This window comes from Tiliqua scincoides, chromosome 3 (assembly GCF_035046505.1).
Source record: "Tiliqua scincoides isolate rTilSci1 chromosome 3, rTilSci1.hap2, whole genome shotgun sequence".
NCBI classification, from domain to species: domain Eukaryota; kingdom Metazoa; phylum Chordata; class Lepidosauria; order Squamata; family Scincidae; genus Tiliqua; species Tiliqua scincoides.
The window spans coordinates 109,074,190-109,146,278 of record NC_089823.1 but is presented as its reverse complement, the minus strand read 5'-3'; the positions used below and the strand labels follow the sequence as shown (position 1 = coordinate 109,146,278).

The window sequence follows — 72,089 nt, the reverse complement described above, 5'->3', positions numbered from 1 at the left end:
ACAGTTCAATTAATAAACTGCTCCTCTCAGCTCATTGAGAGCTGCCTGGAAATGACTTTTGATAATCAAGGCATATTTTCTAGATTAGTTTTGGGCAGGGACTATGCAAATGTGAACAGTTGCGAAGTTACGTTACTCAAGAATGTTCGGAGGGATTAGAGCTTAACAGAGCGTTCGCTCATGGGACCAGCTTTATAGCATCTGAATATTGGCTTAGAGAGAAGTCCAATCACTATGAATTGCACAGTCCAAAAGTGGCCAAAGCGAAAGAAACCAAGGTGAAAAGGAGACAAGTGATGAGGGCAGTCAAATGAAATTATACTTGGCATAGTACACCTAACATTCAGGCTAATAACATTTTTGTAATAGTGAGGATACCATGCAAATAGATTTTGCATTCCCCTGTCGGCTAAACCAAACACCATTAGAGCCAGTGATTTTAATGGATTTTGGTTCAAATCCTAATTAAACATAAAACTTATACCAGTAATTAGTCTGCCTGGTTTTTTTCCCCCTAGTAGTGAAGCAATTTCAGCATTCATAATGTTAACTTCAGATGCTTAGGAACTAGATGGAAGTACGCAGAGATATTTGAAATGAACTCAGTTATAACCCTTTAGAAACTTTTTAGCTATTATTATAATTCCACTTTTGATTGGCTTATCACTGGTTCAGAAATCCACAATGCAATTCATTTTTCTGTCTCCTAAATTGCTTAGGCATAATCTACTGGGAAGTTCTCATGAGCAATGGGAACTCATATGCACAGTTTCTTTTTATCTCCAGTGATTTTGTGAAGGAGAATGTCCTGGTGGTGTAACCCTGGCTTTCTGGTCAGTGTTGGGTGAATGGAAAAAGTTTCATTTCAGAAGTGCAGTTGAACTTCCCTGAAAGACATTGAGTGATGCATTTAAGGACACTTGATCAAATTGTACTTTACATGGAATTTTCTGTTTTACAAAAGTCAACATTTAAAACCTTGAAATATATTTCATGCTGCAGCGATCATAAAATTTGAATTGCGGATAATTCAAACAGATGGGTTTCTGGTTTTCATCTTTCTATTTATTACTCATGTGGGCTGTGTTCATACACTTATCACAAAGCATGACGACATTATTTATGACCTGCCACTTTCAGCCCTCTGCAATCAATGTTGCAGATGCTGACCCAAATTGCCATGCTACTTATACAACCATATTTTAAAAGTGGCATATAAACAGTTGCATGTTTCTGCACATCTAATAGCAAAGCTTTATGGTTCTGCTTTTACTGCATTAGAAGAAACTGGGTTTTGTGATACGGAAAGCAAAATAGAATCCCAACTTCAATAAGGAGAACAAATACAGAAAGCTCATGCAAAGAAACCTTAACTTCTGTGCCCTTACTCATGAAAAGACTTTTCAAAGTTGTGCTGGATTCTTTGAATTCTATCATCAGGACATGATTAAAGAAGCATCAATATTTGACAGGGGTGGTGGCAGTAGTAATGCCCAATCCACCACTGAGATGAGTAGGGAGAGCTCTAATGAGATGCTACCAAACCCAGGAGAAATTACGCTTCTTTCAAAGTTCCACAGAAATTTGCTGTTCAAAAATCTATGCATTTGCTTTATATTTGCTTCATATCTACAGATCCAGGATGGCACTGAAGGATGTCTGCAAAAGAAACCCTAGGCTTTTTGCAAATCCTATTGAAATTATGTTTGACTTCTCTTAAAATTGTAGGAATTTACTGATGAGAAGCCTTCTGATGAGAAGACATGATTGAGACATACAAAATTATGCAGGGGATGGACAGAGTGGATAGGGAGATGCTCTTTACACTCTCACATAATACCAGAACCAGGGGACATCCACTAAAATTGAGTGTTGGGCAGGTTAGGACAGACAAAAGAAAATATTTTTTTACTCAGCGCGTGGTCGGTCTGTGGAACTCCTTGCCACAGGATGTGGTGCTGGCGTCTAGCCTAGACGCCTTTAAAAGGGGATTGGACGAGTTTCTGGAGGAAAAATCCATTATGGGGTACAAGCCATGATGTGTATGCGCAACCTCCTGATTTTAGGAATGGGTTAAGTCAGAATGCCAGATGTAGGGGAGAGCACCAGGATGAGGTCTCTTGTTATCTGGTGTGCTCCCTGGGGCATTTGGTGGGCCGCTGTGAGATACAGGAAGCTGGACTAGATGGGCCTATGGCCTGATCCAGTGGGGCTGTTCTTATGTTCTTATGTTCTTATGTTCTTCTAACTGGCTTCAGAATGCACTAGAGATGAATCTAACAACAGTCCTTTGACATCTGGAACTGTTCTCATAAACTTCGAAGTGCAGGAGTGCATCATGACACTCCCATCGTCACACCACATAACAATGACAAGGAACCCTATGAACAGCCTAATCCTACCTAACTTCCTGTGCTGTGATGCAGTGCTGCCAACACAGCATCCGCTGAATCACACAGTGGAGTTTTGGCATGTTGGTATGTTTGGCCCCTTTGTGGCTAAAGGAAGATTTGTAAGCCCCTGCCAGCACAGCAGGTAAATGCAGACCTGCACCAGCTATATTGTTAGCATAAGCCTGCGTTGACCCACAAAGGCGGAAAGGGCCTGGGAAGGGAGTTAGGATTTGGCAGACACTGCTGCCATTGAACCTGCCCCTTTGCGGACTCGATCTGCCCCATTCCACCTCTCCCCTTTTCCTTCTCAGCCCCTGCACAATCTTACCTGAGGCCCCTGCACAATCTGTGGTCCATTGCCACACAGACTTGACCACTTGTTGCTTGTAATGGCAGCTAGGTCATGCTCTCCAGCATTGTCACATTTGCCACACCCAGAAAGCCAGAGCACACATTCCTATTAAATTCCTTCATTAGTTTTATTTTTCTGTCATTTATTCCTACTTTCATCTTATTGCATTTCATTTAAGATATAGCTTTTTCGTCCTAAACTCTTGGTACTTTAACAAATGTAAAAACATTGAAAACTGGATCACAAAATAACCCAGATAAGCATAATTGATATATTAAAGTACTAGCCAATGCATATTTACTGAGAAATAAGTCCCACTCTGTTCAATATGACTTATTTCTGGGTAAATTTGCATAGGATTCTAGTCTTAAGGCCCAATCCTATCCATGACTGGTCTGCTCACTGTAGTACTGCTTCTGCAGCCTCTGCTGCACCCCTTGCTTGCCTGGGGATCAGGCTGGTGGGGAGAGACAAGAAAAGACAAGTATTCCTTACCTCTTCTCTACTTCTTAATCCCCAGTGGGACTACTCAGATCAACGCCAGCTATTTTGGTGGCATAAATCTGTTATACTGAAGGGGGCATGTTAGGCCCAGGACAGGGGCTCTGGATCTTCACTGCCACTGAGATCCACTCCCAACCCAACTTTGGCCTGATCCCATCCCTGACCTGCCCCCAATACACCACTGCTGCCACCTTACCTGCTCCACTTGCAGATCTAGTGCCCATTGCTACTGGAGTGGGGTTAACCAGCTTCCATGCCATTGGCAGCAAACTGCCTGCCATTAGAGCAGCTTGTGTGGAGGCAGCCCATGCGATATGATGGTGGAGTGCAAGATCCACTATCGTATTGTGCGGATAGGATTGGGCCATTAATATAACACAGACTGTACGCACTGTCTCTCAGGCAGCCCTTGAAAATGAAGATTGCCTAGATGTTAACATATGCTCCTAGGCAAATGTCTCTGTTCGCCTCCTGCTGAGTTTGGTGCTTCTTCTCAATGAAGGCCCTTTAGAAAAACAGTTCAAAGGCAGCCACTGAGCCCCCCTGTAGATGACAGCACTGTTCCTGCTACAGGAGTTCTGGGTTTCTGTTCACCCCACGTCCCCTTGACTGCACCCCTACCCCTGAGAAATTATGCTAGTTTTATGAAAACTCATGGCATTTCTCTCTAAATAAAATCCTCATATGTTTTATCTTAACAAGATTGTCCAAATTTGCTTCTCATTTTGGTGTAAGCACAATTGAGTTGGAACTCTGCATTTCACTACTTTGGACAAAAGTAATCAAGATTTTAATCAATAATTTGCATGCAGTAGACTCCTAAAACCAATTATGACATATCAAATTTCCTGTTGATTGTGGACCAAACTACTTGTTTACAGAAACATGGGGATGTCACCAAACTAGTAGATCAATGCAGGATTCTCCCCTCCTATTCTGGAATGTGTGGTATAGCTTAATACAGGGGTGTCCAAAGTTTTTGGCAGGAGGGCCACATCATCTCTCTGATACTGTGTCAGGGGTTGGGGGAAAAAAAAAGAATTAATTTACATTTACAATTTGCATACATTTACATAAGTACATAAATGAATATATTAAAGATGAACTTATATGAATGAATGAAGGTCTTGCAATCGCTCAAGGCCTATAAAAGGCTTTGCACAAAGCAAGGCTGGCCTTTCCTTTGCTGCTGCTACTGCATACAGACATGAAACAGCAAGCAGTGGAGGAAGCCCTCATCCCACAGCTCACGTGAGAGGTCAAAAGTCACCCTCACACTGAGAGCAGTTGCGTCGAGCCAGTGTGGGCTCCAACAAATCACCGGAGGGCCAGAGGCTCATTGCAGACTGGGGGCTCCCTGAGGGCCACATTGAGAGGTCTTGAGGGCCGCATGTGGCCCCAGGGCCGGGGTTTGGGCACCCCAGCGTAATACGTTGGGTATAGTTAGTTGGCAACCTTCAGTCTCAAAAGACTATGGTATCACGCTCTGAAAGGTGGTTCTGGAACAGCGTCTAGTGTGGCTGAAAAGGCCGATTCGGGAGTGACAATCCCTTCCACACTGGGAGCAAGTGCAGTCTGTCCCTGGCCTGTCTCCCTGGCTATGGGCCTTCCTTCTTTGCCTCTTAGCCTCAGACTGTTGGCCAAGTGTCTCTTCAAACTGGGAAAGGCCATGTTGCACAGCCTGCCTCCAAGCGGGCTGCTCAGAGGCCAGGGTTTCCCACTTGTTGAGGTCCACTCCTAAGGCCTTCAGATCCCTCTTGCAGATGTCCTTGTATCGCAGCTGAGGTCTACCCGTAGGGCGCTTTCCTTGCACGAGTTCTCCATAGAGGAGATCCTTTGGGATCCGGCCATCATCCATTCTCACAACATGACCAAGCCAACGCAGGCATCTCTGTTTCAGTAGTGCATACATGCTAGGGATTCCAGCACATTCCAGGACTGTGTTGTTTGGAACTTTGTCCTGCCAGGTGATGCCGAGAATACGTCGGAGGCAGCGCATGTGGAAAGCATTCAGTTTCCTCTCCTGTTGTGAGCGGAGAGTCCATGACTCGCTGCAGTACAGAAGTGTACTCAGGACGCAAGCTCTGTAGACCTGGATCTTGGTATGTTCCGTCAGCTTCTTGTTGGACCAGACTCTCTTTGTGAGTCTGGAAAACATGGTAGCTGCTTTACCGATGCGTTTGTTTAGCTCGGTATCGAGAGAAAGAGTGTCGGAGATCGTTGAGCCAAGGTACACAAAGTCATGGACAACCTCCAGTTCATGCGCAGAGATTGTAATGCAGGGAGGTGAGTCCACATCCTGAACCATGACCTGTGTTTTCTTCAGGCTGATTGTCAGTCCAAAATCTTGGCAGGCCTTGCTAAAACGATCCATGAGCTGCTGGAGATCTTTGGCAGAGTGGGTAGTGATAGCTGCATCGTCGGCAAAGAGGAAGTCACGCAGACATTTCAGCTGGACTTTGGACTTTGCTCTCAGTCTGGAGAGGTTGAAGAGCTTTCAGCTATGGTATAATGTGTGGTATAGCTTAATAGGTTTGCTCATGAATGAGGTGCCACATGTCAGGCTTCCAACAATAACTATTTATTATGCAGCTGGCCAAAATAATGAACTTACAGTGCAATTTTATGCAGGTTACTCAGAAGTATGTTCTACTGTGTTTAATGGAGCTTAGTCTCAAGGACGTATGCATCAGATTACTGCTTTAAATCATTACATAACTGAGGGCCAATTTTCCAACACTGATGCAGCAATGCCAATGGGGCATCTTGCCTTTGGGGCAATCAGAGAGCCCTCCTCAAGATAAGGGAACATCTGTTCCCTTATCTCAGGGCTGCATTGCAGCTGCATCACTTCTGGAAGCTGGATAGGATTTGGCCCTAAGATATCGACATTTCAGTCCTTTTTGGCCTTAGTCTCTCCTCTTAGGACCAGAGGCTCAACCTCTCAGAAAGGTCTCTGAAACAGGACTGAAGCTTTAGGCTTTGCCCTCAACTTGCCCTGCATGTTATGGTGTTATTACTGTGCGTTTCCTCACATTGCTAGGAATGAAGAACAGGGTCAGCCGTAGATACTTGTGTTACATATTGTAGAAAGTGAGGAGAGAGTACAATACTGCTTTTGATGTAGCAGCCTCTGTTTCTTTTGATGTGTTGTTCTGCCCTGAGTTTACATTTTGTTTTCAATTTCCAAACTTCAGACCTTTTCAAACTTACTTTAAGTGTTTGTGAAACCTAATGAAATAAAACAGCTTAGGAAAGAAGAGCATGCTAATAATAGCAGAGGGAGGGAGGAGATGAAGAGATACTATGCTGGGGCGATATCGAGCCTGAAAAGTCATCAAGCATTCTCTTTGGGGATTGCTACATTGGCCACAAACAGCTTGAAATCCATCAACTCTGTGAACCTGCCAATTCACCCAAAACTGCACCATGAAACAATGACTATAAATGCCAAAAGAAATCACAGTGATTCAGTGGCTATTGTGCCTTTGAAAGATGAAAGCTCACAGCATTTGTTGTTGACCATTTATTTTAATTACAGAAGCTCCCATTGTTTTAAATCCCACGCATCTGCATAAACGTCAGGCCTATTTCTGTAGTTGTAAAAAAGGGTGAACAAAGCTCAACACAGAATGCCCATGGATATTTGGCAAGTTCATTCACAGCCCAATCCTGAGCTGCCCGGAGCCCAGAGAAGCAGCAGTGCCAAAATGGTCACCGTCGTATCCTCTGGCCGTTTTCAGCCAGTGGCAGCTCCTTGGGGAAAGGGGATATTTGTCCTCTTCCCTCAGGTAAGGGAGGAGGCTCCACAATGGGGCTACATGACTCTGCGCCAGCTATTTAGCTGGCACAGAGTGAAGCAGCCTGGTGTCGTGCTGGGAAGCCTGACGCAGGGCTCTGGATCTAATGGAACAGAGTTCCACCACCCTCCCGCCCTGTTCGCTCCCAGTGCCACAACCAGATTCACTTAGTGAGAAGGCTGTAATCTTCTCTTAGATGCAGCTGCTGGTCTACAAAGCAGTGGAGTTTATCATGTATATATTTTCTGGCTACATGGCATTGGTTTAAATGTTTGGCTTCTTGGAGCATCTAAAGACGGAAACATTTGGATAACTGAACTCACCCTGGAGGAACAGGTTGTGTACCAAGTTCCCAGGTTGGATCCAGCAAGATGTATGAAACTGTGGGCACTTCCCATGTCTTTTACCCCATCCACATTACTAAGATAATCCAAAAGTTACCAGGATGGAATAGGACCCGAATAGGGGTAGCAGCAACCATGTAACACAGTGGTTTCCAAACTGTGGTTCCGGGAACCACCAGTGGGTTGTGATCTAATTTTTGTTGGGTTGTGAAACTGACAGGGCAGATTAGACTATGTGCATTAAGGACTAAACAAGCTGCTACTTGGGTGGTGGTGGTGTGGGAAGCACTGGTGCCAATGGGTGTAGCTATAATGGTGATTGGGCATTTATAAATCAGGCAACGGCGTCTAGGGCCTTTAAAAAGTTTGAGAGCCACTGACGTAACAAAAAATCAAGTCTACCCCAAATAAATAATGTATCATTTGAGATCTCTCAGTATTTTAAATAATTTGTTCAATAGAAGATCTCACTTGATATGTGCTTCTCTTTCACAGGGACTAACACAACTATTTATTGTTTCATACAAGAATAACTAATGACAGTTTAATTTACTTAAAACAGGAACACGCTTCACAAAAGCTGTTACCATATTCTGTAGGTTTAGATGAATGGAATGTAACAAAGTACTTGTTTGAAAAGCTGTGAGGAGTCCTTAATTTATTGAAGTCATCAGTAATTAGGAGGCATATAATGAGTACATTTCTTATGCTGTACCAGAATAATATAGCCTTACCTTTTCATCTTTCTGCATCAGAAATCCATAAGCACAGACAAGAAAGCGGAGAGGAACACACTGAATCTCTGGGAAGCAGAGGGAGGGAAATGGCTGAGTGAGTGAATCAGTGGCTGTGCTCTTTCATGATATTCTGACAGTTCATCAGTCGCAGGCTTTGATCACTTCTTGTATTCAAAGCACAAATGCCTTTTACAAGAACAGGTCTGATGCTTTTAGCATCTAGGCCACATTTTAACGTTAGATTACATTGTCTTTCCTTGGGTCCTTCACCCCATTACTAGTCCAATGGTACTTAGTATTTGAAAACATTTGCACTTGTCATAAAACCGACTTTAAAGAAAAATTCAGACCTGGTCCTTTTGGCCTCATAAGGGGCCTGTTCAGAAGGGAGCCTTGAATAGGTATGTGCTTGGCCGTGTGCTGTCTCAGTCTCAGTCCAAGAACTATCTTGAACTAGAACAAGCACTACCTGGTCAACAGAGCTGATCAAAGGGAAGTTGACGAACATGAAAGAGAGTAGTGAACCTGTCAGTAAATTGGGTGCAAAAGTGGACGCTCTAAGGCAGCGAATACATTGTGAACTTTGTAGCCAACGCGTTGCTGCATTTTTTAACAGTTTGATCTACAGACATAAAGGTGAAGTCTCTGTTTTCATTCTATGAAAATCTTCACCTGTCCATTTCTGCAGATCATGTTCCTCTTCAAAGTGCAGGAGCAGGTGAAGTCGCTGTTTGGTTTTTTTTTTTTTCCTGTTCAGTTTTGGCAACCCTGAGGTGCAGAAAGGAAAGGAGGTACTTGGGAACAAGGAAGAGAACAGTAAGAGGTTCTGGGGTGTGATTCAGAATGGAGTCAGACCAGAGGATGAAAGAAACCCAGCAAGTTCTATAGGGAGGAAGGGTATGTTATTGGAGTCTGTGGGTCATCTGATATTCTGACTCAGCAGGTCCATTTTCAGGTGCTGTTTTTCTTTTCTCTGTTTGTTTTGGCTAAAATACCCATAGTTCTTTATTCTGACCACTTGTCATGACAGTGTATGGAACAGAGGACTGGTATCCATTTGGTACGGGATTTATGTAAGGTTAATCACTGGGACGAAATACCGGTGGAACCTCTTTATTCGCAATATTTTTAACTGAGAATCTGACTCAACGTGGGTCCCTGGGACCTGAGTGGAGCCAGCCTTGGCCCCACCTGAGCCCTCAGGAAGCGACTGGAGCTGTGCTCCAGTCACCTCCAGAGGCACTTCTGAGGCCCATGGAGGCTGTGCTCAGACTCCACAAATTTCACAATGGCCTCTGGAAGTCCTAGTGAGGCACTTCCAGTTTTTACCTGAAAATGGGAAGTGCCCTTCTAGGACCTCCGGAGGCCATTTTGAGGCTTGTGGAGGCTGCACACGGCCTTTGTGGGTCTCAGAACAGCTCCGGAAGCGACTGGAGGAAGGCTGTGGTCATGTTTGGAGCTGGGTGGACTCCAAATTTAGCATGATTGGTTTTCACATGAAATTTGGTATTCGCATGGCTTCCAGGAATGGAACCCTCGCGAATAACGACGCTCCACCTGTAACCTATTATTGAGTGACAGCAATTCCTATCCTGTGGCTATACTGGCGCAGCTGCTGCTGCACCAGCCTAGAGTGTTGCAAACATGCTGCAAAGCACATTTACAACTACACAAGAATCAGCAGTTCTGGTGGAAAGGCCTGTGCCCGCCTGCCGGCGCTGTATCCCGATTTATGGCCTCCAGTGGAGGTGAGAACTCTGCAGAGCAGTGGAAGGGTGAGGGAGGTCTGTAGCTTTTAAAAAGAAGCACATTCTATTTTCACACACGTACACATGTGCATGAAATTTAAAATGGCTCTTGCAATGACTGTGATGAAAGCATATGGTAAAAGTATGTGAACCTCCAGGTCAGCTTGAAGATCTGACTCTCTGAACTTTCTTTGGGATGCATTCTCATGTTATCCAAAAGAAACATGTACATCATCATCACCAAATGCCATTTCTTTCAACCTACAGATTGATTGGGAATGTAAGAGAGGAAGCCTGGTTCTGGTGCTCTGGTAGAGGCATTCTTTCCAGGTGACCATGAAAAGTTAGTAATGAAGACTTTCATGAATAGAACTTACTCATTTTCATTCATGGAGGGTAGATCCAGAGGGATTTTTGCCGCTGTGTAATGTCAGGTTCGTGGACTAAGGCAGTGATTCGGAAGCAAGTCATTTGGCTGCCCTTAAGGGTACCAAAATGATACATCAAAATTGAAAGTGTTCTCCATTTGCCATGAAGGTCAATGGAGCCAAACTCTTTCAACAAAAAACGATCACGTTCCACAGTGAGAATCAGAGCCACGGCATTTGACCGGGACATTTTGTACAGTAGACGCAACAGCTGCACAAATTATTCCCATTGTGATGGAACAATCCTTGCAATTCTGTTGATGAGGCACTTAAAGAAAGTCCGGCTCAAAGGTACCTCTTCTAATTAGGTTCCCACAGGCACAGTGATACAAGGCAACGCAGAATACTTTTAACAGTTTCTCAGAAGAGCATGTGTGTGACCCATACCTCATGGCATACAAAGCACTTTAAGGAACACTTTTGATCTATATGTCACTCTTCCCTACATAATTGTGTCTCTAGAGAAACTCTTTGGGAGGGAGCATGAAGATGCGGTAAAATATAATGATGATACGAGATAAAGAGAAAGTAGTTGCTTCAGCCTTTTTCTACGCAGCAGCAACTTAGTTCAGGTAAAGCTTCTCAGCTTTCTCCTAACTTGTGCGTGGAGTTTTCTCCAGAGGATTGTAACAACTTTCCATGAATTTCCTTCAACACACATGAAGATGCATTTCAGCCAGGAGTTCAGCACATGCTCAAAGCTGCAGTCTATGCACATATACCTGGGAAAACTCAACAGTCCATTGAATATTGTAACACTTTTGAATAAACATGCATAATATCCTATTACTGTGCAGTCATAGGCATTCTACTCAGAAGTAAGTCCCACTGAGTTCTATGGAGCTCATTCTCAAATAAGTGTGTACCGCAGTGGTCCCCAAACATTTTAGCACCAGGGCCCACTTTCCTAAACAACACTCTATTGGGACTCGCCTAGGTTTACCAGACTTCTAAAAAAGGAGATCTAGAAATAATTTTTATTTATTTGTTAATTTATAAGTAATAATAACCAGAAAAAGACCCTTAAGCATTTTATCTCCCTATATTAAACTTCAAGAGCTAAGGGCACAATCCAAAACTGCGCTGGAGCAGGCAAGCCAGGAGACTTGCGCTGCATCCAACGCAGTTTGGTTGGGTGCAGCGGCTCAACCACGGGCAAGGGGAAGCTCTTTCCCTTACTCCTGGAAAGACAACTCCCTTGTCTCCTGGGACCTGCGCAACCTCTGGAGGTGGCGCAAGTCCGAGGAGAGTGGAGTGGCTGGAAGCCGCTCCGTTCTGTCCGGGGATGGGTGTTGGGATCCGGCATAACTGCCAGGTCCCAGCCCTGCCCCCAGCTCCCTGCATGCCTGCCCCCGGGGCCGCCCATCGCCTGCCCTCCCCCCACTCAGAAATGCTCCCTTCTGTCCCCTCCCCACACCCCCCACGCCTACCTTTACCTCTTGCGTTGGCACAAGCGCACCGATACAAGCAGCAGCGCGGAAGCCGCCGCAGAGGCTTCTGCCTGTCTCCGTGCATCGGCGCATCTAAATGCGCCGACACGGCTCCCAGCCACGGAGGCGCAAACGTGCTTTATGGCACGTTTGCGACCCTCCTATGCCAGCCCAAGGGACTTGGACCGGCGTAAGGCCCGTTTAGGAATGTGCCCTAAGTTCCTTGCAGGGTAATTACCAGCTATCTTGCAAACTGCAAGCTACAGTATCTGATTTTTTGAATAGCCTCAGGGATTGAGGCAATTAGTTATCTGATCTTTCCATCACCCTTTGGCAACCCACAAAAAATCAGGTCGCAACCCACCAGTAGGTCCCAATCAGTTGCATATGCCAAGACCCTATACCCCCTTCCCTGCCCCACCCCCTGACTCTTCTCAGACTTAAGTCACTGAAGAGCAGACTAGCAGGGACAGTATTAGTCCCCTATCTCTTCAGTTGTAACCAGTGGCACGTATAAGTGCTTGACATTGACAAAATTGTGACACTTGCACTCAAGATTGTGACTTTCAACAGGATGTTGACACAGAGAGATAGGATGAACAAAGGTGTGTTGGAAGGCTCACAAAGCAGTGAAACCAGTTCGTTTTCAATAGCAGCAAGAAGAAGTTACCAGATAACCGATTCTGAGCATTCTGTGCTGTGTTTGATTACAGGAACTCAAATATTGAACCATGATCAGCTATGGAGATTCAGTGCTTGATTATTTCAGCCATGACAAAGAGGGGGGAATCTACTTCTTGGTCAACCAGCCTCAAAAAATTCTGTGAGTTAGTGCTACATGCTACATGAAATTGCATGAACACTTTTTATATGCACTTTTTATATGCATAAATTAAGATTTTAATTTCCTATGTTCCTGATTCAGATATATGATAGTACTCTCCAGCCACTTCCATAAAACCTGGTTGGCATATAACACTTACTACATTGCTTTAAAAAAAAGCATCCCCATAGCATATGATCCCCAGGCCAACTGTTACGTTTAGAGCTGTTTGCTCTGCGGATTATGGTCATCATATTGACATCTTCTCACTTCTGCCTAATGTTCCTGTTAGCTGCTGGGAACTCTCAGCTTGCTGACAATGACAATGATCCAATTCTAACTGTATGGCCAGGTTAGGAATGTGTTTTCAGCAGCATACTCATGATGAGTGTTAATTGTGGGCTGGTCCACAGATACCAATAATAGCAGCAAAGAAAACCTTATAAAATGAAGGAATGCTCATCCTGGACAGGATGGGCAGCATCTGACAAACAGCTCCCTCCCACCTCATTCATTCATTGGTCTGCAGACCCCAGAGAAATGTACACTTGATTTAGTGCCCTGTCCTATCCTTTCCTCCTCACTGATGAAGCTATGTCAAAAACAGGCATGCTGTATCCAGCAGAAGGGCAGATCAGGAGGTCTCAGAGGGGTAAGGGGATTTATTTCCATTTACCCATCCATAGGTCTCCTGCTCCACAGTGGATCTCCTTGAACCTGTTCCAGGTGTAAGTCCAAGGGGAAGAAAGGGGTGGGAACGTTTAAAAAAAGAGATGATATGATCTGATGCATGCCACTACCATTTCTTTCTCTCCCCAAAGTTCTACACCAGCGCCTCTGGGATCCACCCTTCCCTCCTTCATTCCACTTCCCACTTGCCGCCTCCCCACCCAGACCCATTTCTGTTCTCCCCCCCCCCCCAGGCCCATTCCTCCCACTGCCTGCCCACCTGCTAGCTTACCTGCACTCTGACAAGTAGCCCGCTATAGCAGCTGCATACTGGGTTGCTGTACAGCCATTTACAACAGTAGAACCTCTGTTCCACTGTCAGAAATATTACTTAGGATTGGGTCATTGATGACTAGTGTTTTTCAGCCTGCGTGGGAGAATTGGAGGCCAGGTGTGAGACCAAACCAGGAAGATCCATTCTGAAATGTTGTTGGTTCTTGAAAGAGAGAACCTCTATGATTGTAAAAATCCCCTGGAGGGATTTAGAAACGCCTGCCTATGTAAACCGCCTTGAATAAAGTCAGAGGAGTAATCCGATGACCAGAAAAGCAGTATATAAATACCGAGTTATTATTATTATTATTTTAATTGTAAGCAAATGAAATTATTAAACTACTGTAAGGTTGTTGTTTTTTAATTTTAAAATTGCACATCCTAGCTCTGTTTATAGTTTGACTCTCTAAACACTTATAAGAAGATTGGACAAAGCAGAGTCCTTAACAACAGTGGATATTTTTCTTGAATGAGTAAGAACCCCTTTGAAAAATGGTGGTTTAGACTAGCCTGCCCATGTAAACCACCTTGAATGCTGTCTAAAAAACAGAGAAAGCTGGTATATAAATACCTATGTATGTATGTATGTATGTATGTATGTATGTATGTATAAGAACATAAGAACTATATGGGCCTATGGCCTGATCCAGTGGGGCTGTTCTTATGTTCTTAACAGCCCCACTGGATCAGGCCATAGGCCCATCTAGTCCAGCTTCCTGTATCTCACAGTGGCCCATCAGATGCCTCAGGGAGCACACCAGATAACAAGAGACCTGCATCCTGGTGCCCTCCCTTGCAACTGGCATTCTGACGTAGCCCATTTCTAAAATCAGGAGGTTGCAAACACCCATTACGACTTGTACCCTGTAATGGATTTTTCCTCCAGAAACTTGTCCAATCCCCCTTTAAAGGGATCCAGGCCAGATGCCATCACCACATGCTGTGGCAAGGAGTTCCACAGACCAATTACATGCTGAGTAAAGAAATATTTTCTCTTGTCTGTCCTAACTCTCCCAACACTCAATTTTAGTGGATGTTCCCTGGTTCTGCTGTTGTGTAAGAGGGTAAAGAGCATCTCTCTATCCACTCCATGCTTCCCATGCATAATTTTGTATGTCTCAATCATGTCCCCCCTCAGGCATCTCTTTTCTAGGCTGAAGAGGCCCAAATGCCGTAGCCTTTCCTCATAAGGAAGGTGCCCCAGCCCAGTAATCGTCTTAGTTGCCCTATTTTGCACCTTTTCCATTTCCACTATGTCTTTTTTGAGATGCGGTGACCAGAACTGGACACAATACTCCAGGTGTGGCCTTACCATCGATTTGTGCAACGGCATTATAATATTAGCCGTTTTGTTCTCAATACCCTTCCTAATGATCCCAAGCATAGAATTGGCCTTCCTCACTGCCGCCGCACATTGGGTGGACACTTTCATCGACCTGTCCACCACCACCCCAAGATCTCTCTCCTGATGTGTCACAGACAGCTCAGAACCCATCAGCCTATATCTAAAGTTTTGATTTTTTGCCCCAATGTGTATGACTTTACACTTACTTACATTGAAATGTATCTGCTCCACTCCACCAGATCCTGTCCGTTCAGGTGGGGCTCGGCGCTCTACACAAATACTTTTACCATTGCAGGGCTACTTCCCTTAACCGGGAGAAGGGGACAAAAGTTCCCTTCTCCTGAAGTGCCGCCCGCAGTAGCCCGTGGTGCGCAGGATCTGGCAGCAGCTGTTTTCTATGTCACCAAAGCTGCATGCCACTGGAGCTCAGGATTGGGCTGTGATTTAGCACTTCTGTGCAGTTAGTATTACAGCACATGCCAAGTTTAACAACAGAAGTGAATAGACAGGTTAATGCCCCCTACACTCTCAAACAATATCTGAATCAATGTCCAGAATGAAGATGAATACCACACAATTTAACATGAGCTTTTCTTTCTTTCAGGCCCTTTGCATTGTATATTGCAAGACCCAGTGCAATATAAACCATTACTATATCCCAAGGCATTTTTGCACAGTAAGGCAGCTAGCGTGCCCGTATGGGCACGCTAGCGCTGATTGCCAGGCTAAACCCCCCTATCAGCCGGCAGCAGGGCTTTGCTGCCAGCTGATTGGCTGGCTGCCCTTGGGGGGGCGGGACAACTGAGCCAGATCTAGCGCGCAGGCGCTAGACCCGGCTCAGTTCCATTCCTGGAAGCGACCCCCTCCCACCCGCCCTGTAGCTAGTCTGGGATTAGCTGGTCGTTCTACGGAGGACCAGGTAGGAATTTTTGAGCATCATCTGATTGGCAATATGGTGGTGCTTTGTTTTCGCCTACTCAGACTGGCTATGGAGCGTGTTTGGGTCTGCATAATACCTCTTACTGTCCTGGTCACTGGCGGTAGAAGTGCGGGGTGGGTAGACAGAAGACCTTCTCCGGCGTCCAATCTAAGCCAGCAAGGGCAGGGGTGAGCCAGAACCGCTCTTTGGATGCTTGTCCGGCTCGAGGAGGCAGGCTGGCTAGCCCCTGGTCTGAACTTTGGGGCCTTGCAGGGGTGACCTGAAGGCAGAGTAGTTTGGCTGGCTTACCCTCTTTGGGCGACAGTGAAAGGCGGGCTTAATAACAATTGAGCTACGCCTGGAGTTGGGTGGACGCCCCATGAGACTGGGGGACGTAGACGGCTAGGCCGTTTCCCCCATTTAGAACCCCGCACTTAGTTTGGGTATTGTTTCCTATTTTGCCTTGTTGCGCTTGTTGTAAGTTAATAAAGTGGCCCATTTAATCCCATACCTGTTGTCGGCTGTATTTATTGGGGAATGCATGGTAAAAATCACTAGGGAGAGAACTACCTAAAAGGACAATTGAAAGTCAGCAATGGGCTAAATTAAAAGGGGGGAAAAATGCCTTCAACATAAAGACACTAAAGAGGAGCTTGAATGCCTCAGGCACAGTGCACAAAATAGCAAGGAATTAAAATAAGAAGACCTTGCAGTCTTGAAATTTGAGAAGATACATTAATTCAGCAGAGAATGCTAGCACCTTGGAAGGGTTTTAAATATCCTCAAAAGTAGCTTTAAAAAAAATCAACTCTCAAGCACATTACTAATAACACAATTTTATTTATGTATATATTTCAGATTTATAGTAGCTCCCATAGGTATTACATAATAGGATTTACTTATCTCATCTAAAACAATCAATATAATTTAAATTTTTCTGCTAAGGACAAGACAGTGACAAATTAGCTGAGTAAAAGCAAAGGATTTCATTTCAACTCTTCAAACATTTTAGGAGGAAGGGACATCTTAAGTAGAGTTGTCTTCAAAATTTCATCCAGAGCTCAACTTCCAAAAAAGTATGGGTGCCCCCTCAGGCAAAACATCTGAGAATTTCTTTTTAATGAGGAGAGGACACAAAAGTTTCAGTGAGAACAACAGAATTTGGCCACATCCTCCCCACATAAAGAAAGACAAAGGGGTGGAATTAAAATGGGCCACAATTTATTAAATGACAAAATCTTGCAGCTGGTTCTAACTTTTCTGACAGTCTGCCCTCTTTTTTTGTGTGGGTTGTCTTGGAAGAGACAACCAGTAGACTGCCTTACTTCTTCTTGGCCTTATAAAGTGGGAATGAAGAGGTAGAATCACTCACTCCATAAATGCATCAGGGAATGAGCAATACCCTCATCACCAGATTTTGCCTAAACTGTATTGGGGAGGGGGGAGAGAGAGAGAGCTGGGAAATCAACTGAGGGATCCTAAGGGAAGGCCACAGTGTTCTCACAAGCATTTTGCACATCATCATCATCATCATACCATTTTTCACTTCTCCTCCTGTTAGATATAAGAGGAGCATCGCCTGGAAAAAAATGCCTCTTTGCACTGTTAGCTTTGTGTGTGGCTAGCTTTCATACTTGTGTATGTTCAGGTCTCGATTGCATTCAGCACACAGGGGAGCATTGAACTGGTACTGAACTGGTTCTGTGGCCCAAGTTTGAACAGATGGTAGGAGCATGCATCCATTGCAGAATGAATGAACTTAATGGGACACGTTCAGTTCCATGTTCCTGAACTCTGAATTAAATGGTCTTCTGAAATAAATGGTATGAGAACACACCATGGTAGGAGGAACATACCATGAGGTGGCAGCAACTGTGCAGTTTTGTTGCTAGCAGTTTTTGTTGCCAATGGCCATTTTTATTCCCACTGTACCCCAGAATGCTGCTTGCGTCAGGAGCATTGTGGGAAATAAAAATGACAGTTTTCAGCCAGCAGCAACACAGAGGAGCTGCTGCCACAGGCAGTAGTAAAAAATGTCAGTAAATGCAGGCAGCAGAAAAACAAATGGGAGTTGTGAATGTGAAAAAGCCTAACAAGTGTACAGTGAAACAAATGTATTACTGAATGATGAATACAATGAATGTGGGATGTTAATAATGCAAACAACGGGAGTATCATCATGATGATGATGATTTACTTCACAGGCTGATATTAAAGGATCAAATCCTTCCCAAGGACTTAGGATTTTAGATTTGTGTAAAATATGTGCAGTTCCAAGTGAATGTGCTTTCTGCAGCTCATATGTCATTATGTAATTTAAGTTGTGCAGGTGTTTCTCCAAGTCTGGGGGCATGGCACCTAAAGCATCAACTACTATTGGCACAATCTCTGCCTTTCTTTGCCAAAAACATTCTACTTCAGTCTGAAAGTCTTTATATTTGATTACTTCTTCTTGTTCGTTAGCTTCAATTTGTGCATCACCAAGTGTTGCCACATCCGTGATTCAGATTATTAGTAGCATTTTTACTTGCATTTCCCCAGGAGCCAGTTACACACTTCGCCATCATTAAGGCTACAACCCTAGCTGATGTCCATCAGGTGTCTGGTAGCTATGAAGACAGGTGCATTCAGGAGTCCTTCTATGAATGGCTAGGCTCCATATTTCTAATGACTGATAGGTCATGATTAGTGACTACTGGGTGTCAAAAATGAGGCTCATAAGAAAAGTTCCTTGATTAGATCTGAAGAACATCTGGGATTTTCCCGATTTGTACTTTACGCACAGGTTTCCAAAATGGGGCGTCACCAGGGCGTCACCAGGGCATCCCAGTCAAGGAAGCTCTGTAGCTGCCCCCTTAAAGAGCGGTGGCTGCAGCAATGGCAGCAACAAAAAGAGGAAGTTTTTTTTTCTTTTAACAGGACTTTGAAACTGCCAGGAGGGCTGCAGAGGGGGTCGCAGGCTCCCCAGATCCTCCGCAGTAAACCCCAGCTAAGTGATTCAAAACCCTCCCCTCCCCAACAACACCACGATTGTCCCAAATGCATTGCTCTCCCCTCCCACCCACGCAAAGACTCACAGGCTCCCATACTCTCCCTGAGAATTTGGGGCCTTCTGCTCTAAGAATCTGTTTGCCTCATCTGTTTGGGAAATCATGTGAATGAACCTGCAAGGCATTCAAACTCTGATACGAAATTCGGAGCCTGTGAGAGTTGGCAAGAGCCAGCTGCGGTGATTCAGTGATTTAATAACAATAATTTCCTTTAACATCATACTTCAAATCTCACTTCACCACCTGCTGTGAGTCAGAAAGGGGAGGGGTTGTGCATTTAACATAAGGTTAGTGGAGGAGACAAAGGTCATTGGTAGAGATGTGCAGTGCAATCCTAGGCATGTTAACTCAAAAGTAAGTCCCATTCTCTTCAGTAAAGAGGCTTACTTCCAGATACGTATGTAGGACTGTAGCCCATTTTTTCTGCTCCAGAGGGTGTTTGTGGGTTTGCTGGCACATGGGCAACTGCTGTGGTTTCCTTGCCTGTAGGGCAAGGCCCGTTGCGCTCATCAGAGGAGGCTGCTTGTGGCAGCATTAAGCAGCCTCTGCCAGGGCATTGTTAGTTACACCAGCAGGGGAGGGGGTTAGGATTCAGGCATTAGTTTTTTGCTTTTCTCAGACATGGGAGCTGAAATGACACTCAGGCACATGCCAGCAAAACTTGGGAACTCTCGAATAGCTCTGAACACTTGTCTATTAAGCCTCTCGGCCCAAGGAGTGTTCACTGCACAATATCTGGGAACATTTTTTTTTCTTGCAAATTAACTATAATTACTGGAATATGTGAACTCAATTTTCGTCAGACATAGGATAAATTAAATATATTTAAATTGAAACTTCTCAAGCCAACAGAAAGTTATTAAGGAGCAACTGGATCATGTCGTATCACTTTATTCTTTTGAGAATTATGTGCTTGTATTTTTAAATAATCCTTTCATTTCTATACTGGAGGAATTTTTTAAAAAGTTTTACAATCTTTGTTTCACTAGTAGGCAACGGTGAAGATTTTTTTAACTTTGGAAAACTTACAGTGCATTGCAGAAGTCTTACAAAGCTAAAGACAAGCATATGTATTTCAAAGTTCACATTGCTCCAGGGTAATATGTTATGCAGTTCTATTTACTGCCATAAGATAGTACTTTATTATGGGTGATTGCTTTTTTCATTTCGTTCAGTTGTTATGAAACAGAAAGACAGCCGTATAAACTTCCCATCAATCCTCACAATCTGTTTCTTAGGGGAATGTCTGAAAACAAGCTCGCTTCCCCAGATGTGAGCGTCAAATCAGAGGATGCTTTGTGTGAGCGACTACTTGAGGAATATTATCAGCACGTCATCTAAAACTCATGAACAGCACACATAATTTTTAAATAATAGACCACAAAGTCATGGAGCTAGAACAGCCTCAAGGTGTTCTTTTGCAAGAAAGGTAAACATTATTGGCTTCCTTTTCCTAGGAGAAGAATGCAGCACTCCATCCTAATAAAATTCTTAGGGGGATCTAGGTAACATGCCATTGGATCCTACACTTCAGAATGCTGACATGTTGCACTGACTTTTGTGATTATTTGATCTCTGTGATACAACAGCCTAAGGTGATCACTCCTAACTCATAGTGTTTCTCTATAATTCATACCGCTAACTCTGACATCTGGCACTTGAAAGCTGTAAATATTTTAGCACCTACTTATGCAGGCTGTCACTAGGCAGTCTGCAGAATCAGGAGCATGTTCCCCCCCTGCCCAATTCAAAACCAAAACAATTCTAATTTAATTTCTGAACTACAGAAACCTTATTTGTGAATTCATACATTCAATGAAAACATGAAATGGAGAGTCAGGTAACATGAGTTAACTTCCCCCTAATATCAGTGAGCTCACTGGCCATGCCCACAAAATCCACGAATTCAAATTTTGACCATGTGAATGGGGTCCCTGTGTTCATAACAGTGATGTTTACTTAGAGACTTGCACATAGTCTGGACTGCTGTGCATGGAGTTCATGAATGGAAGCATCTATGAGCCTACAGAATTATATGTGTTGGAATCTTTTCATGAGTTCAGCTGAGCATGTGTTAGGTGTTGGACACAGCTAGTGCTACAATTTTATTCACACTTACCTAGGAGGAAGCCCCACTGATTATAATGGGAGTTCTGAGAAGATGTGCATATACTGTGCTGTTGAAGCGGGGCTGTTGGCCAATGCTCTATCCAGTGATGCAACTGAACAGATGAGAGGTCTTCTTGGGGTAAGGGAACAAATGTCCCCAATAACATTTTTTCCCTTACCCTAGGTAGAGCCACTGTCTGCTTAATGGGGATACACAGAGCTGCAGATGCTAAATTGCTGGTGCAAAACCAAACTGTCCCATTTAAGGCTTTCAAGCATGGAAATCTAACAGGGGTTAAGATATGGCAGAGGCCTCCTTGCCCTTCCCTCTTCCCGGGTTTCAACTGCCTGCCTTTTGGCCCTCCCCACTCCAAAACACCCCCTCCCCACCTCCAGAATGCCCTCCCCTTGCCCCTCCACTTACCTGCCTTGGTGGCCACTGGGTGGGATGCGGCACCTGTGAGACGGCACAGGCCTTCCTGCTGGTTAGCTTACTCTTGCAATGTCAAAAAGCACTTTACGGCACTTTTACAACACCCAGCGCCATTGCTGTAGCCACAGCGCTGGCGCTACCTGGCAATAGCTTTGGGCTCTTAGGCTGCAATCCTAACCACACTTTCCTGAGAGTAAGCCCCATTGAACAAAATAGAACTTACTTCTGAGTAGACCTGGTTAGGATTGTGCCCTTAGTCTTCCATGGTCACTGACTGCATAAGAGGAAGCACCAAACAGTGCTTCAATAACCTGTTCAAGTTAATTTTCTTTCAAATCAAGACTCAATCAGAAGTATGCTAAAGTACCTAGAACACAAGTCAAATGCCAAGGTAATGACATTCACTGCCGTTGTACACACATGCTAAGAAATTATACCACTTCAGACAGCAGATAGGCACTTGCATATTTGAACCTCTCATGCAAGAATCTTCCTGTTTTCCAAAAAAATAGCATGGCAAAGAGACGGCTCAGGATAGATTACTCTTTTTTTACTAAAAAAAATGCTCGTAAAAATGAGGATGCATTAATCGTGCACTTCTCTTTCTTCCACAAGTTGTAATTCTGCTGCATGAGTAGACCAACACTCAGTGAATAAGTACTTTCACTCCAATTCACTTACAGACAATGTAGGCAGGTTAGATAGCTGAAGAATTCTCAAAGATTCTATTCCAGGGTCAGGTGTTACCATGACCTGAGTCTCAATATTTGAGACTTGCTCTGACAAGACATTGAGGTTGGGAACTATTCTCATCAGGTAAAGTCCGGAATCTCCACTTTTGGCTTTCAAAAACTCAGAGAAGACAGCATGGAAAGAGAGCATTATTAAATTAATCAGCTTATACTTTATTTAATCATGCTAGTAAATTTTAACGCGTGTTTTATTGTGGGGAAAATTATTTGACTGCGTTCTTGGCAGCCAATATAATTAAAGCTAAAAGTATATCATTGTGACGCAGCTCAGACTAGAGACAAGTGGTGCCGAAAATAAAACCAAGGGCATTTTGTTTCCATGTATCATTGTGAATGCATTGGCAAATTTATAGCCATAGGCACACTCACAAAAAAAGGTGATACTCAGGACTTTAACTTACTTTTTTTTTTAAAAAGCCCCATTAGTTCTGGTTTTTTAACTCAGAAGCTGGTAGATGAGAAAATAAAATTAGATTCCATCTTCTTCAAATTACCTATTGATTTAATGTGTCACATTATCAAAAGGAACTAAAAATAAAAGTGCATTACAAAATTTACTGCACAGAGTACATAAAGGGGAAAAATGATGCCATTTTGAAAAGGGGTCCACAACAACTCCAGCACTGAAAGAGCTGCTTCCAAATATTCCTTCTGTTCTCAGTTGATAAGGCACATCTACTAACTCATAAAAGCTCCTGGAGTTTGGCTTTCGTCTTCCCCTCTCTTTCCTCCCCCAACCCCATTTTAATAGAATATTTCATCCTATGTAACAGCTGTAGAGACTTTTTAAAACCCACAACCTTTAAAAACTAGATTACATGCTCAAATCGTACTTCGCTATTATCTTCCTCGCCAGCATTTTTGAGTCTTATGAAAGCAGCAACACTTCAAGAAATGCATTGTCATTGTGAACAGGCAATATAGTAGGAAAGCTGGATCAGGGCAATTGTTTTTAGTCATCTCTTTTTTAAGTCACTAAAAAGAGATTGCTAGAAACAATTGCCCCGATTAAGTTAAAGAGATGCACAACTATGAAGTAGTATATGTCACTTGTCATTCGTTGGTTGGGTTGGCAAGAGCCAGTGTAAACCAGATAAACAATCCAGAGTACCTCCGAATGGGCATGTAGCCTATCCATATTTAAAGCAAAATAGTGCCGATTCTAATGCACAGTCAAGTATGCATCCTTACCCCACACATTAGTGCATAAGTAGTCACATGTTCAGGGCTGGTCCAGTCATAAGGGCAGTTGAACCCTTTCCCTCAGATGAGAGGTTGGCAGAGTTGGTGAGCTGGTTGGGGGGCATACTCCATACTTGCCACCACCTCGCCTGCCCACCACCTGCCTGGCTGCTCCATTTGGCTGCGCCTCTCTCATCTAGAACGGCAGCAGTGCATGGAGGCAAGAAGGCTCCATTCCTTCTCCTGCAGCTCCATTGGCATTTCTTGCACAGTGGGAGAAGGACAGAATGCTAGAACTGGAGAGATTCCACTCCCACCATTCTCAAGATATAGCCACGTGGGAAAAAAGCAATGGCAGAGCTGGAGGAAGAGGAGAGTTTTGCACTGTGCACAGGGGCAGGGGGAATTGCGACCCTAGTGTGCATATTTGTGTACTCACATAGTGGTGCAGGGTGGGGTGTGCACATGTGCTGGGGTATAGGGAAGTGGACGGAAGAATTTGGGAGCGGGTTCAGGTGGCAGATCACCTTGGAGCATAGTGCAGGACCGAGGAGACCCATTTGTGAGTGGGAGGTTTAAAGTGGGGTGAGTAAGGGTAAATAATTTCCCTTCCTTTTCCAAGGTTCCTGATCCTCCCTCCACACACACACATATGTGCATGTGCTGGATGCAGCACACAGCTTCTTTGCGCAGCTACATCTGTGGGGGGAAAGTATAGGATTAGACTGCAAGTTGTTAAAATTTGTATATGGGAAAAATTATTGGATGGACGGGGCAGACAATCAGCTAGGTAAAATAGTTTCTTCATTTTTTGAAATTCACAGAATATAATCAGGAAACAATTACAGATATTTTGAACTATGAACCAATGTGTTTTGTGAAAAACATAGTTCAGGGCATATTGAGAAGGGCAGTCCAAGTACTAAGACCTCTTTGCGCACACAAATCGTCCTTGCTCGATTTCCTTTTTTTATATCTTTTTTATTTTCCAAAATAAAAACAAACAAATATAAACAAGCGCATAACAAACACAAACTCAATACACAACACACACACACACACACACACAGAGAGAGAGAGAGAGAGAGAGAGAGAGAGAGAGAGAGAGAGAGAGAGAACACACCATTGGAGTGTGCAGGGAATCATATATCAATATATCTAATCAATCAATGCATATCTTCTAATCTTGTTCTTCTTCTAGCTTAGCCTCTTAATATAATTTATCTATCATATCATATCTTGTATAATATATCATGTATATAATATATTCATCTAAATGCCCTATCTTATACATTTACAACTTCATTTTCAACCAAGCATAAAATGATCTCCATTGCTCTAGCTGTGTCGGTTTATGCTGTTAGAGATGGTATCCAAAGTCTCTAAGCCTATCCATTTCCACCACATTCATTATTTTCTCTATTAATTCATCTTTTGTTGGAATTTTAATATCTTTCCAGTATCTAGCATATAAAATCCTTACAGCAGTTGATATCATGATAACTAAATACACATCGTTTTCTTTATCTATAATATCTAAAATAATATTAAGCAAATAACTTTTGCAATTGAAGGAAGACTTTCTTTCGTTTTTGAGGTGAATTTAAGCCATTTATGTTGACAAAGTAAATATTCCATCCTGCCTTAACCATCATGTTTCTTTTTAATATTCACCTCTCTTTTTGTCTTCTTCTTGTTGCTATTGGTGAGTGCTTCCTTGCCCCTCTAGTTTCTTCTTTCTCTGGTTCTTCAATTGTCTCTGAATCATCTGATTTCTTTTCTTCCAGATCCATTTCTACACTTTCTAGTTATTTTATTCTCAGTTCCTCTTCCTCATTTTCTTCATTTCTCATCTCACCTTTCATCACTGTACTCAAAAAATTTTCTGCTTTTATTGTTGAATTTATATTATATCTCTGTGACTGGAATTGAAAAAAACATACCTTCTGGGAGAAGCCATCTATATGGTATTTGCTTTCCTCTTAAAAATTTTACTAGATCTTCATATTCTTTTCTCTTCTTTCTCACTCTCCATGGGACATGTCTCAGAATTTTCACTTTGCTACCCTCCACCATCCATTCCTTTTCCTGTGAGATCGTCAATATTTTATCTCTGTAAACAGTTCTGATGAATTTCACATGAATTTCTCTTGGTAGTTCATGTTTTCTTAGATAGAAAATTCTCACTCTTCTCGCTGAATCCAGATCCATGAATATCTCCTCTGTTGGCATGTTGATCCACTCTGATATTAAATCACCAATCAGACATTGTGTATCTTCCCCTTTCTGTTCTGGTACATTTTGTATTCTCACCACTCGAGCTGCACTCTCCATCTGAATTTCCATTAAAGTTGCCTCTCCATCATATTGGTTTTGTTCTATTTCCAGTATTCTAGATTGATCTTTTGTTGTCTTTTTTCTAATTTTCTAATTTTTTGTGTATTCTCATCTGCTTGATCTTTAATGGCTTTCAGTTGCACACTAAGATCATTTAGTTGTGTAGTTAAAACATCCAGACTAGCTTGAACTTGCAGAAATTGATTTGTGTGCTGCTGTCCCATCATCACTAGTTTTTCTATATTGTCTTGTAATGTCTGCTTCCAATCTTTCCCTTTCGGTTCCTCTTGTGTTAGTTTTCCCAAGCTTGACTCCAAATGGTTGGTTGGCAACCTTCAGTCTCGAAAGACTATGGTATAAGCCTACAGCACCTGATATTCCCAGGCGGTCTCCCATCCAAGTACTAACCAGGCCTGACCCTGCTTAGCTTCCAAGATCAGATGAGATTGGGCATGTGCAGGGTAACAGTTCCGGAGAGCCCCTAACTTTTGCTCCTTTTCCTGTCATCCTTTTTCTTCCTTCTTATATCTTCTTGCCTGTAAAACTCAAATATCTGTTATCACATATATCACTATCAATTACCCATACATCACATCACATCATCAAAAAATCAACTGTTCACCCATAAAAACCAACACAGAGAAATTTTAAGTCAAATAAACCTTTGCCTTGCAATGTTTTTTAACACCACTAGACATCCTCAGTGTATCATCCTCCTTACTTCACTTGTCAAGTCCTGTTCTTATCCTTGCAATGTCTTTTTAACTCTACTAGATGTCCCCAATGTTCTATGCTTCTTATTCTGTTATCTTGGTTTATTACTTACATTTGTTGCTATATCAACCGCATTCTGTTCCAGGAGATAGTCATAAGAACATAAGAACATAAGAACAGCCCCACTGGATCAGGCCATAGGCCCATCTAGTCCAGCTTCCTGTATCTCACAGCGGCCCACCAAATGCCCCAGGGAGCACACCAGATAACAAGAGACCTCATCCTGGTGCTCTCCCCTACATCTGGCATTCTGACTTAACCCATTCCTAAAATCAGGAGGTTGCACATACACATCATGGCTTGTACCCCATAATGGATTTTTCCTCCAGAAACTCGTCCAATCCCCTTTTAAAAGCGTCTAGGCTAGACGCCAGCACCACATCCTGTGGCAAGGAGTTCCACAGACCGACCACGCGCTGAGTAAAGAAATATTTTCTTTTGTCTGTCCTAACCCGCCCAACACTCAATTTTAGTGGATGTCCCCTGGTTCTGGTATTATGTGAGAGTGTAAAGAGCATCTCCCTATCCACTCTGTCCATCCCGTGCATAATTTTGTATGTCTCAATCATGTCCCCCCTCAAGCGTCTCTTTTCTAGGCTGAAGAGGCCCAAACGCCGTAGCCTTTCCTCATAAGGAAGGTGCCCCAGCCCCGTAATCATCTTAGTCGCTCTCTTTTGCACCTTTTCCATTTCCACTATGTCTTTTTTGAGATGTGGCGACCAGAACTGGACACAATACTCCAGGTGTGGCCTTACCATCGATTTGTACAACGGCATTATAATACTAACCGTTTTGTTCTCAATACCCTTCCTAATGATCCCAAGCATAGAATTGGCCTTCTTCACTGCCGCCGCACATTGGGTCGACACTTTCATCGACCTGTCCACCACCACCCCAAGATCTCTCTCCTGATCTGTCACAGACAGCTCAGAACCCATCAGCCTATATCTAAAGTTTTGATTTTTTGCCCCAATGTGCATGACTTTACACTTACCGACATTGAAGCGCATCTGCCATTTTGCTGCCCATTCTGCCAGTCTGGAGAGATCTTTCTGGAGCTCCTCACAATCACTTCTGGTCTTTACCACTCGGAAAAGTTTGGTGTCATCTGCAAACTTAGCCACTTCACTGCTCAACCCTGTCTCCAGGTCATTTATGAAGAGGTTGAAAAGCACCGGTCCCAGGACAGATCCTTGGGGCACACCGCTTTTCACCTCTCTCCATTGTGAAAATTGCCCATTGACACCCACTCTCTGCTTCCTGGCCTCCAACCAGTTCTCAATCCAGGAGAGGACCTGTCCTCTAATTCCCTGACTGTGGAGTTTTTTCAGTAGCCTTTGGTGAGGGACCGTGTCAAACGCCTTCTGAAAGTCCAGATATATAATGTCCACGGGTTCTCCCGCATCCACATGCCTGTTGACCTTTTCAAAGAATTCTATAAGGTTTGTGAGGCAAGACTTACCCTTACAGAAGCCATGCTGACTCTCCCTCAGCAAGGCCTGTTCGTCTATGTGTTTTGAGATCCTATCTTTGATGAGGCATTCCACCATCTTACCCGGTATAGACTCTCCCTCAGCAAGGCCTGTTCGTCTATGTGTTTTGAGATCCTATCTTTGATGAGGCATTCCACCATCTTACCCGGTATAGATGTTAGGCTGACCGGCCTATAGTTACCCGGGTCCCCCCTCTTTCCCTTTTTAAAAATAGGCGTGACATTTGCTATCCTCCAATCTTCTGGTACCGTGGCCGTTTTGAGGGACAAGTTGCATACCTTAGTCAAGAGATCTGCAACTTCATTCTTCAATTCCTTAATAACCCTTGGGTGGATGCCATCAGGGCCCGGTGACTTATTGATCTTTAATTTATCAATGAGGTCTGAAACATCTTCTCTTTTAACCTCTATCTGACTTAATTCCTCGGTTAGTCGGAGGAATGCAAAACAATGAAACCGCTTTTGCAAAACAAAGAAATGCAGATCTCCAGCCCTCTACACAGGCACTCCAAGATCTCCACAGGAAAAAGAAACTGAACATCTCAAAGCAAAGTTTATATTCCAAAACTATTAATTTGTAATCCAACAAGTTTTAGATTTGTAAAGTTAGAGTTATGCTCTCATATTTCCATAACAACCTCAGCAGGCCTCCTCCAAAGCTTCTTCTCACACAAGAAACAAATGAGTGGAAAAAGCCTCCACCCTCTTCCTCTTCCCAGAGGGGGAAAACCTGCCCCTCCTTCTTCTTCCTTCGGACAAAAGCTTAATCAGGCAGTCAATTAATCAATCAATGCCAGACACACACAGCAGAACAACACTCACTTGTTCTTCCAATGTCCTTCCCTGCTTGGGGCCTTCCAATGTCCTCCAATGTCTTCCAATGTCTTTCCCTGCTTGGATTAGTTTCAACAAGAATCCTCACCAACACCAACATTGATGGCTGGGTTCCCTTAGAGAAAAAAACAGTCCCTGGCTGGACCCTTCCTCTCTGAAACCGTACACCATCTGTAGGATCGAATCTCTCCTGATCACAGATCCTCAGATCTCATCAGATCCATGGTTTTTTGGCAGGAAATAGCATGCTTTTCCAAGAGCTTTCAAGAGCTCAGAAAAGCACGGCCATTCAGTTGCCTCTGACCTCGCCCCCCTCGATTTCCTGAACACCTGAATTAGCCCAACTGCTTTCCAAGATAACCTCTCTATATGCAAATGTGTCCCTCTACTTTCTGTGAAAGCATAGTTCCTTGATATTCCTTCCATCAAAGCAGAGAAGGCTAAATCTGTACCTCGTAATTCTAGTCATGCACTCCTCTGAGATCCTCGCCATTCAATAACAGCTGGATTTGAGTATTCAGCCATTTGAAATGTTGCTGCTGTTTACATGCAGAATGGTTCATGAAAATTAGATATGAATTTCACTGAACATTGAAGTGTGGATCTGAATAGCAAGATGCTTGTTAGTACTCACACAAGTCACAAGTGACTGGTAGAAAACAAACATAAGCCACCTGTGAATGAAGATGCACTATGAAACCACAGCACAATTGGTCACATTTTTCTGCATAATGATATATAGGGAGCTCTCTCTCTCTTTCCCTCTCTCTCATCCTTTTTTTATAATATCCTGTTTACTGCCATTTTTTCTTCTTTGGCTATAGTTTTGGTGTCATTTGTTTTTATTATGAAGAATTATTATTAAGATTGCTAACTTTTCCTTTCTAATAGTTTACCTTCCACTTGCTGCTTTGGGATTAGTCACAGGGCCAACAGCATCCAGTCAAGGGTACAAAAGAATGGGATAATAGCACAACGCTTCATAGCCAATCACTACTAGCTATATCCTCACACCAATTCATAGTGCAGGCAATGCTTTATGTCATCACTCCAAACTATTCGAAGGTATTGAAAAAGTTGATGAAAATGCTGATGAAAAATGCTTTCAGGTCAGTCCTATATGTAAACAAAATGAAGCATGCCTCTTAAAAATAGATTTCTCTAACCCATAACTGTGAACCCATAACTTGGAGGAGATCTGCCTGAGCCCTCCTCTGAGTGTAGCTGCCCTGGCTCCAAATATGGGATCACCTTGCGGCTGTCCTAGTCTCATCACAGCCAACCTCTGCAAAAGAGGGTCAAGGAAGCTGATTGGTCTGCCAGCTCTGGATAGTCTCGAAAGCTGGCCTTACAACTCAAGCTTGAGCGCTTACCAACCATCTCCATTCCAGTCAGCCTCTGGAAACTGGTTTTGATTGTACCCTCACAGGGCAAACACCATTTCCCTATTTCTCTTCCCTGGGTCACACTGTCCTGCTGGGCATGGTCTTCCTAGCATCATTCCATCCTTTGCTCAGTCTGCAGTAGGAAAAATAAAAATCTCCACTCTAAAAGGCCAATCAGGATTGGAGGAAAAATTTCCTACCCGCTTCCCCAACAGGCAACCAGTGAGAAATCAGACTGTATTTAATGGGTGAGCAGGTTGGGTCTCAACAAGCAGTGCAGAATGTCACCCTTTGAGCTTTGCAAGCTTTTTTCCCCCACCTCTTTCCCTTCAATTGCTTCCTCATGTTCTACCCACGTGTGTGGAGGTGGACCCAGGCAAGGGAAGCTCTCTTCCCCAAATTCATGGGGGGATCTGTGTTCCAGAGATGCTGATTATTATAAAACTCAATTGTATTACTTTTTGTCACTCCTGAGATGTTAGAATTAGAAATATCCTACAGACACTGTACACAAGAGTCTCAAAGTTCCAATCTGGGAAATAAAAGCAGTGTATAAGGAGAAATGGGCACAGTTTAGACAAATGAAGTATATTACCATCCCGGTGATTTAAATAAGAAATTTAAACATGTGTTTAGATCTTTCCCATTGAAATCAATAGAACTTAAATGTGCTTAATTTTGACTAGATTGTGCATGACTTGATTATTGCTAAGCACATTCAGACTAAAATCCTATCACCTTCTCATTGTGAAAAAGGAACAGTCATCTTTTAAAAAGGAAAAAAAAACCCCATCCTTTTTTTTTTCTTTTCTTTTTTTCAGGATGTCTTTGCCAATTTAAATGAGTAATCTATTTGTTCTTCCTTTGTTGGAAGTAAATTCAATATGCATTTAAGTGATTAAATGTTATAATGGGGGGTAAAAATAATTCACGCTGTTCTTATTTACATACAAGGTTCAATCTAGTTCCAGGACCAGGAGATAAAAGGGTTTCCATTAAAGATTTATTGAAAACTTAAATAAATGTGACTACCTTGAGGCCAGTCAGAAAATCTATGAAAGTGATGCAAATGAAAAAGGAAACACACATACTTGAAAGGAATGGTTGAGGAGGAATCAGTGCTCACACCATATTTTCTGAATACTGGAAATGGCCATAATTTCCAAAGAGAACATACTAATTCATAAATAATTCTAATTGTTACTTACGGCATTCCTCAGACATTAGGATTACCATAATTGACAGCCCAATCAATTTCCCCACTGCCAATGCAGTGGCACCAAAATGGCAACTGCTGAATCCTATGGTGGGGGGCAGTTGTGGATGTCTCTGGGTGAGTTCCCTTACCTGGGGTAAGCCTCTGTGTTACAGGGATGGGGGGAACCTACTCAGGCTGCTCTAGCTAAGTAGTGAGATCAGGTCTTTTACTGTAGCATCATGAACTCTAAATTCCATATGTGAATAATAACAATATTCAGGAAAATAATTTCAGCTCCAAGACACTTAAACTTCTTCCTGGCATCAGAAGTTTCATTATTTCTTGATGAATGAAACACAGTGCATCACATTTCCAATCAGATTGCAGAGAGGCAGTTGAGAAAGAGCCCAGGAAACTTCTGGTAATATAGGGCAGCCATTTTCAACCACTGTGCCGTGGCACATTGGTGTGCCGTGAGTGGTCCGCAGATGTGCCACAGGAGTTTGGGGGAAGGTCATTTATTAGTAGGGCCCATGGGGGATGTGAGCCTCCACTGGCAGCATGGTGTGCCTTGGCAATTATCAAAAACCTGATGGTGTGCCTTGACAATGTTAGTGCCTTCTCAGTGTGCCATGAGATGAAAAAGATTGAAAATTGCTGATGTAGGGTGTGAGGAATTTATCATGTTCTTCAGAAACGCATTGGACTTCCCTTGAATGTTTCAACAATCTAAGAAATTTGCTGCAAATTTTACTTTTGAGAAATGTTAGTGCCAGTCCCAGAGTACCCCCTTCCTTCCTTCCTTCCTTCCTTCCTTCCTTCCCAACATGTGTTTGGGCTGTCCTGTGTCAGGAGACCAATGTGCATAATAGAATGCATTTTTCTCAGTCAAACCTAACTCTTTGTTTCTCTGAAATATAGTGTCAGCAGTTTGTCTATGCAAGTAGCCATGACACAAAATTAGAAACCTCCAGAGGAACTTGAATTGTAACACAAACCTGCTGCATGGTGAACTGACCCATAAGAACAGAAATGGCCCATTAGTTTCCGATAGATTGGTTCTGGCTGTTCTGTCTATCTTCTTTGACCCCCGCAGGCTCTATGAAATTTTGCAAGGTACAATAAAAGCTTTTGTCTAATGTTTCACTTGAGAGGAGTTAACACACACACACACACACACACACACACACACACACACACACACACACACACACACACACATTTTAATGTTGTTAGCTATAGAGATATTCTCTTTGTTACAACTCTTTTTGGGGGGATTTTTATGTAATATGCTAACATACATATTGGGTTGTAATAAAATGTCAGTACGTGTGCTCCATAGCTGTGAAGCCCTTATGGATAGATGGTAGCAAGACCACTTATAAAAGGGTCAGGGCTGTACCCCAACCAGCGACCTGGAGAAGCAAGAATGCAAAAGTTGGCCATCCCCACACTTGGAGGTGGAACGTGCACTTGACATAGTTTGAGCAACGAGCAAAGACGAGGAAAGTGGGGAAGCAAAGCTTCTATTTTATCTTATACTGGAGCCAGGTCGAAAGGTACATTCTAGCCTAAAGCTCAGTTTCACAAAACCTCAGCACTGTCAGCTCTGATGGCAGCTTTTTAAGTCAACCATTCCCCAAAGTGCCATGAAACAATAGAGTAATAGCAATTCTTGACAAGGGATCACCAAGAGAGGAGAGGGTTCAACTCTGATGTTACGGTATTACAGACTTGAGCAAGCGCATGTAATTTTACGGAGAGACAGGAGATGGGGATCAAATTATGTATGCACAAAGAGTTGCCAGCTGCAGGAGCAGCTGCTCCAAGAGAGTGATCTCACCTTAAGTAAATTTCCAGGCAGAGTTGAGGCAGGAAAGACTAAAAATTGGGCTAAAACTCTTATGAATGCAATCACCCACCACTATGCATATGGTAAGGGAGAGACATTGCCCAGGTGAAGGCTGAAGTAAGTAAATTAGGAGCTTTCTGTCACCCATTGCGACTGGCATTTACACTTTGTAGTGAGTGCTTTGTACTCTGAATGATGGGGGTGTAAAAGAAGAAGAACCTTTTGCTTTGATATTCTCTTTGTGTTTGTATTGGGCTTAAGGTTCCCTCCATCTTAATTCCCTGGCCTGTGTGCCTTTAAGCAGAATCAGGGTGCATGAGGTAAAATGGATCAAAAGATGTGCATGCAGCTTGATTGTTGATGGTTTTTCCACATTCCAGTGTATGCCATTGAAGAGACAGACCCTGCAAAATACATAATCAACCTTAGGGAACAATCCTATCCTGTGCTGGAACAGGCAAGCCAGGAGGCTTGCGCTGTATCCAGCGCAGGATAGTGGCCATAAACAGCTCAGCCAGAGCTGGGTAAGGGCACTGGCCACTATGTGGGTAAGGGGCTCTGGCCCCTTACCTCTGGGTAAGGGCTGCTGGCCCCTATGTATCTCCTTGGACCTGCGCCACCTCTTGAGGAGGTGCAAGTCCAAGGAGAACGAAGGGACTTGAACGTGCTTTACGGCACATTTGCGATCCTCCTGGGTCGGCGCAAGTCCCTTAGTCTTTTTAGTAAGATGGTCCAGCTGTATCCAAGTCTATGATGGACTGCTCACCAGATGTGCTAGAGGGAGTTTCTAAATTTTTACTTTTAGCTATTTCTAACCCTTCTTAATGTAATCTGTCAAAAAATTGATATTTTATGTTGAACTGTAAATGTACTATTAGTAATATAGTAACTTAACCCCGTTTTTGATAAACGGGATTAGGACTGTTTATGTTTGCTTTTACATTTTCTTTATCTATGCCTAATAAAGGTTTATTCATTCATTCATTCATGATGGGAACACTTCGTTGTTGTAATTCCCACCTATATTCATGCTAGTATGTTAATATCAGTGTGTCATTATTTAACCCAGCTGCAGCTTTGGTGGTAAACATTTTGTGTATATAAGTGTGTAACTTCAATTGTTTGGTGTGCTTCTGCTGCAAGCTGTTTAACTGGTTGGGTGCATGCATGTGTTGTACATTACCTAAATAAACTCCTTGTATGTAAACCTTTGGATCGAATTTTCATGCAGTTTCTTGCCTGGTTTCCCAGTTCTGGTCACTGTGGCAGGATGACCACCCTCCTCCTTTTGCAGCCAGGCTTGCAACCTTTCCTGGAGGAGTTAAAGTCCTTGGCATCTGCAGAAGGAACACCAGTCGGCTACCACACAAGCTCCTCTGGCAAGAGCAACTTCCCTACTGGATTTGTTCATTGGGAAGCTCCAAAGAAAATGTGGCTCAAACACATTGATGAAGATATAAGGAACCAGCGATGGACTATCAGTGAGCCTAGAAATATTGCCAACAATCACAAATTGTGGAAATGTTACATGACTGACACAAGGATTCTAGAGGCACCTACAGCAACTGTTATCCTGCACATGCCCGATCTTGTCTGATCTCGGAAGCTAAGCAGGGTCAGGCTTGGTTAGTACTTGGATGGGAGACCGCCTGGGAATACTGGGTGCTGTAGGCTTATACCATAGTCTTTTGAGACTGAAGGTTGCCAACCAACCATACAGCAGTATATTGGTTGCTCATCAGCTAAGGAAAGAAGAAGAAGAAGAAGAAGAAGAAGAAGAAGCCTCTCAACTCATTTCCTTGACATCTGAAAAAAATTTGGAGACTGCAGTGTGGGTGGGATGCAGGGGTTATCAATTGGCTATTAATCATAGTGGCCATACCAAACCTCTGTGTTGCAGAGGCAGCATGTCACTATTGCTGGAGAATGACACTGGGGAAGGGCTGTTGCCTTCCTGCAGTGCTTCTGGCTTTCTAATGCCATCCAGGAACTGTTTGACCACTGCAGGAAACAAGATGCTGGACTAAATTGGCTTTTGATTTGATACAACAAGGTTCATCTCATGTTCTTAGGCTTATGTAAAGGTTTCCACCCATGGGATTCATTCTGATGTTATGTTTGCATGCCATGGAAGCAATGCTTGGTCCCAAAAGATCCACAACTTATATTGTATGAAAGCAGAGTCTCAGTACTAATCACATGGCTGGAAGACTGTACACATACTGGATCAGTATAGAAACATGTACAGAAAGAGGATCTAAAATGCTAAAAATGTTGGTCTGATTTTCTTCCGTTTCAGTTACATCTCTGGAAGATGCTGAAATCCTCCAATTCCCAACAGCAGTGTTGCATTAAATTCCATTAAATGTGTACTCTGTTGCCATGTTTGTAAAGTATCTGGAATTTTCTTCTGCATCAACCAGTTCAACACCAGACCCTGTTTTTATAGAAAGAAACAATAACACAGCACAGGAAATATTTGAAGCTTACATATCTCCAGTGCTTACATTGTACTGTACTGATAATTGAATTTTGTTTCATTAATTTGTGGAATAGTAATATTTAAAACAAAATGAAAATATTGGATGTTGGGTAAAAGACACTGAACCTAGTAATGAGGAACTGGTTATAATCTTTAAAGAAAATATGCAATAATGACCAATTGGTAATTGCTTACCTAAATGCATTTGAAAATGCTAAACAGTGCATCATATTTTAATTGGAATTATCTGAAAGTATGTTTTTGTCATACCCAGATAGTCCAAGCTATATACCCCTAATATGAGCAACTATAGTATTCCTTTGTGGCAAAGCTAGACCACATCCTGCTAGAGAAACACTGAGAGAAGCAAAAGCCACTGCATGTTGCCTTTATTGGCCTTGAAAAGGCATTCGATTGTGTGCCGCATGATGTCATCTGGTACATGCTGTGTAGCCAAGGACTGCTAGAAGAACTTGTTCGATGGGTGAAGCTCTTGTTCAAGGACCCAAACAGTCGTGTGCAAGCTGCCACTGGAATGCTAAAAAACATTCATGTCCTGCACAGTGACATGAAATCACCTGCCTATACCCAGACCAAGCCTACAACTGAGAAATGGCAACTCCAATCCAAAATAGCAGACCCCACCACCAGAAGAAGAAGAAGAAGAATAGCAGAAGATGAAGAAGAAGAAGAAAGCTAGATCACATCTGTATTTTTCCCTTCAGAAGGATCAATAACACATTTGGGGCATAGTGTGTGTGTGCGATTCCAGATCACAAAAATGGCAAAAGGGAAGAGTTAAATAACAAAGAAGCATTTCCAAAGGAGCAAGTTGTCCTGAAAAGTTTCAGAGGTATACTACTGCCTGAGATCCTAATGCCTTAGATCAGCAGTTCCCAAACTGTGGGTCCGGGATTCCTCCATGGGATGGAGGCCTATGCTGGTACCAATACATCAGTGTGGGGGGATGTGGGACCTGATCCAGAGCCCTATGCACTGGCTCACCGCAGGCACGCACTGTCACAAATGTGCCGTAAGGAACGCTTGCGAGCCCTTAACATGGGCCCAGAGCTGGACCTAGCTCAGCACAAGCCCATGCTGAGCCAGCTTAGTGCTGGGCCCATGTTCTGCCACCTGGCGGTTGCCTGCACCACCAGGCAGTGTAGGAGTATGGGGGAGGTGAAAAGGAGGCATTCTGGGGCAGAAGAAGGCCGGGGAGGGGAGGGAGGAGGCATGGCAGGGGAGGGAGGGAGGGGAAGGGGCCAGTGGAGCTCCACTCCATCGAACCCTGAGCCCCGTGTGGGATCGCGCATTCCAACACGGGACTCTGATTCATCAGCAGCTCCAAAGCTGCCATAGAATTGAGTAGAGGTTGAGTCTCATCATTCGAAAGGGTTCCCAGAACTCATATGGATGGCAAAAATCGCATGAAAGTAAATCCATTTAAAAAACAATGTCCCTTTGCTAGGTGATTTAAAAACAGCCTTGCTGACCTTTGAAATGTAAGACAGCATCATTAGGCAGAAAGGCTTCACATCAATCAGTCTCTCCAGGTGCTTAGAAAGGCTTCACTCTGAGCCAGCGACCCCTCCCTTTACTCTGGAAAAGAATGCAAAGTGATTATCTTTCTTTCACTTGCTCAGGGAGAAGGGAGAGGTCGCTTGCCTTGGAGTGAAGCTGTTCTAAGTGCCTGGAGAGAGAATGATTGATGGATTGTCAACCAGCTGCCCTCTCTCGCATTAACGAGGCTATTGTTAAATGACATTTTCCCTTTAATTTAAAGGGCCCTTCTCATTGTGTTGAGGTTATACCTGTGACTTCCTGATTGCATGCTGGATTCTGTGGCAGCCATTTTGGCACCACGATAGCCTTGTGCACCAGGCAGCTCAGGATTTGGTGGTAGTTAGATTTGGTCTGCAAATCTCTAACAATCCCTTCTAGGAATGCCATATATAAGTTAAAAGGCATGGATAGAATGCTGTGTGACTCCACCAACCAATGACTGAAGGGACTAAACAGCAATTCTCTAGCACCACATTCTAGAACCTGGCCTCCAGGTAAGAGTGTAATCAGTATGGAAGCAGTCCTATCTGGAAGGTTGCTTTCAGAAAGTGATGGTAGGGATCTTTAACCAAAGATAATAATGAATACTGTTGTACAGAGTCCTCACCTATCAAATGTTTATGCCTAATAAAGGTTTTGTTTGTTGACTGAATACTGTTGAACATCTAACCAAGCTTAGATGTTCCTGCATGTTGCAGATGTTTCTGGGAAAATATTCTCCCATTCCCCTCACATTTTTTTTTTCCCGTGTGGAACAGTAATTACAGGAGTAGGTGATGGTGCCTTTACTTCAAGCAGAAGAAGATTAAACTTAAAAATTTCTAATTAAGCCCCGGGCCTACACAGTTTGGTAGAAATTAGAGGAAAGGGTCTTTTAACTAGTTCTGAAAGATGCTCTGAGTTTCTGGAGATAACTCTGAAAGTGGGATAATTAGCTCTTGAAATCTGAATTGGTACTTTTATAAATAAACTTTCCAGTTTTGAAGACTATTTCCCAGACAGTTCTAATGTTAGCAAATTAGAACACTCCTGTTTCAGGCAAAAAAAGATGTATTCAAAACCTGCCCACGCATAGGAGGGAGCAACAGCTAGGAACATAAATTGTTTCAATCGCTCTTTTTGTTAATAATTAGGTATCAATGATTAAAAATCACATGTCAATTCATTGAGCAATGCAACAATAAATATTCGGTAGTGATCACAACAGATGGATTTGATTAGCCAAACAGTCATCTACTGGCAATCAACTAATTAATCACAATTTCTGCAACTGGGTGCCAAGAAAAGTGGATTATCCGTCAGCAGCACAGGCACATGCAGCCAAATTCGGCATTCACAGCAGGAAGGAAATGAAGAGACAGACACCAGCAACTGCGATCAAGCAGGCTACAACAATTCAAGTTAAGCAATTAAAGCAGCACTGCAAAGCACCCTAGTTATTCAGAACAGTGTGGAAGGGGCAATTATGACTCTTCATACTGAGACATCCAGAGAGATTGGCATGGGCCCCCTGCCACAACTCAACTCTGAGCACAAGCCTAGGCTTGTTTACTCAAAAGTAAGTCCTATTGGCTTCAATGGGGCTTGCTTTCAGGAAAGTGTGCATCAGATTGCAGCCTCACTGAGGAGTTGCACATGACACATTGCCATGGCTGTCACAGGTAGAAGGTATGCGGTAGACTCCCCATTAAAATTGTCTGCAACTCTTGTTGATTGTGCCATGCTTTAGCTACCATAGATTATAGTTCCAGTTGTGCACCACAGAGCCATGCGAGTGTCCTGCCATTTCCCATCTTTCCAGGCACCCTTCCTTCCAACACACCTAATACTACTGATAGTTTTCCGCACCTACTCTGGTTCTCCCACTATAAGAAGGATCCAGACTAGTTCTTGGCTTTATCTAAGCTCCAAATTGGTCAACAAACTTTATAAATATCATGTTCTAATCATCCACCCTCTCCCAAAACAGTGTTTCCTACAGTTATACCAGGCTGTTTGATTACCATGCTGCCCTACTTAAAATCATCCCTGCCTACTTTCTTCCTATCTTTTTTGTTCTCTCCACATTGGCAGAATTCATAATGCCACACCATACCCTTCTAGACAACATTTCAACCCAAGTCATCCTAACTGTGCAGTAATTATCCTACTGATGTAACAGTGCTTAGAATCAGCCAACCAGCTCAAAGCCAGATTACAGTTGACTGTACCATTCCTGTTAAGACAGAGAACAAGGATCTGGAAATGTTGTTTTTGCTACCTGCTTTGGTGGAGTAGGAGCAACAGCTGGCCCCACAGAATCCTTTAATAACTAGACAAATGTATAGTAGATGCCTATTGACAATCTCCCATCCCTTTGCCCTAAATATTGACCGCTCAGCTGTCCATGCCCAAGTGAATGGCTTCTGCAAAAGCAATACATCTGCAATACAAAGGAAGTAATGAGAACTTAAATGTGACATTCCCTCTCCCTAAACTGAAAGTCAATCCGCTGCCTTTCCTATCATGCTCCACACATAATAAATTCATTGCAATCCTTGGCTCTCACAAGACAACACTGATAGAGGCTCAGAACCTCACAAGTGCAAAGTCCAAGAAGGTTGCTTCTTTTCTTCTTTCTCTCTGTAGGCTTCAAAATGGGGCCTTTTCCATTTCTCTGCTTTTGGTGGGAGACACTGAAGTTCATGTTCAACTCCAGTACTTTCTACAATGTTTTATTGTACACCATTCCTGATTTCTCCTATCATCTATCATTCTAATACTGCAATCCACCAGCATCTGCTGCTTCTCTTTAGGGTTCACTTATTTACATTGGCTGGAATCCTAAGTACACACTGACTTAGGAGTAAGTACTAATGTTGATTTTAGAGAAATTTAATTAAATTGAAATAATTTCACAAGTCAGGTTGTTTAGAAGAGGTTATGGAGACATGGACACTCTTGACTCTAGCCTCAGTGACCACTGTTTATGCAGTATAATGCTTTTTAATTCTAATGGTATTTAAAGATAGGATCAACCCAATCCTACCTTTAGTAAGTTTTATATAAAAGATAACTGATCACAGGAAGTGAATTCTCAGAGATAGCCTAAAGAGCAGATGAGATAGTTATGGAGGAAAATGACAGGACGAGCCCATGAACTGGTGGCCAGCAATCCCTGCATGGTGGGTGAGGAGCTGCACATGCCCCTTCTCTCATATGCATGGGCTTCAACCATATGCTCCTGGTTCAAATGTGTGCTATTCCCTGTATTTTTTTAAAAAGATGAAATTGTTATTTGTTTGCGCACCGTCCAATGAACACGCGAGACCACAGATATGAGAGAAAGGGTCACTTTATTAGCAGTTGCAACAGAAGGGGCAGCTGAGACCTGCAGCATCCCAAGCAACGAAGCCCCCTGTGGTGTGGAGGCGGGACCTCTGGGCGGTACCAGAGCACATCTGCCCCCAGTCTGGCATGCACCTGACTCCAAGCCACGTCACATTCTTAGGCAGCGCAGCTCATTCAGGTCTGACCCTTAAGGGGAAGGCAGCCGCTGAGCCTCTGAGGCGGACCCCACGACCCCGTCTATGTCCTCATGCCGCCAAGCTCCTGAGGACTGCAATTGGGTTCTGCCCTGCCTATGCCGCCTGAAGGTGCACACCAAAGTCCATTTCACGCCTCCTAACCCGCATGACCTGCCACCAGGAGGGGTCAGCCTAGCGCTTGACTCCCTCACTCCCAAACGGGAAGAGCGCCCAAAGGCCACCCTGCAGGTCTCCCATACAGATGACTGCACTCCCCTCTGACATGTGAACCCCATCCCCCTTGTAGAAAGATGGCAGAGAAAAGTCAATTGCAGGCTGCATGATAACCTGGCTGCCCATTCCTGAGACAAACAGGCCAATCTCCCTGGTGACCTTCTTCCTGGGGCAGCAGTAGTCCCTATGCCACACACAAGGCTGCAGGAAGTCCAACCAAAGTAGTGCCGGGCAGCCACCCTTGAAGAGTGGCAAACTTCACACACTCTGAGCCCCAGCGAAAGATTGGACCTCCCGCCCCAATTGTTTCCACTGATTTGGATCACAACTACCACATGTGGGGGGCAGTTCTTCAACTCCGCCATCATGGACAGCAGCTGGCTCAATCGCCCCTACACCTGGCTGACCAGCTGACCTGCATGGGGGGTCTAACCGCTAGTGGCCGCCCCTTGTGGGCCCAAAAGACATTGGAGTGGCCACAGATGAAAATGTGGACTGCGTTAACACAGCATCCTGCAGAGGGTGAAAGAAGAGAAGTTATCCCAAGCAAATCAGGTTAGACTGCATTGCATCAACCAATGAAAGCCCGCAGGTTGGCAAGGAGGGAACTAGGACCCCAACTAGGATCCAGAGCCTGCTGGTCCCCCTGAAATGGCAGAAGCCTCCTCACCCTTCCCTCGAGAGAGCAGGGGCAGCACGCCCACACAGCAGGTTATTAACCACCGGGGCCAACCAGCCCCTGAAATGGCCAAAGCCTCATCACCCTCAGTCCAAAGAGCAGGGGTGGCACACCCACAAGTGGGTTGGTAATGGAACCGCCTCCTCTCCAAGGAGTAGGGGGTGCCACTCGCTAAGTGGATCATAAGCAAAATGTTGCCCTTCCCCGAAAGGAGAAAGGGGCCACATTCCCATTAAGCGGGTTGTTAACAGAACATCGGTCCTCACCCCCTGGAGTAGGGGCAGTACACCCATTAAGCGGGGTGGTAACGACATCACCTCCCTTTCAAAGGAATAGGGGCAGCAGACCCATTAAGCAGGTTGCCAACAGAACATCACCCCTCCCCCACCAGAGAGGGGTCAACACACCAGTTAAGCAGGTTGGAAAAAACATCACCCCTTTCTTAAAGGAGTAGAGGCAGCTATGCAGGTTTTCAACAGAACATCATCCCTATTTCACAAGCGCAGGGACCGCTGGTGAGTTGGTGGCATTCCCTCTCTACAAAGGAATAGGGGTTGCGTACCTGTTAGCAGGTTGTTGACAGCCCATCGCCCCTCTCCTCCTTGAGCAGTGACAGCACGCCCATTAAACAGGTAGGTAACAATGCCTGTTAAGCAGGTTGGTAACAGTGTAACCGATCTTTCAAAGGAGTAGGGGCAGCCCCCCCAAGCAGGTTGCCGACAGAACCTCACCCCTCCCCCACTGGAGAAGCGGTCGCTCACCCATTAAGTGGGTTGGCAACAACATCTCCCTGCTCTCAAAGGAACAGGGCAGCGTACCTGCCAACAGGTTGTTACCAGATCATCACCCCTCTCCCACTGGAGCAGGGATAGCACGCGGGTTAGGACAACAGCACCCCTAAAGCAGTGGGGCAGCATGCCCGTTAAGCGGGTTGTTGATGGAACATCCTCCCACCCAAGGAGAAGGGCCACGATCCCGTTAAGCAGATTTGTAACCAAACATCGCCCCTCCCCAAGGAGTAGGGGCAGTGCACCCATTCAGTGGGCTGTTAACCGAACATCACCCCTCTCTAAGGAGCCACAATCCCACTAAGCAGGTTAACAGCACCTCCTCCCCTCATCCAAAGGCGTAGGGGCATTATGCCCACTAAGTGGGTTGGCAAAGTAGCACCCCCCTTCTCTGAAAGGAGTAGGGGCCGTACTCCTGATAAGTGCATTGTTGACAGAACACCCAGGAGTCGGGGAAGCGCACCTAGTAGGCAGGCTGGTAATGGATCAACACTGTCTCCTAAGGAGAAGGGATAGCATGCCTGTTAAGCAGGTTGGTAATGGAACACCACTCTTCTCTCAAGGAGTAGGGGCGGTACACCAATCAAGCGGGGTGGTACGGAACATACCTCCCCTCTCAAGGAGCAGGGGTAACCTGCCCACTAAGTGAGTTGTCAACTGCACCTGCTGATGCACAGGGAGAACATAGTACTAAATGAAATGGAGTGCCCCCTCCACTCCTCTCAGTTCCATGTGAGCTAAAGCCTGGCCTGGCAGCTTCAAAGTGGCTCCCATATGGATGGAGTGCAGGCTGTAAGCAACCCGAGATGGCCAGGGGCTCCCCATATGCCCCTAAATATCATCTGAAACTGATGAAGTATTAACAGGGAGGAGTTCAGGTGCCTGCATAAACAAGGGGGGGCCCTCCCTGGGAGGAGACAGGTGCAGGTGGTTGGACATCGTGCAAGCTGGGCAGATGTGTCAGTTAGGGGAGCCACCACCGCACCATTGTCCATGCCCTTTCTGGTCAGTCTCATCCATCTGCAGGCGCCAGTATGTTGTGTTAAGACTCAACCTGCAATCCTCATGCCACAATGCTTGTTAGGGGGGATGCAAACCTGGAGTTGGCAAGCATCTCCTGGGGGGGGGGAGAATGCGCCCTGTTGAGATACCAAGCTACTGGCCTGCACAGTGAAGCCTCACGAGCCAAAGGGGCAATGTATGCAAGTCCATGTTAATCGCCGCGCATGATGCTGGGGTAGTTGGCTTGTGCCAATCAGCAACTACAAAGGCGGTTCTACTAAAACCCGCCAGTATCTTCAATATTCTGCCAGTCTCCAGTGTAATCCAGCCGCCTTAATGCTCCTGACATAAACAGAAATGACAGCTATGCAAATGCTCCTGGGCCCAACTGAAAGGCCTTTATTCTAGCACCAGTAGCGGAGGCGTGAGAGAAAAGGGGAGGAACCTTCCTTTGGGAAGGGGGCTGACCTGCAAAATCTGCTGAACCTGCGTGTCTTAATCAGGCAGCTGGATCTGCAAGGTTAAGCCACCCATGCCCAGTTAGCATACTGGTCAATGTTGAGCCAAGGTCTCAGGGGACTGGGCTCAGAGTCCTGGCGTACCTCCTGAGCCAGCTGCCAGGATGCTCTTCCTAAAAGGGGGAAGGACCTCAGCTCTCTTATTATTTATGCAAGAGACATTCCAGGCAAAAAATGTCTGCCTGTTCATTTCCAAATGCCTAGAGAAGTGATGCTCTCCCCACACACTTGCAGAGTCCCAATGCTGGTTGCAACTTGGAACTTACAGAACTAACAAAATACCTTTGGCCCAGGTCAAGAAACTAGCAACTACACTGCTACATTAATTTATTGGTGACCGCTGTTAGGTCACAGGCTTCAACCAATGAAGTAAAAAAGTGGGAAATCTAATTGGTGCTGCTCCCCTTCCTGGCTGCTGGCGGAGGCAGTGCATCCTCTGCAGCTATCTCATGCTCACCCTCAGGGGCCAGATCGGGGCCAACTCCACCCTAAGGTGTGTGGGGACTGCATACTTTGCACTGCAGGGACTGCAGGCATGTGCTTGTGAACAATTGCTCCTAGTGAACTCACCCATGGTGGCCTGGGGGTTAACTGGGCGCTCTGGAGTGCATACAACTTCAACCAGAGGTGCTGCTGGGGCATTGTCTGAGGATGCCTCTGGACACTCCTGTTCCATGCCCGATACTGCCCCTGGGAGTGGTCACGCAGCAACCTCCCGCACCGATACTGCTAAGGGTCTGCCGTTCTCCAATGCTGTCAGCTTATCCAAAATTGCTTGCAAGACATCAGGCTGGGAGGGGCATGAGCGCTTCTCCGGTGGGGTAGCACTCCCCACGCAGGGAGCACCTGTCCGAGGCAGCCTCTCCCTGTGCAAAGTGGACACCCGCGCAGAGATGCCGCTCAGCACCGCCGGAGGGATCACCAGCTTGGCTGTGTGAGCCTCAGTTCTCTCCGCAGGAACAGTGGCAGCGGGAGCCTTGCGGCCAGTCCTTCGCTGAGACCTACGCATGGTGATAGGGAGAGACTGAAACAAAGGAAATAAGGTGCAAAACTGAAAGGAGATGGGAACAAGGGGCTAACCTGAAAGAAAAGTGCAGAAGACAGCTGGTTAGTGTACATGCGAACCCCCATGTGGACACCCCGCTGGGTTCACGAATCAGCCACTGGCCCAGCAAGGTTACAAGCCTCCCGGCAGGCCCTACCACAACTACTGGCAGGGCAACCCCATGCCCTCCCTCAAGGCACTCCCTCAGTGCCGTTCAAACCCGGCAGCAGCCAGGCAGACACTGGTCACAGCATGCTAATGGGCGATGCCATGAAGCCCCATACGATAGACCACCACAGAAGCCAAAGCGGCCCCCTGCCGGGGGGGAAGGGCACCAGCATGAGGGGGGCTGCGGAGCAGGGGAGGGTACAAGCATGGGGGGGCTGAGGAGCGCCCCAGTACCAGAGCCTAAGATCTCCTCCCAGGAGGCCCTCTTGGAGGACCCCCAGCAAAGGCCAATCTGGCACCCCCAGTCCCAGCATGAGGTGGGGGCTGCAGAACCCCGCTGCCCCCCAGCAACCCACGCATCACCTTTGCCGTGAGGGAGGACGGAGGAAAAGCCACAGTGGTGGATTGCCGCACCCCGCGTGCCAACTGGGAAGCCCTGCCTCCCCCCAGTGACCTGTGCATCGCCCTTGCCATGCGGGGAGAACAGGGAAAAGATGCTTGTATCTCAAAGGTGCATAAATTTTGTTGTGCTGTAGCACAATGACAATAAAGTTACTACTACTACTATTATAAGATGCATTTTTATTCTTTTTAAATTCTGGTCTTCACCACCTTTTTGTAAGCACTATCAGAGTAAGTGCACTGTAAACAACATACCAGTAAAACAGTGGTTCCCAACCTGGGATTCATGTACCCCCAGGGTCACTCAACAGGACCTTTAGGGGTACTTGAAAAAGAATGGCATAATGCAGGTCATGCTCCAAAATGGCTTGCAAGGCCACCAAGGCAGAAAGGGAGGTAGCTAGTTGGCTGTGAAAGCCCCACCAATAGCTAGTTTTTGGTCATCAAGTCATGTATGAACCAGTGATTGAAAACCAGCACAGTAAAAAAGCTGGAACATAATATGGAAAGTGATCAATCACCCAGAATTTCTCAGCACACTTCTGGTGCAAAACAGTGCAAAGGCAGAGACTTCTGTTCTTCAAACAGATAAAAAGAGAAACTGACTTTTGACTTTGCTTCAAATGGAAAGGAGGATCCCATTCTGATGATGAAAAAAAAAAGACTGCCAAATGCATGCATTTGTAGAAAGGAATCAGGTTGCAGCAGCAAAAGGGAACGGAGGCGAATAAAAGGTTAACTTTGGCTGGAATGTCCCAGGAAAGTTGCTACAGAAACTTACAAGGTGTCTGCCTGAGCTGAGTGGAGAAAGGAAACTTTTCAGAGTTGAAAGGCTCTGCCCTCTGATTGACCCGGAGATAAGGCAAAGTGATAATTGGAACTTGATTACTTGGCAAAAATTTTATGTGCTATGCGTGAGTATCTACAGGCAATTCAGTCCTAAGATAATGGAGCAAACATTTCCTTATCCTGAAGGGGCCTCAGTGTCTGCAAACCCCCCCCCCCCCAGTGCAAAAATATAGCACATCTCATTGGCTGCATCAGTACTGGAAAGTTGGATAGCATTGGACCCTTAGATAAGGATTGTGGGAACCAACTGGCAGGTGGACCCACCAGTCACAGTCACAAAAAGAAATAATGTCTGACAATCTGTTTTCTTAACCCTCTCAGAGTTTGGCAGCCATGGCTTTTAGTCAATGAATGATGATTTCCAATATCGGCTGCAGTGCACCAAGGTGATAATATACATGTTGACTCTACGCATTAAACTGAAGACATGAGGTTTTTCAGGCCACTGAAAATATTCCAAAAGCTAATCTTGAGGCTATGGCAAGGAATTAGCAGTGTATCCAAGAAGCAGCAGGCAGAGGTGCTAATGTCAGAGCCACTAATAGTCTTCCTTGTTTTCTTTCTCCTTTAAGTTTGCCATGAAAACTGTACCTAAGGCAACATTTGAAGTGAATTTGACACTTTGTCCATGGGCACATTATCATATAAAAAAGAGAAAAAAATACAGAAGGTTTCAATAACTGACAGTTTGCAACACTACTAGATTCTCGACGGATTTCGTCTAGTGAGAACTTCAAGGTGAATTACTAGGTTCCTCCTCAGGCAAAACATCTGAGGAACTTCGAGAGAAACCAAAAGAGTGTGGACAAGTCTAGCAAAACAAAACTCAAGAAGGATCTCATGAGAGGTGTTGTTTGAACATCCCTTCTCCATCTCCCCGTCCCTTATATGCAAAATTATAGGAATAACTCTATGCGAGTAGATGGTTCCCTAGAAATTTGCAGGTTATGAACTGTCAGAAGTCATGAAGGATCAACCTATTGCTCCATCTATACATCTGTACAAATAGCTATATTAACTTACAGTTTGGCCACATTTATTGCTTGTTTATATTCATAAGCCTGTTTTGCATGATTATGAGGATTACCATACATAATGAGGGTAATGCAACAGACAGGATATTATGTATAAAGTTTTTGATGACTAGGCTTGCCGAGGGCCAAGGGAAAGCTGTGCTGCATCTGCTGTAGCCTACAGCAAGATAAACTTTTAAAATAATAATATTACCATGTTTACATAAAGGTAAGGAGCTAGTGCGGGACCTGATAATCCAGTACATGTGTTTTGTGATGGTTAGAAAGCAGAATTGGACATTTAGAATATCATCTTGCCTTTCTCTCGAAGGCACTTTATTTCTCTGCAAAACTTTTATAGAAGTCGCTCAAAATGTGCCTGTGTGGTAATTAGAATTATGCTGATTAGCTCAAAAGGGTGAGTAATCTCATTTGCTTCCAGTGTGCAGAAAAGAAACCACATCATATTTCGGCTGGCTAGAGTCCTGATTACTTGAGGTGTCTTTCCTCTTTTACAAAGAAATAAAATTCCAGACTTCATACTTGCTGCTAAACTAATTCCTCATAATATGAAGCAGTGCAGTAAGATTGCTATGAAACTGATATTGCAAAAATCTTATGGGACACGTAGTAGAACTGGTAGTTGGCATGTGTCATTGTTGGGTGGTTTCCAAAGAATGTTAGTGAGGATTCAACAGTAAGCATCACTGAAAAAAATGAAGCAAGTCAGTCCAGACAGGCAGCCCAATGCTAAGCTGCCCGACGCTTAGAGAAGTAGGGGCATTGAAATGGCTACCACTGCATCCTTCAGGTTCTGTGGCAGCCGCCTGAGTCTCCTCAGGGGGAAAGGTCCCTTTACCTGGGTAAGGTCACAGGCCCTGCAATGGGTCTCCTCCAGTTTGCGCTGGCTATTTTGTTAGCGCAAACTGGAGGAACTCCATGTTGGGCTTTACAGCTCTACCCGGACCATAGGCTGAAAGCCCAACACGGAGCATAGGATCCAGTGGAGGCCTCCTCCTTTGGTCCTACCCCCCACTTCGGCCCAATCCTCCCCTCCCCCTGCACAATTCCATCCTCCCCATACCCTTCCCACACCCTCCCCCCATCCTGAAACACCACTCAACCACCCAGTGGTCTTTCCTGGCTCCGGCAGCAGCATGGTAATCAATGGACAAGGGATTCCTAGAGAGTATCCCTGAGCCAAGATGTCTCTAGGGACCAATTCTGCCCCCTTTGCCCACTCCACTTCCTCAGGATGCACATTGATCCTCAATCCTAAGGGCCAACGCACACCTACTTGCCAGTTGTGACTACCAGGCTAAAGTACAACCAACCCACTTGGTCAGTCTGAAGTAGGCGAAAAATCTGGTTAGACAGCCACACATCTCAGAAAGGTTTTAACCTTTGCTCTGGTATTTGGGTATTATAAACAGTGAAGGACTGGAGCTGTTCAGTGCATCAGGACTCAGACTTCTCTGTAAAGGTTGACAATTTATGCTTCAAAATATGCCTTTTTTGAAGTCAGTTTAAAATATATGTGCTTATGTAAGGGTGGGCTGGTGTGAAATGACTTTCTATTAATACCTGCCACCTTCAGTCAAGGCTTTGTGTGAGGTTCCGAAAACTAGAGAGGCAGAAAGTGCAGTGGGCGTACATATTGATGCAGTCTTTGGGTGGGAGGAATTATTTAATATTAAGTTTTCCTAATTATGAAAATACACCCACTCATCTATACAGAATTGCTTGGAACAAATGGGAGTTGAAGTCCAAAAAGAAGAGAACTACCTGGCAGTCAAGTATTTCACTCTTTTTTTTCTCTGGATGTAGCACTGCTACTAAAGTGTCCTGAGAAGATGTATTTCCTTCAGACGATAATTGTTATGTTCCATACATTCTGAGTATGAAACATAATAATATAAACAATATCAAGATGCAACTTTCTTGTACTGATCTCAGTCAGTTTTCTCTTAAGGATCAAACAAATAGCAGCCATGGGGGTTTGACCTCAGATTGGGACTGCAAAGCAAGGGTTGGCCATTTCTCCTTGTGCCATTCTCTAAATTTGAATTCCCCCTTTGGAGCTGTTAATTACTCTGTGGGGGGGGGGGGGAACCTGCATTTACCAGCCTCTCAGGGGAACACACATATAACATTCTAAGGATGAAGAAGATATGTATGCATTCTAAGTATGGTGGAGTGGCTTGAAAACAAAAACCTCAAAGTTCAGTGAATGAGAGCCCAATCCTATCCAACTTTCCAGTGTCATTGTAGTCATGTCAATAGGGCGTGTGCTGCATCCTGTGGTAGAGGAACAGTCATGGAGAGCTCCTCAACTATCTTAACTTGGGGCTGCATTGGCCCTGGAAAGTTGGACCGGGCCCTGAATGCGCAAGTCATTTTCTTCTCTGAAATAAACCTATGTTTACTTTCATCGTCACTTATATTGATGGTTATATCCAAGTCACACATCACATTTCATTTCCATGACTGTGTGCCTTCATTTCTTCATATGGTAGGTCAGATTTGGGGGGCAACAATTGTAGAGAAAGTTATTTATTTCTCTTAATTTTTCCCCCCACAAATGTTTAATTGAAAAAAATGGCCAATAAGAATGAAAGCCACATTCGTTCTAAAGTTCACCAACATTCTTTACTGTTTTAAGGCAGGTGTCCCCAAAGTTCCCTGTGCTGCTGGGAGTGGTCCCAGAGACCTTCTCTGGGTTGCACCTAGCTGTTGACCCACTCTGCGGGCCTCCACAGGCCACAAATGGCCTGCAGAAGCCTCCAAAAATCACTTCTGGTTTTAGGAAGCAAGCAGGAAGTAGATTTCCAAAAACTGGAAGTGGCTTTCAGAGGCTTCTGCAGGCCATTCTGAGACCTGCAGAGGCCTGTCGAGTGGGTTGCTGGCCCGGCGTCACCTGGAGGAGACCTTGAGATGGGAAGAGGAACATTGACTGGATCAAACAATCTAGTTATTTAATTCCCACTTCAGGGCTATGTGTCCCCTTTCTTCATATAGGAGGCTTTCCTATGGAGAAAAGGAGACACACAGCACCAACTGAGGGCTCAGCTCCAGCTTAGGACTGATCTTACCACAAATCAGCATGAAGTAGCAGATTCAGGCAGTAGATTCCAGACACTGTTTCTTCCTTCCAGTCTTCATTTTTCTGTGTAATTTTATACATACAAAATTCAGCCATTTTGTCAGCCATTTTTGTCAGTCATTTATATATATGGCTGACAGATAGTACTCGTCATGTGAGTAGTATGAATGTTTCCTGAAAGCTCTCCAGGTGCTGTAACAATATGTTCTTTGCCGAAATAGCATTCTTCAAAAATCTATCATGAAGCCTTTAAATTATCCTCATGCACTTGCTTTCTGAGGACTGTGTACAGGCTAGAACAGCAAACCACTGTCAAATGAATTGAACTGTTAAATTAGTATTATGGTTCCCTTACATTTGTATTCCTTGCTGCAAACCCAGGTCTAAAAAGTAGTGCTTCTTTAAACATAATGGCTTGGAGCTATTACTTTCTTTTCATATGATCTCCCCCTACACATCTTCCTAAAGACACACCTACTGAGATTCAATTCCATTTTAATAACGCATTGGTTTCAGTGATGCTCATCAGCCTAAGAAAATATGACACGTTCTTATTTATTTTCATTTCAAACAATTCAGACTGGATTCTTGTTAACATTTTAGTATTTGAGGGATGGTGAAAGAAATATTTGTGGTTTAAAAACACACACACACACACGTGGCAATAAGAAGGTAGTCAATGCATCCTTAGTTATCCTACCACAGCAAAACTTGAATTATTATTAATGATGGAATTCACCAAGCTAATATTATTTGGTTTGAGTTAAATGATTCATGAATACAGACTTCTGTCTGGAAATGAGAGATGTGAGACAATTTGCTTCACATCTGCTTTGATAATAAGAATGGGAATGGGGAAAAATTCTGTCCATGGGAATCCATGAGATTCTCGATCAAGACAGTGTTAAATTACCTACCTCTTGCTTGACTGCAGTTAATTTTGGGAACTACATTCCTAGGGCATGGGCTCAAGAGACTTGGGGTCAAGGATACAGCCACCTTGCGGAAACCGAGCAGGCCTAAGCAAGCCAATTCTGCGTTTTTCCACATCATAGCATGCAATGTGCCAAAACAGACTGCTAAGGGGGGGGGGGTCTAATTGGGAGAGGAAAGGGAAAATATTTTCCCCTACCACTCCATAAGCCCAATGACCAACAATGGGTTTCCTTGGACCTATTCTATTTGTTTTGCTGGCACAAGTCTGAAGGGACAAAGGGCGCATGATATCTGGTCTCCGACTGGTCCATATATGCAGCATGTGCTGAGCCGGTGGCACTGCACTCTGGGCCAGTGGAAAAGAGGACTGAGCTGAAATATATGCAATATTCAAAGCAAAAGAAAATTGCTAAGATAGGTAGAATTGTATGTATTATGATAAAAAAGAAATTTAATTAATTAAAGACCTCAAAATTTTGTTTCAGGTAACGTGAATGCTATAATAATAAAAGACCTGTATTCAGTAGGACTGTCTAAATTATGTTATCAATTACACAAATTATCAGATACTCCTTATTTTACCTAATTTCTCTTAACATTAGAGAAATTAGAGCCCTTTTGGGACAGGGAGCCATTTAGTTATTTGATTTTTCTCTGTAAACCGCTTTGTGAACTTTTAGTTGAAAAGCGGCATATAAATACTGTTAATAATAATAATAATAATAATAATAATAATAATAATAATAATAATAATAATAATAATAACAACAACAACAACAACAACAACATATTTTTGTCTCTTTTATGTATTTTATGGCACAATCCTAAGCAGCTTCCACACCAGCACAGCATGGGCTGCACTGGTACTTGCCTTTGCAAAGGCGCCATAAGCACTTTGTGATGGCATAGCAGCTGCAGAAGACCCAGTTCATGCCAGACGTGGTACATTCTGTGCCAAGCAGTGTGGTGCTGGGGGAGGGGGGGAAGAAGGTGAGAGGGGTGTAATGTGGCAGGTAAAGGGCAGCGAGGGGGTGGTATGGGTTCATTGGGCCTGGGAGGGGGCCAGATTGGCAGCAGTGGTGCACGCTGTATTCTATCCCCCTTCCCAGGCCTGATCAACCAACATGAGACAAAGTGGACTGTTTATCCTGCACAGGTCTGAGTTGCTCCATTGCATCTGCTGAGGCTTTCTCCTGGGCAAGGGGACAAATGTCCTTTAACAATGTGGATACTTCCAGCATGCAAAATTCCCCCTCAGGGTGCAGCGCAAGCAGTGCTGGTGTTGCTGCATTGATGCAGGCAAACTTGGATAGGATTGGGCACTGGAACATCTACAGTCACTCAGATGCCAAGTAAATGAGCTTGCTATCTCAGGGGGGTGGGGGGTTGGAGAGTCAAGCAGGAAGGGGTTTGCCAGCTCATAGGAGAGTTGGGGCAGGAATTCTGAGCAAATATAAAAATCTCAGAGAGGAAAGAAGTTTTGGTTAGGTTCTCTACTGTAATTTGAGATTGCTGGTTCCAGTTGGAACTAAATCTGGTGGTCACTCATCATTAAGCTCCGGTCCTCTTGACATGGTGTACAGTTAACTTACATTAATTAATCTTCTTGTAGAATAACTTGAATAACTCATTGTGTATTTTCTACAGACATGAGTAATCCCCTAAATCTATCTTATCCATATATAGTTTTTTTGGGGGAGGGGGGAATAATGTTCAATAAAAATCCAATTTTTAACATACTGTAAAATAACTGGAAAAACAGAATACGTCACCAAAAAAGTCATTGTCCCTTTTCCAACTGTAGATTTTTTCCCCCCTCAGAAGCAAGAAATATTATAAGTCCAATGAAATTTTCTGCTTCTCTAGCTCTTGATCAGTATTGTGGATTCCTTCAAACCCACCATGGTTAAAGAGTTCAGTCATTTCAGATAGACAGTTTAAGGAAACCATTTTTGTTGACTATGGGGCAAGAGACCTTTTCAACAGTTCAGCTTGCTTCTTCTGCATCAAATGATAGCAAGCAGACAACTAAACATTTGAGGGAAGAATAAACGATAGCCAATTATGGGAAAGCTAAGAGCTCTACCAGGGCTGCCAGCTTCAATGACTGATCACAGTGATTAATCAACAAATGCTTAACAACATTTTAAAATTGCACACCACTTAATTGGCGGGGCTGACAATAACCTTAGATAGCAGCAATTCAGCTCTTGAAAGGTCTGTAACCTGGCAAACTGCACATAAATGGCAACACCCTCCACGCTGCAGACATTTTTATGGACCAATAATAATAACAATAAAGCTGAAAGGTGGGCTCGTTTTCTAGTGTGTTTCCAAATCCAGTGGAGATATTGTCTTTCGATGTATATTATTTGGAGCCCAAGCTCTTTTAGTTGATAATGCTCAGCTGAAATCAGCATCAGAGGATGGCTTTTGTTTCTGAAGGCTCATGATCTTGTACTAGATTTTTAAAAAATCAACTATACTACAATGGGCCCTCCTCATCTATGGGTTCGAAACTCACATATTTGATCCAACATGGGTTCCAAATCTGCATCAGGAGAGCCCACAGATGTGACTAGAGGTCGCATTCAGGATGTCTTCTGAAGCGCAGAGAGGCCACACGCAGACTTCCTGCGCATCAGAACACCTCCAAATGCAACCAGAAGGCACTTCTAATTGTGTCCAGAGGTCAAACTGTGTATTTCGTTATCCACTGCTTTTGGCATTCACGGGGGTTCTTGGAACAGAACCCCCACAGATGCCAAGTGCAACTCTTTTTTATTGCTTCATTAGACCTGGTAAGCTTGGTTTTTCTTTAGTCAAGTCTATGTAGAAAGGGCAGACTGAGGTATGATGTGCAGGTCTTAACCCTATGTCCCCATCATGATCTCAATTTGGTCTGGCATCTTCTGCATTTGCTACTTGCCCCAGAAGGATAGCTCCCCACCACCTGTGGAAGGGGGCTGACAGACTGGGGAAATGGCAAAGGGTTGAAGCTCTACCACATGTTACAGTCCAAATCGGGATTTAGTCCCTTCTTTGTTACATATTGAGTAAAGAAAAATTAGGCTACACACCTTTATCTGGGAGCAGGGCCCAGTGAATTCAATGGGAGTTATTTCTAAGTAGACATGCATAGGACTGTGCTGTGCTCTCAATACTAGTGACACATTACACACAACATATTGTTTGGTCCTATGTGGCTTGCTTACATTTGTTGGGGATGGGCACTCCTTCAGGGCAGTTTGGTGATCTGCTTTGTTACAAATGCAGTAACTGTTTAAATCGACCATTTATTGTACATCATATTATTATCCTTAGTGGTAACAAAACCAATACTTTCATTAAACCAAGAGAGTCTGGACAACATATGCCTGATTTTAATCTCAGTTTCTCATGTGCTTTCGGAACACTTAATTTCACAGATACTGCTGCTGTTACTCACTGAGTGAAAGTACAGCACCAAGCATAAAGCTGTGAGGGAAGGAACAATGGGTGACACCTCAACAGCTTCCTCCACTGAGAGCTCGCTCCACAAACTCCTCTTCCACTGTGCTCCAGAATGCATGGAGTGAACTCTCCACTTGTGGAGTGAATTCCCAAGTGTGGAAGTTCTAGTTGAGATGCCACCTTATGTCCATTGCCGTCTTTTAAGATGTTATTTTTCTCACTACATGTAGCTGGTGGCAATATTACAATATGTGGCAAACCACCACTGCACAGCGGCATAATTTTCTTATCAAACTGTATTATGAAAATGTACAATAAGTTCTGATGATTTTTATGCAAACAGGAAAAGCATGAAAATCATGGGGAATATGAACTATATTGCTAAAAAGTGCTGAGGAAATTACCACAGCAAGATATATAAATATCTAAATAGGTTAAATGCAGATTTACATATTGCTTGTTGAAAATCAAATTATTCTGAGGTAATCTCTGAGCTTTCAAAGCCAGTGTTGTTTTGAAATAGTCTCATTTTCTTGTCTTATTGAATCATATTATCTTCTTAAGTCTCCAGTGTTGTTGTTGTTGTGTTTTTTTTTTTCAGATTCTCATGTTAAATAAGGTTTCTTGTGTGTTTTGTCTCTCAGAGAAAAATTCCTTAAAGGTCAAGGATAGCTCATTCCCTTGAGGAGCCTGGCTGTGTTGCAGGTGTCGAAAAGGAACCAGCATCTTCCTTTGCCGAGTGAAGAAGGAAATTCTTCCTTTCCTTATATTTAGAGGGGGAAATCTATTTTGTTTATCTCCCATAAGAAGGTTGTAGAAATATTTGACAATCAAAATACCTTGGGAATTAGTATTTGTCTTGTTCATTGAGCACAGATTCCAAGACAGATGCTTAGAGAGCACAAAATGGAGGAGAAGAAAAATAACTTGAGCTATGCATGGTAACGAGTACTTGCATTTTTTGTATTTAAAATACAGTTAGGCAAGAAAGGTAAGAAATGTGTCTTTACATGGTGAACTTCCCTACTGGGAAAGCAAACCTCTACTGTTCAAACTCTTTATATGTATATATTTATTGATGAGACAGTTTTAAAATATACTTTACTACATTCACTATTAGTAGTGCTTTCGTTCAGCCACTTTGGGTGCAATCCTAACCCCTTATGTCAGTGCTTTCCAGCACTGGCATAGCAGTGCCAATGGAAATGTGCTGCATCCTGCAGTTGGGTGTCACTCATGGAGGCCTCCTCAAAGTAAGGGAACATTTGTTCCCTTACCTCAGAGCTGTATTGCCCTTATGTCAGTGCTGGAAAGGGCCTTTGTTTCTGAAGAGACCAGCCCAGAGTATAGGATTGCTCTCCACCTTCTGAGTAGAAGCAATACATCTCTGTATAGTTCCATGAACAAAGTTAAATGGCATCTTCTGTTTGTTGTATATAAAGAGTTTGAAGCTAGGCCTCTGGTCCTTCCCCAACCAACCACAAACCATTTCAACCCCTGGGACTATACCAAGCTTGCTCCTCTGCAACTCCTGGGGGAAAACATAGGGCACAATCCTAATCCATTTTCCAGCACCGACATAAGGATAATGCAACTTCGAGGTAAGGGAACAAACATTGCCATACTTTGAGGAGGCCTCCGTGACTAACCCCCAACTGCAGGATGCAGCACATGCCCCACTAGCACAGCAATGCCAGCGCTAGAAAGTTGGTGAGGATTGCGCCCATAATCTCCTATCTCTTCAATCAACATATATATTAGCTATAGAACTGAGGGTGCAATCCTCACCAACTTTCCAGCACCAGGGTAAGGGCAATGCAGCTCCTCGGTAAGGGAACAAACATTGCCTTACCTTGAGGGGGCCTCCGTGACTGCCACACAGCTGCAGGATGAGGCACATGCCCCACTGGCACAGCTCTGTCAGTACAGCAAAGTTGGTTTGAATCTGGGCCTGAGAAATTTAGGAAGCAATTCTATACATACTTCCTTTGGAGTATGCCTTATTGAACGTGAGATTTTCTCTAGAGTAGACATGCTGAGGTTTGAACTCTGAAAGAATGATTTGTACGTAGACCTCAGTATAAGAAATCGTATTCCATTGATCTTGTTAGATATCTCATGTTGGGTTGTTTTTGACATTACCATGATTCAATAGATGTGCTTGAGATTTCCTCTCTCAAACGTATCAAGACAATCCCAAAGAATGATGCCTGATAATTGTACCATCTTCTTGTAAAATATGCTGGGACACTTCTAGATTTTATTTTCTGGGGAAAAAAATTGGGACATTATATGAACATCAAAGCAGGGGCTTGCACAAAGTTTGACCAAGATCAAGCGAAATGCAGCCTGCCAGTCATGTTTTATAGCCTGACAGGTACCTGGAAATCACTCTATTTTTAGTCCAGGAAGCAAAAACAGGAGGTTCATTGAAATTTTGGTGGGAAGCCATATTTGGTTGTGTCCAAGGTCATAAGTTGGCAGGCCTAGCATAGACCAACACTTGTTGTTGGTTAACAAGCAAACATGTTACATTCTCTTTGTACACACAGAAGAATGACTTCGTATTCCCAGTCAGTGTGACTAAGTTTTCAGTTGAGGCAGGGCCCAATCCTATCCAACTTCCCAGCACCAGTACAGCTGCAATGCTGCCTCCAGATAAGGGAACAAATGTTCTAATACTTTGAGGAGGCCTCCGTGACTGCCTCCCCACCACAGGATGCAGTGCATGGGATAACCCCATGGGTTATCGCTGCACCAGCACTGGAAAATTGGATAGGAATGGGCCTGCAGTCATCAAAAAGTCACAAAGCAACTCAGTCAGTCAGGTTGCATTTAAGCAAAGTATCAATTCCATCATAGTCCCAAATGGTGGTGCAAGAATTCTAACCTCTAGTCATAAGTTGGCAGGACTCTTTGAAAAACATTAGCAAATTGTGCCCTCACACTCTGCTCCAAACAATTTGCTTTCTACATATAGTGCAGCATTAAGTTGCTGGGGAGAAAGGAACAGTGGTTTATATTTAATGTCCCAACTACTAGCCTACAGAGTGCAATTTACTTACAAGTACACTTTTTCCCCCTGTTGAGTCAACAGCCAATTCAGCTTTTTGTGTAATTTCACAGTTCCATTCTAAACAAATACATGAAAGTGGAATATAAATCACATCTCCCTCTTATACAGACAGTGATTTATCTTTCAGAGCCTTCCGCTTGAATAATATGCTACAGCTATGAAGAAATCAAAGTAATGATGTAAATGCTTATGTCAGAAATTGCATTGATTCTATCAAAGGCAGATACTACAGCTGCCAAGCCACCTCTCTCATGTGATGCTTTGGTCTATCACTGTGAGATAATTGTACATGGCCTAATGTCATCCAGACTGAACTTCACAGTACATTTTGTTCAACACTTAGATGAGGGTGGTCAAATTTCATGCTTTTTCAATGTGTAATTAAATTTGCTGATTAAAATTAATATTCAGCTTTTTGTATCCCACCTTCCCTTCAGTGAGTTCAGGTGCCAGAGTTTGGGCTACTATTCTACCTCTGGTCTAGAGGGTAGAGCCTCCATTTGCCTGAAGATAACATCCGCAGGTCGCCAGTTCGAGGCCACCAGCACCGTGCGACCTTGAAGCAGCTGACAAGCTGAGCCGAGTTATTCCATCTGCTCTGAGCGTGGGAGGATGGAGGCCAGGATGGAGGCCAGATCAGAAAGAAACATCTGAATTGTTGTGGCTCTTGAAAGATAGAGCCTTCTTTCAATTGTAAAAATCCCTGCGGGGATTTAAATAGCCTGCCTATGTAAACCACCTAGAATAAAGTCTGAGGAGAAATCTGAGGACCTAGAAAGGCGGTATATAAATACCTGTATTATTATTATTATTATTATTATTATTATTATTATTATTATTATTATTATTATTATTCTCTTGAGAAAACTTCTAGCAAGCTTCATAGTTGAGTGTCAATTTTGAACTTAGGTCCCGCCACGTCACTAGACTGATTCTTCCCACGATTACATCTACAGTGATATAATATTTCATTTATTTTATAACCCATGATTATAAGGAGGACTCAGGTTAGATGTCATCAACTTTTTTTAAAGAATCTATCTGCAGTGGTGCGATCCTAGGGACTGTGTCACTGCCGTCACCATTCCCCTGCCAAGATTTACCCTGGGAACTTACTCCCGAGCAGTTTGAGAACTGCTGCTGTAATATATTCATCATTACCAACTAAATTCTCCTGGGTCCACCAGCTTTCCATTGCCTACGTCTGTTATCTTACTTCAAAAAGCATGTCCTCTGACTCCTACACATAACCACATATACATCCAGTTAGTTCTATCCAATGCAATGTGTGTCTTCCCAAGTCAAGCATACTCCACTGCTTATATATGGGGATCCAACAGGGGCTTGGTAAACCTTCTGTTTTTGCTATGTTTCTGGGACTGCAAAGGGGTATTGAATTTGGTTAAGGTTGTAGATGGCTGCCATACATTTCTGACAAGTTATACTTGGCTTGGTAAATCTGCCATTGCACAGGATTGGAGTAAAATTCACAATTAGGGTAGACTGAATTATAAACCCACCCAGGTCTAAAAGCCTCACACATTTTTAAACTGGCTCTTGAGTCCTTTGAATGCAGGTCCAAGTCAAAATGGGGTTGACTCTGTTCCCACTGCTAGTCCCCACCCCTTCTGCCAGTTCCCTTCTCTCTAATGAATAAATCTTTACCTTTGAGAAGGGGAAGGGGACACCTTACAGTGGGGAAGCTAGACCCAGAAGTGACATGTCTGTCTTCTCCTTAACTGGAAATGATGCTCCTGGGAGTACTCAAATGCATCAGAAGCATTTTTCCTGTTGGGATGCACATGATCTGCATTTATCTCTGCGTCTCAGATTAAATTAGGAGTCAGAGAAAATTACAGTTGTCCTGTAAGAAATGATGATTTGGTTCAGGAGACAAAGAAAATTATACATTCCACACTCCTAGTCAACCTTTTCCTTATATCCTTGACAGTGGGTATGAAGAAGTGTGGTCTCATCACAGCTTTGTTGAGGTCATGTGGTTCAAGGCAAAGTCTATAGCAGCTGTCTATTTTCCTCCTGCCTGATCACTGGGCCGCTGACCCAAGAGGTATGTCTGGTTGACTTTTGCAATGACAGACTTCCAAGGTTTCATTGCAGCTGGCTAATCCAAATTGTCTGAGAAGATCCTGATGTCTGTGAGCCCAATCCTGAGCTCGCACAACCAGCACTCCGCCCGCAGTGAGTGTTGCAAATGTGTCGTAAAGCACATTCGTGGCCCTCAGAGCCAGCCAGCGCAGGTGCTAGCTCAGTATTCACACTTCAGAAAACACTGTTGGAGTTGATGCAACTCTGTCTGCTGTCCAGAAGGGGTCGAGCTATGGCCCAGTGACTCTGACCTTTCTACCTGTTCTCTCTGTGATCCTTGTGGGGTGTGGCCCTAACCCTTCGCCCTTCCCTTCTTCTCTGAGCACTTCCTCTTGTCCTCTGACCACTGACTTGTTAAGATGGTGCACACCTGGGCTCTGATGCCCAGGCCATCTTGAGCACAAGGCATGCAGGGCGAGGCAGCTCTAGGGCCTTGCTATCTCTAAGTAATAGCTGAACCTCTGATCCTAATCAGATACTGTAAATATACACTCAATGGAACCGTAAGTAAATAACTTCTTTTTGCAACTTTAACAAGCCATTGCCTCTTTGTCTTTTTTTATTGAATAGCAGTCAGCTGGGTGAGGGAGGTTCCCTGGGGTGATACCCAAAAGGGTGGGTCTGCTGCTTAAGCTACTCTGCTTTCCTCCCAAAGAGAAAACTATTTTTAATTTCCTCCAACAAACACTTTACAAGTGCCCCTTGTGGAGGTGTGGGGGGAGGTGGAAAAGAGGTGTTCTGGTATGGGGGGAGGCGGAGGGAGGGTGGGGAGAGAGCGGGGAGGAGGTGTACCACAAGGAGGGAGTGAGTAGGGAGGTGGCACTAGTGGAACCGGACTGGAGGAGGGAGGCGGGACTTGGGTTAGGCTGGTGCAATTCCCTTGGCGGGAAGGAGGAGGGGGGAAGGAGGCATTCTGGGGAGGGCGGGCAGAGGGTGGTCCTAGGGTCAGGCAGGCAGGGAGCGGGAGGTGGGACTGGGCCCCAGCAGATATGCTGGATCCCATCCCCATTCCCTAAGCAGCATGAAGCAGCTTGAAGCCGCTCCGTTCTTCTTGGACTTGCGTCACCTCCTGAGGTGGTGCAAGTCTGAGGATACCCACTGGGGCTGTGGTGGCTTACCCAGGGCTAAGGGAAAGAGTTTTCCCTTGCCTCCGGCGGAAGCACTTCTGGCACAGATCTTGAGCTGGATACGGCACAGGCCTCCTGGCCTCCCTGTTTCAGCGCAAGATAGTATTGTGCTGCACATTACTAAATCACCATTCTCTCTGTTTATAAATAAGAAGTGCTGTTTCCAAAGCATGGCATGGCAGTTTCTGTCTGTTACAAGCTTTCAGATGACTGAACTCTTCCTTTGCTGAGTTTAACAGTAGATAATAATTTCATAAACAATGGTGCTAGCAACAACTGACAGTGCATTCCTCTTGGTGCTCTACAATGTTCTCTAACATTTGTCAAGCCTGTAAAGAAAAAAAAAATGTATGCTAGTGCCGATTCTGGGAAATTATAGCCTATATCCCATAACCGTTTCTTCCCAGTGACTCAGTGGCAAAGTTGAGCTCCTGCTCATCTCTTTGTTTTGTTTTGTTTTCTGACTTGGCAGCCTATGAAAGTACCATTAAATAAAATGTCAGGATGAAGTAGAACTGAGTGGCAGCTACCACAGAGGCAGCCTCCTATCATTGTAATTATCCTGCAAATTATATTTGTGTCAAGAAATTAGTACAATCCTTTTGTGTTTTTCTCTAGAATAGCCTTTTGTGTTCTTAGCTTTCAGTATGAAAAATCCAAATGCTGATTCAAATTTCAACTTACCAGGGGGCCCCCGTACCTGCGGATTCACTTATCCGTGGATTGGGTCCATCTCCCCCCCCCCATCACCTGCACATGCCTCATAAGGTATTAAAAATGTCACTTCCAGTTTCATGGAGAAACAAGAAGTCATGTTTCTTTATGTCAGGCTCAGTTTGAGGCTGCAGGTGGACGTCTGTGGTCTTTGTAGGGTTCAGAGGACCCTCTGGAGGTGAGGAGAGTGGAACACCTTCAGGCACAGGGACATACCTGTGTATTTCTTTATTTAAGAATATTTGTATCCTACCACAAAAGGCCCAAGGCATCTACGCAGCAATATAGAAAACAATAAAAATCCATAAGATATAAAATCAAACAATAATAATACAACAATAAAGCAGCAAACAGAAAAACCACAAATCCTAAGAGCAAGAAAGCAGTGCAAACAAGAAATGTGTTGAGTTCTCACTAGAAGTCCAACAGAGAAGGTTCTGTTCTTAATTCAACAGGGAGGGAGATTTACAACTATGGCACTGCTACAGAGAGCACCCAGAAGACCTTCCACCCAGTAATCTCTGGGGAAAGGTCATATGGGAGGAGGTGATCCTTAAAATATCCCAGCCCAAGCCATTAAGCTTAATCCCTTAGCTCTGCTAACACAAACCTCTTTAAAAGTTGCAAAGATCTTCTCCTGAATAAGATCCCAACATACCCAGACTGAGTGGAAGTTGTGCAAGTAGTCAAAAAGTATGCCTTAGGTGTCTTTAACAAGAAACAAATAACTAGTTTTTAATTAGTTAAATTTTGCACTTCTGGGTCTTCCTCTGTACTGATGACACAACATTAACCCAACTCTTTCTCTAGAGATTCCTGTCATTTTCCATGAATCTGAGATTGTATCTACAAGTGGAAATATTGAAACATACCAAAGCAATGTCGATATCATATTTAAGTCCTTTTATGATGTTGTTGCTAGAGAGCTATCCATCCTTGTCATCTCAGTGGTAAATTAAGTAATAGTGGCTGGCAATCAGCTCTCAGAATGCATTCAGGTTTTTTTTTCCTTCCCAGAATTGATGATCATATTTACACATCTTTAGTTCATATTTCTATTAAACAGGAAAAAAAAAAATCTTTCATCCCATCCGCAGGAGACCTGCGCTGTATCCAGCGCAAGATTAGGGCCAGAAGTGGCTCAGCCGGAGGCAAGAGAAAACTCTTCCCCCTACCCCCAGGTAAGCCACCACAAACCCAATGGGTCTCCCTGGACTTGCACCACCTCACAACAGCCAGGTCCCAGCACTGCCCACCCATCCCGGGACCACTGCCTGCCCTCCCCCATCCCTGGAACGCCTGTTCCCCACCTCCTCCCTGCCCTCCCCAGACCCCTGCGTTAACCAAGCTTGGCCAACCCAACCCTCCCTCCCCAAGTCGGAGAGGAGGCTAGATACAGACTCTGTGGGCCGGCCCAGCAGACTCCTGAGAAGATGCAAATGTGCTTTACAGCACATTTGCGACCCTCCTGGGCCAGTGCAAGGTCTGAACCAAGGTTAGGATTTCACCCGTAGTCACTGTTTATATTAGAGTAATACCATATAACATAAAGGCTGGTCATGTTCTAAGATATGTTGTATTCTTGGAACACTTTTCCATGAAAGCAAGAATGAGGCATTCACAGTAAAATTTGCTAATTGAAGATTTCAAGTTTTTGTTTTCTCACATCACTTTCAGTACAAATGGAATCTTAGAGATTTAGATATCTGAAAATGACGGTAGCTAATTTTAGATAAGAAGCAAATCCACTGCTGATTTTGTCTCTAAGGAGTACTTCTTGCAGCTGGATTCACTGTAGGAAAAAAAACAACAAACCCACAAACCATGCATCATTGCTTATTATTAGCAAACATAGTTGAAAGCTCTTTGTGAGTTGAACTGCTGGAATCCCAAGGCATAAATATTGACATATCAATTCAAAAAAAGTGCTATTTTTCCCCATTATGTATCCCGCTTTAAAAGAAACTTTTTTGTTCTGCTTTGTAGCATTTCTTTCAAGTTCATGAACAATAATAGTATGTACAGCCAACACTCGACATCTCACATGGCAGGTCTCACTGCTTTGTCTCCAGAAGAGCTCAAAACAACCTGCTATTTTAAAAGAAGGCAGCTTTTCCTAGAAAAAGTCTGTTCATGTAGTCTGCAAATCAAAGACTCACAAACATAAAAAGCAGTGGTAACCCAATGGTTCATCATTGGGACTCCTTGAACTGAAGAAGACTCTTCAATCTGTTACCAAACCTAACACAAAAAAATTGTGTTCTTATAAAAAATTATTTGAATTGTGGAAAGCTTTTGATGCCACACCCCATAAACACCCAGCCTGATTTTTAGGGATTGTTAGGGGGCAACCCTCATGTTATATGGCAGAAAATCAAGGTTTGACAGTGAGATGCCTTATGAATGATATTGCCATCTTGTGGTGAGTTAATAATTCCTGTGATATTTGGGTTCATTTAGCGGCATCAACATGTGAGATTTCCTCCACAGGAAAAACTTATGGGAGAATCAGAAAGATTATAATAAGGAAGCAGAATGAATAAAAAATTTTGACCAGAATTTTAATAAACAACAGATGCAAGGACTAGAAATAACAACTAGAATGGTAACAGAACATGTAAAGGAAATTAAGAACTGGACATCACCTGGAAATGATCAATTACACGGCTTCTGGCTTAAACATCTGACAGGTTTGCACTCAATATTAGCTAAACAACTTAATTAAATGTTACCTGCCTCCCTCCCTCCCTGCTTCCTTCCTGACACACCTCCTCCCCACCCTCTCCCCACCTACCGCTGCCTCATCATGCCTCCTTCCCACCCTCTCTCCGCCTACCCCCTTCCCAACTTCCCCCACCCCTGCTTTCTTCACCGTGGCTCGGTGGTCTGTGCAACTACCAAGTGGTGGAGGCTGGGTGCCTGCCTGGCACTAGCCCAGCGCCGACCAGCGTTGGGCTAGCACAGGCACTGGGCCACAACAGTGTGTACTGGCAATAAGCCAGTGTGCTGAGCTCAGGCTTGGGCTCTCAAAGTCCACAGATATTGGATAAGTATGTGAGTCAAACTGTTGAATGGTTCAGAGTGAAAGGACTGCTAGATCTAATTAAGGAGGACTTTGCAAATTAGGTGCAAATTAGATGGATACCGTCCGGATTCCAAACAAACTTCTTTGGTGACAGCGACCTGACAGCTGGAAAATACAGCAAAAGGCATTAGAGAAAACATGGCTAAAACATATAAAAGAAGATCTAAAGAACCAGCGAATGCCCATTTATACAGCCAGAAACATTGCCATGGATCACAATGAACAGAAGTGCGTTGTGACTAATGCATCTAAACCTGTGGCATCTACAGCACCATACTGGCTTAGCCTTAGAAGATGATCTGTCGTCCCAAATGCCAGCTAAAGGAAGAAAGAAGAAAGAAAATGAAGATGCTGGACATAAATGGCTTTGGCTTCAGTAATTATGACTGAGCTTTTGAAATAAGTCAGAGAGCTATCAATCAAAAAATGATATTGTTGTTATTGTTTCTCTTTTATTCTTAAATTTTTGTTCTTTCATGTTTTTTAAATTGCTGGCATCTACCCTTAATTTTTTGTTCTAATTGAATTTTCCATTTTGGCTTTGATGCTTCTTGCCTTTTAGGTGTAGACATTTTAATACCCAGTTCTCTAGAGACAACTACTGCTGTACTATTCATGAGCCAGTTGGTTTCTTGGATGAATATCCATTCTGTAAACATGGCCAAGCCAACATAGCCTGTGTTTCTGAATCTGTTCCATGATCGTTGGTTGATGGTCACAACATATCCAGATTGTTTCTTTTCGATGGCAATCACAGCAGGAGATCCCAATTATCTGCCACAAGCAACACATTTGGAATGCATCTGATTTGCTGATGTCTGGTTTAAGTATTGTCCATGTTTCTGACCCATGAAGAAGAATCAGAAGAATAAGGTTGCAATCCTAACCAACTTTCCAGCACTGATATAAGGGTAGTACAACTCTGAGGAAAGGGAACAAACATTGCCTTTCCTTGAGGAAGCCTCCATGACTGCCCCCCAACTGCAGGATGCAGCACATGCCCCACTGACACAGCTGTGCCAGTGCTGGAAAGTTGGTTAGAATTGCACCCTTAATGTCCTGCGAATAGGTGTATTTCAATTTTAATGGAGATGTTGGTCTTTCTGCAAGATACCATTTCAGTGATGCAAAAGCTGTAGTGGCTTGACCAATTCTACTGTGGATTTTCATTAGTAGATGCCAGTTTGCACCTCCTCAGGAGGAAGCCAGGCTGGCACACAAAAGTGTACCAGCCTGTGGGGGCTGACACAAGCCTCCGCACCCGCTTCCTTGGCAAGGCTTGCATCTGCCCAGCTGGGCTCTGACGCAAGCCTCTAGGATAGGCGGGGAGGAGGCAGGAAGGAGGCGTTCCTGGGCGAGGGGAGGGTGGGCAGTGGGCAGCCCTGGGGACAGGCAGGCAGGCAGGCAGGGAGCAGGAGGCAGGGCTGGGATCCAGCACTTATGCTGGATCCCAACCCTCGTTCTTGGGGAGTTCAGAGTGGCTTGAAGCTGCTCCACTCTGCTCGGACTTATGCCACCTCAGGAGGTGACGCAAATCCAAGGTGACTCAAAGGGGCAAAAGCGCCTTACCCGGAGGTAAAGGAAAAAGTTTCCCCTTGCCTCTGGCTGAGCTGCCTTGGGCAGCTATCCTGCGCTGGATACAGCACAAGCCTCTTGGCTTTCCTGTTCCTGTGCAGGGTAGGATTGCGCCCTTAGATAAAGAGAGGGACGAGCGCACATTCCCTCATTATCAGGCTGGTGTGTGGATCGGCTCACAGTTTGATCACAGTCCTTAATGAGACATGTGTGAACACAATTTATCTATCTAAGCCAACAGGAATTAATTAACTCAACAATTAAGATTGTTGCAAATACAATCCTGTCGGTGCTCACTTGGAAGCAAGCTTCATTGAAATCAGTTAGACTTTCTTCTAAGACAGCATATCTCAATGTTTGTCCTCTGCTGTACTACTTTGCAGCAGCAGACCTCCCCAGCCCTGCGCCTGGGGCAAAGGTCAGTGATGGCGTACCATGTGGGCTATCATGCCCCCCCACGTAAAAATCCCCCCCTACTCACCTGAAACTCAGAGTCTCATGCGAACATGTCGAGGAAGCCTCTCTGAGGTTCCCCAATGCTATAAACTGTGCTTTCAGAAAACTGGAAGCACAGTTTTCGCTCCCGTCAGGAGCCTCAGAGAGGCTTCCACAGCGTCCTAGTGGCTCACACCTGGGGCTTTAGCCCCATCGGACCTAATGGTAGGTCTGCAACTGCCACTTTGCATGATCCACCTATTGGAAGTACCATCGGAAGTTACTTCTGGATTGAGAGGCCAGATCCAAACACTAGTAAGAGGCTCAGGACAGATGGGAGGCCTTCTTTAGCACGCATACTGACAGTAGTACTTAAGGTGGTCTCCGTTGGTACTTCATGCAACATAAGCTTGCACTACTTACTACTTACTACTGTCAGTATGCGTGCCACTGGTTGAGAAATGCTGTTCTAAGAAAACATGATCAGCCATGAACTGAAGGGCTACTAAAAGGCAAAAGCATCGCAAAAAGAGATCACTAGCAGCTCAATCCTACACACTTTTATTCCCAATTCCCAATGTGCTCAGTGGGGCTTACTCTCAGGTATGTGCATATAGTATTGCAATGTAATGGTACCTTAAAAGTTTGATACTGATGAAGAAAATGTATAAACCCCATTGTCACTACCCATTCTTGCAGATCACTTGATCACTCTGAATCTATAAGCTAACAGTTTTTATATGTGACTCTAACTTTGATTCTGTACGGTTGCAGTTCCAGTGTTGTTTCTTTCTTCTTGCAAAGATTAAAAGGAATTTCTGACAACATCCTCCTTTTCCCCTTATTCTGCAGCAAGTTTAAGGCTGAGGCGGCAAGATGATCAAAGCCACAGTTAGCTTCTGCTCACTCTGATAGCACGTTAAGATGGTGACATTGCACTTTTGATGTAACTCTGCTTCTTGACTGTACCAAGCTGTGGAAGGCAAAGAATGAACTGAGCAAGACTAAGTACCTCAGGGTACAATCCAGAGAGGGAGAGAGATGGGCCGGCCAACCCAGGAGTGTCAGGAATGTAAAGCATGTTTTTGCATCCTCAGATGCATGTTAGAGCAGGCTCAGTCAGCATACCGATGTATGCTGGCTCTTGGAGGCCAGATTCAGGTTCCGCACTGCCCAGATGGGGTACATTTAGGCCGGCAGAGGCAGGCCAGCACAGGGGTTTGAAGAGGGTGATGAAAGGGCAGAACGGGGGCTTCTTTGGGTGGGAGGAAAGTGGGGAGGGAGGGCCAATGGGCAGACCACACCTGGGAGGGAGGTGGTACCGGCCATAGCAACTTAGGGCATATCCTAACCCCCTGAGAATCCAGGTGTCAGTGATTTCACTGGTGCAGATCGAAGTAGTCCCGTGGAGTGGCTGGCACGTATTCAGAGTTGCACCATAACCACCTCCTGACCTGCCCTGGATACGGCACAGAAGTTGGCCTACCTGTTTCAACGCAGATGAGGACTGGGCTATTTTCCTTTTAGCAGAAAGGATATTGTGAAAGAAATTTGAATCCAAGAATTATTCTTATGTTTCTGAACGTGTGAGACTTTTTTGGTCACTATGTCATAATGATCCTATATTTTAAGCTATCAATTTGTGTCTATAGATATCCTCTGGGAAAACCAAAAGCTTATTATTCAGGAATGTCACAAGGAAAACAAGGCTCCTTCTGTCTGGTTTTGGGAAAGTGCAAGGGATGTGTGCTTATCAGTATGTGGAATCTAGCAAATAAGAATTGTGTTCCTTACATGTCATTGGAGTGGACAGAAAGTTTTACTAAATATGGGCACCATGTCAAGCTTTCCTTCTGAATATGGAACCGGTATTGGCGAATAGATATCTAAACGATGGAATGTCTTTGTTTGATTGTACATCTCCCTCATGGCTGATCAGTGAGTTAGCTGTGGGTGATTCTGTGCCAGAGCAATTTGTTCGTGAATGAACAGGAAAAGTGAATCTTAACCTGCAAGCTGTTTTGTCTCTCCAGTGTGAATTTCTCCAGACTTAGAGCCCAGAGGAGGAGTAATTAAAATTTCCCTGTCAGTGGTCTTGCATCTGCCTACTTCTACTAATAAAAACAAAATAAACTTAATTTTAACTCTCTCAGCACTGCTTCACGGTCCTGTTTTCTTTGCAAACAAATTGCAGAGGCCTGTTCAGGGATTCTGAAGGCCAGAAAGACCAAGCAAGTCATCATGGGTTTATTCATCTTATTTCTGCAGTACCTGCTTCCACCACTAGATGGCTTCAGCTTTTATTCAGCAATACCCACCTTGGGCAAGGAAATCAGAGCTTTCAAAATGCATGATTCCTCTCCCAGGGGTTATTCTCATAACCCAGGGTTTTTCAAAACTGGGGTGTCCCGACGCCCCAGCCAGAGAGCCCTGGCCACTTTCCCCTGAAGGAACAGGGGCAGGGGGGAGGCAGCGACGCGATGACCAGGTTCGTGTTGCTATGAGGGTTGATAATTGGGCTATGAGCCCCATTATCCAACTGCAAGAAGGTGAGATGCTGGGTGTTGCAAGTAAGCACACAAGCTTGTGTGATGAAAGGTTGTTCCTACCACTTTGTACTCAAAGAATTCTGGGCTGGCCAGGTAAAATTGCCTATTAATGGATACTATGGATTCCCCCTATAAATATTGGAATATTGGACTATGTTCTATCCTGCCTGGATGTTCTTTATTTTCGTGCATCCTGTACTGAAGCAGCTGTTGTTTGCATTTTTTTTCCCCTGCAGTGTTTTCAATGCCCCCCACTTTCTCCAACACCCTACAGACCAAAAAAGTGTATGTATTTTTCTGGTAAAATCTTATGAGGTGTTGCTGTGGCTGTAGGAGCTCTAGCCATTTCACATGCAACAGAGAAATAAAGATATAGTTTAAGGTAGAGATGAAAAGCCTTTGCCAATATGTTGGGCACCCAAATTGGTGTGTATATATATATATAGGAGAAAGAGATAAAATCATATATATAATATTGTGACCCTGTTGTATTGGGGTAGTTTTCCACTTGCCTCTCAAAGAATATTGTCACAGCTATCCACATATTTAGACATGCTGAGCCATTATTTATACAGAACCTCAGAAGTCTTTATTTCAGAGAGCCTTTAATGCTCTTCACATATTATGATGTTCCCAGGCATGGAATGTGTGCACCCAGGTACACATTTCTGTGTAAATGACTACCTAGGTTCATTTCATAGATTGACAATCCCTGTACTTTGTATACTTATTGTATCTGCATCAAATGGAATGTGTGAATAACTATCCCCAGATGCACATTGATCATGATTGCACTCAGCTATGCAGATGCATTTGGATATAGTCTAACATGTGAACAGCCCCTTTTTACTTTGTAGGGCACATATCATTAGTAATAAGAGCATATTATTCACTACAAGGAAATACAGGTGGGGTTCGTTTTCAGACAGGTTCGTTTTTGGTCCCCTTGCGGATACCGAAAATTGCAGATAACCAGATCTGTGATTTCCAGTCCTATAAGCCCTCCAAAGGGAACCAGAGCTGAGCTCGAGTCCCTTCCAGAGGGCTTTGTCAAGCCCCCCAGAGGCTGTGCACATCCGCTTCAGGCTTCAGAATGGCTCTCCAGAATGGCTCTCCTGGAGCTGAAAGAACACAACTTCTGTTTTTCCTTGGGCAAATGTGTGTGGCCTCTGTGGGCTTCAGAAAGCTCTCTAGTCCCAAGGTCTCAGGTGAGGCTGAGTCTGGCCCAACACAGGTGCGGGGGACCCGCACTGAGTCAGATTCACGGATGTAATCCACAGATAAACAGGCTCCACTTGTAATGTGTTTACTTTATCTAGGGATAGGTTATATAATTAATGTGTTCTACGCATGAATGGAAAGTTTACCAACAGAGAGTTATTTTGCAATGGAAAGCATATATTTTGGCAAAAAGATAATTGTTATAAAATGTATTGATAAACAAGAAGCAAAATTATCTTGCCTCAGTTGCATCTGGAAATAAAACTTTTTTTCCTACATATCCATGGGAATAAATGCATATTTTTGTCATGGGATGCACTTGCATGTAATGAGAAGGAAGAAATGGAAAGCCTAAAATGCCACTAGTGGGGTTTTTGAGGACTGACTCCCCCAGTATTGGGGGCCTGCCCAATCCCACAGTTTTTGACCTCATTTGTTCACACAGGAGTATTCTGGGTTCTAAAACAGGATAAAGTGATGAACGGATTTTATTGTGAGTCCTTCACAGAATTGATACAAAAACTCAAAGAAGGACAAAACTGTTAGAGTGGAGGCTCCCAGAAATAGAATTTAAATTGACATCATTTCAATCCACATTTAATCCTTGTGTCATGCTTGAGGATCCATAACTAATCGGAGCTGAGATTCATTGTGTACCAGTTTTAATCACACCTTTTCCCCAAAGAGGACTAATTTCAAAGTTCAACATTTTCGATTAATTTCAGTTACTGGAACTGACTTTCTGCTGTGTCTCATTAATATTAAGCTGCATCAGCCAAATTACGAAAAGATAAAATGATGATTTTCCTTTCTCCACAGAAACTTGAATTCGTATTATTTTTACACAATGGTACTTTTACACCTCTTGTTTTAAATGCCTATAAAATTGCTACATTTCACTTATTCTTGTAGTGTTTGATAAAAGTAAACAAAAAAATTTAAAAATATGCACAGAGACATTTTTGGATTCCACTTAAGGCGTAGGATTTGCAATGATTAGGTTTCAGAGGTAGATGGCAATAAATCTGTGGATATTTCTTGAACGCTGTTTAATGTAAATAGTGTCCAAGGTTGATTGTTTGTACTGTGAATATTCATAGAATGCTAAAAAAAGGAGCTGTAACAATAATTGGAAGAAATACAAAGATTTAGAATAAAAACAAGCCACTTACTATGTATATGCTTTTACCAATGAGAGTAAATGGGACTTACTTCTGTGTAAGTGTGGGTAGGATTG

General features: G+C 43.9%; 2 pseudogenes; one reads left to right on the top strand and one right to left on the bottom strand.

Moving 5' to 3' along the window:
* Window positions 1-26,047: 26,047 nt before the first annotated feature.
* LOC136646851 (5S ribosomal RNA) lies at window positions 26,048-26,166 on the bottom strand (annotated as a pseudogene).
* An 8,611-nt stretch (window positions 26,167-34,777) lies between these two features.
* On the top strand, window positions 34,778-34,897 carry LOC136647002 (5S ribosomal RNA; annotated as a pseudogene).
* Window positions 34,898-72,089: the final 37,192 nt, after the last annotated feature.